This window comes from Oncorhynchus clarkii, chromosome 23, assembly GCF_045791955.1.
Source record: "Oncorhynchus clarkii lewisi isolate Uvic-CL-2024 chromosome 23, UVic_Ocla_1.0, whole genome shotgun sequence".
In the NCBI taxonomy this organism is placed as follows: domain Eukaryota; kingdom Metazoa; phylum Chordata; class Actinopteri; order Salmoniformes; family Salmonidae; genus Oncorhynchus; species Oncorhynchus clarkii.
In genome coordinates this window covers 21,728,312-21,800,400 of record NC_092169.1, presented here as the reverse complement: position 1 = coordinate 21,800,400, position 72,089 = coordinate 21,728,312, and the positions used below count along the sequence as shown (strand labels likewise).

At 42.7% G+C, this 72,089-nt stretch overlaps 2 protein-coding genes across 4 annotated transcripts in view; both read right to left on the bottom strand.

Moving 5' to 3' along the window:
- LOC139381856 (zinc finger CCHC domain-containing protein 24-like) overlaps positions 1–323 on the bottom strand; it is a 73,215-nt gene extending 72,892 nt beyond the window's left edge. For all 3 annotated transcript variants that reach the window (XM_071125672.1, XM_071125675.1, XM_071125674.1), the window contains exon 1: positions 1–323. This exon is cut by the window's left edge and continues 207 nt beyond it. In XM_071125672.1, coding sequence (XP_070981773.1) covers positions 1–30 — 30 coding nt within the window. In that variant the 5' untranslated portion in view covers positions 31–323.
- A 29,390-nt stretch (positions 324–29,713) lies between these two features.
- On the bottom strand, positions 29,714–69,381 carry LOC139381474 (tau-tubulin kinase 1-like). The gene is made up of 15 exons (XM_071125040.1): positions 69,235–69,381; positions 66,338–66,496; positions 65,797–65,944; positions 64,977–65,050; positions 64,575–64,718; positions 64,087–64,191; positions 61,983–62,048; positions 61,715–61,807; positions 61,274–61,399; positions 60,585–60,742; positions 56,332–56,536; positions 55,767–55,948; positions 41,605–42,154; positions 31,144–33,152; positions 29,714–30,882 (listed from the first exon to the last, which is right to left on the bottom strand). Exons 2-15 carry the CDS (start codon positions 66,443–66,445, stop codon positions 30,429–30,431), a joined length of 4,422 nt encoding a protein of 1,473 aa, XP_070981141.1. The 5' UTR covers positions 66,446–66,496; positions 69,235–69,381; the 3' UTR covers positions 29,714–30,428.
- Positions 69,382–72,089: the final 2,708 nt, after the last annotated feature.

The window sequence follows — 72,089 nt, the reverse complement described above, 5'->3', positions numbered from 1 at the left end:
ACTGGTGTCTATGGCAGACATCAAGCTCATCTTTCAAATGGGTACACTAGCTCTTCCACCGCCGCTGTGTTTCTGTATTACTCTCAACTTTCGGAAATCTTGCTCGCTCTTTCTTTCTGAACTTCAACGGATTCACAGCTTTCTTTACCCCCACCAGGCCGTGACAATCTTTCCTTATTCCTCTTCTCGTAAGGACCCTATATCATGCTGGGAGCCTAGTCCCAGTTTTACCGTTACGCAAAAGTCATTGCTCTAACATGTCAGTATAAAAAGTTTTCAGCCGCTACTAAGAGCCCGTTATCTCCCTTTATTTGCAGTGGGACAACCACCCGGAGTCTCATTGGATATGCAACGCACACTTGGGGTGCGTCATGACGCACGCAAACAAATGAGGGTTTTAATTCACTACGTACAAAACCGTTTTTTCTCTCCCTCTCTACCTTGTTTACTTGATGCCTTTTGAATCTCTGCAGGGTTCACTGTTGACTTTTGATATTGTGAAATAAAATATTTTGTATCAAAATAAAAACAATTTCGAGTTTTAATTTATGTGAAAACGTATTTAACTTTTCCGTTAGATGCTTTGTTACCTGGTTCATTACTGGATCTTTAACCAGGAATTTCATTGGTTTAGAATTATTAATATTAATTGACGCAAATCAGTTGCTGGGATTTTGTAGGTACCCTAGGTTTATTAGCTTAGATATTTTCTAGCTTCAAAAGGTATAAGTGTCCATCAGTCTGCCTTCAGGCCAGATCATACTGTAGCACTATTTCTGCTGCTTCTTTGGTGTTAAATGGCATTGTAAATTGTTTGGACAAAGGCAACATTGTGCTGCCATTTTCACAGACCTGTTGAAGGCTTTCCACTCTGTTGACCATTCATTATTAATTGTAGACTTTCTGAAATTGGCCTGGGTCGGGCAGCCTGCAATTGGTTTGAAAACGAACTGACATACTGGACACAATGTGTTTCTTCCTATGGTGTTAAGTCAGGTTTCCTTGATATCACTGTCTAAAGGTCTCCACCCCAAAGGTCGATTTTGGGCTCTGCTCTTTTTACTGTCTATATAAACAATATGGGTTTGTCTGTAAGAAATTATAACCTACACGTGCAGACATAGATAGGGTACAAAGGGGTAACTAGCCCCTCCCCACCTAAGAACAATGTCTAATTGCTGACACAAAAAAAGCAACGTTTGGGAAAAAAATTATATCTGGATGAAGGTCATACTTAGGCGAATAAGCTATATATATCAGTCAGGAAGTTAAAGCTTGGTCACAAATTGGTCTTCCAAATGGACAATGACCCCAAGCATACTTCCAAAGTTGTGGCAAAATGACGTAAGGGCAACAAAGTCAAGGTATTGGAGTGGCCATCACAAAGCCCTGACCTCAATCCTTTAGAAAATGTGTGGGCAGAGCTGAAAAAGTGTGCACGAGCAAGGAGGCCTATAAACCTGACTCAGTTACACCAGCTCTGTCAGGAGGAATGGGACAAAATTCACCCAACTTATTGTGGGAAGCTTGTGGAAGGCTACCCAAAACGTTTGACCCAAGTTAAACAATTTAAAAGGCTATGCTACCAAATACTAATTGAGTGTATGTGAACTTCTGACCCACTGGGAATGTGATGAAAGAACTAACAGCTGAAATAAATCATTCTCTCTACTATTATTCTGACATTTCACATTCTTAAAATAAAGTGGTGATCCTAACTGACCTAAGACAGAGAATTTTTACTCTGATTAAATGTCAGGAATTGTGAAAAACTGCTTAAATGTATTTGGCCAAGGTGTATGTAAACTTCCGACTTCAACTGTATAAGACATAAAATCCTGTATAAAATAGCTAAAAGGCTATAAAGTTGCATTAGCTGTAAAGCTATCAGTCACTAGTGGAAACATTTACAACTGAAATGAAGTTACGATCTCTTTTTTAATGTATTTTATCTCAGACGATCTGGTAGTAAGGTTGCTAGCTAGTACTCCTAGCTGCTTATGCTAACTAGCTAGCTGGCTAGCATTTACTGCTAGTGAAGTTGCTTGCTATCGAGTTAGCATAAACAAGTGCTAACTGGGTGAGTCATTGTCTAGCCCCCAACACACTCATCCAACATATTATAGTATTACTTTACTAAAAGAGTAGCTACATTAATCTCTCTAAACAATTTGATCATTTATCTTAAGGCTTTCCTACTGTATATTTAAAAATATATATAATAGATCTAACTTCATTAGAATATATCTACAACTTTTTCAAATGTTCAATAAATTAGATTAACTTACCACAAAATAATTTTGTTGAAATATCTCCAAAAGTTGTGACGACACAGAAGAAAAGTTTTGTTCACCAAGAACAGTGACAGCCAAGGAAAGTGCTGGGAAAATAATTGAGACATATTGTGGTCTTTATCTGAATTACAGGGGGAAGTCACCTCATACAAGTACTTGGGAGTATGGCTAGTCGGCACACTGTCCTTCTCTCAGCACATATCAACGTTGCAGGGTACGGTTAAATCTAGACTTGGTTTCTTCTATCGAAATTGCTTTCACCACAGTTGCCAAACTAACCCTGATTCAGATGACCATCCTACTCATGCTAGATTACGTACCCATGCTAGATTACGGAGACGTAATTTATAGATCGGCAGGTAAGGGTGCTCTCGAGTGGGTAGATGTACTTTACCATTCAGCCATTAGATTTGCCATCAATGCTCCTTTAGGACACATCACTGCACTCTATACTCCTCTGTAAACTGGTCATCTCGGTATACTCATCGCAAGACCCACTGGTTGATGCTTATATACTGTATAAAACCCTCTTAGGCCTCACTCCCCGCTATCTGAGATACCTACTGCAGCCCTCATCCTCCACATACAAGACCGTTGTCTCCAGTCACATTCTGTTAAAGGTCTCCAAAGCACACACATCCCTGGGTTGCTCCTCTTTTCAGTTCGCTGCAGCTAGCGACTGGAACAAGCTGAAAAAAAACACTCAAACTGGACCGTTTTATCTCCAACTCTTCATTCAAAGACTCATGTATTGTCGTTTCTAACCCTTCATGCTTTTGTCTGTGCTCAATAATGTTTGTAACATGTTTTGTGCTGCTACCATGTTGTGCTGCTGCCATGTATGTAGTTGACCAGCATCCCGGAGTCGCCTCTTCACAGTTTTTTTTTTACACCTTTATTTCTTTATTTAACTAGGCAAACACATTCTTATTTTCAATGATGGCCTAGGAACGGTGGGTTAACTGCCTTGTTCAGGGGCAGAACGACAGATTTTTACCTTGTCATCTCAGAAATTCAATCTTGCAACCTTACGGTTAACTAGTCCAATGCTCTAACCACCTGCCTTACGCGAATGCAGTAAGAAGCCAAGGTAAGTTGCTAGCTAGCATTAAACTTAATCAATAATAATCACTAGTTATAACTACACATGGTTGATGATATTACTAGATTATATAGCGTGTCCTGCATTGCATATAATCGATGCAGTGCGCATTCACGAAAAAGGACTGTCGTTGCTCCAACGTGTACCTAACCATAAACACCAATGCCTTTCTTAAAATCAATACACAGAAGTATATATTTTTAAACCTGCATATTTAGCTAAAAGTTATCCAGGATAGCAGGCAATATTAACCAGGTGAAATTGTGTCACTTGCGTTCATTGCACGCAGGTAAATGAAGGTATATGAAATACAAATGGTATAGAGAGAAATAGTCCTAAAATTCCTATAATAACTACAACCTAAAACTTCTTACCTGGGAATATTGAAGACTCATGTTAAAAGGAACCATCAGCTTTCATATGTTCTCATGTTCTTAGCAATGAACTTAAACGTTAGCTTTCTTACATGGCACATATTGCACTTTTACTTTCTTCTCCAACACTTTGTTTTTGCATTATTTAAACCAAATTGAACATGTTTCATTATTTATTTGAGGCTAAATTGATTTTATTGATGTATTATATTAAGTTAAAATAAGTGTTCATTCAGTATTGTTGTAATTGTCATTGCTACAAATACATTTTAAGAATCGGCCGATTAACCGGTATCGGCTTTTTTTGTCATCCAATAATTGGTATCGGTATCGGCGTTGAAAAATCATAATCGGTCGACCTCTAATTGGAACACGCTATCGTAGTCGGTGCAGCCAGCTGGTTTCTCCACTCATCGCGCCGACAGAAACAAACATCTTTCTGGTAAGAAGAGGGGCGGGGGCGTATACCTTATGGCTAACGAGACGTGGTGTGGTCACAAAAGCATACAGGAACTCAAGTCCTTCTGTTCACCTGATTTAGAATTCCTCACAATCAAATGTCGACCACATTATCTACCAAGGGAATTATCTTCGATTATAATCACAGCCGTATATATTCCCCCCCAAGCAGACACATCGATGGCTCTGAACAAACTTTATTTGACTCTTTGCAAACTGGAATCCATACATCCTGAGGCTGCATTCATTGTAGCTGGGGATTTTAACAAGGCTAATCTGAAAACAAGACTCCCTAAATTGTATCAGCATATCGATTGCGCAACCAGGGCTGGCAAAACCTTGGATCACTGCTATTCTAACTTCCGCGACGCATATAAGGCCCTGCCCCGCCCTCCTTTCGGAAAAGCTGACCACGACTCCATTTTGTTGATCCCTGCTTACAGATAGAAACTAAAACAAGAAGCTCCCACGCTGAGGTCTGTTCAACGCTGGTTCCACACTCCAAGACTGCTTCCATCACGTGGACTGGGATATGTTTCGTATTGCATCAGACAACATTGACGAATACGCTGATTCGGTGTGCGAGTTCATTAGAACGTGCGTTGAAGATGTCGTTCCCATAGCAACGATTAAAACATTCCCAAACCAGAAACCGTGGATTGATGGCAGCATTCGCGTGAAACTGAAAGCGCGAACCACTGCTTTTAATCAGGGCAAGGTGACGAAACATGACCGAATACAAACAGTGTCGCTATTCCCTCCGCAAGGCAATCAAACAAGCTAAGCGTCAGTATAGAGACAAAGTAGAATCTCAATTCAACGGCTCAGACACAAGAGGTATGTGGCAGGGTCTACAGTCAATCACGGATTACAAAAAGAAAACCAGCCCCGTCACGGACCAGGATGTCTTGCTCCCAGGCAGACTAAATAACTTTTTTTGCCCGCTTTGAGGACAATACAGTGCCACTGACACGGCCTGCAACCAAAACATGCGGCCTCTCCTTCACTGCAGCCGAGGTGAGTAAAACATTTAAACGTGTTAACCCTCGCAAGGCTGCAGGCCCAGACGGCATCCCCAGCCGCGCCCTCAGAGCATGCACAGACCAGCTGGCTGGTGTGTTTACGGACATATTCAATCAATCCCTATCCCAGTCTGCTGTTCCCACATGCTTCAAGAGGGCTACCATTGTTCCTGTTCCCAAGAAAGCTAAGGTAACTGAGCTACGACTACCGCCCCGTAGCACTCACTTCCGTCATCATGAAGTGCTTTGAGAGACTAGTCAAGGACCATATCACCTCCACCCTACCTGACACCCTAGACCCACTCCAATTTGCTTACCGCCCAAATAGGTCCACAGACGATGCAATCTCAACCACACTGCACACTGCCCTAACCCATCTGGACAAGAGGAATATCTATGTGAGTATGCTGTTCATCGACTACAGCTCGGCATTTAACACCATAGTACCCTCCAAGCTCGTCATCAAGCTCGAGACCCTGGGTCTCGACCCCGCCCTGTGCAACTGGGTACTGGACTTCCTGACGGGCCGCCCCCAGGTGGTGAGGGTAGGCAACAACATCTCCACCCCGCTGATCCTCAACACTGGGGCCCCACAAGGGTGCGTTCTGAGCCCTCTCCTGTACTCCCTGTTCACCCACGACTGCGTGGCCATGCACGCCTCAATCATCAAGTTTGCGGACGACACAACAGTGGTAGGCTTGATTACCAACAACGACGAGACGGCCTACAGGGAGGAGGTGAGGGCCCTCGGAGTGTGTTGTCAGGAAAATAACCTCACACTCAACGTCAACAAAACTAAGGAGATGATTGTGGACTTCAGGAAACAGCATCGATGGAACAGTAGTGGAGAGGGTAGCAAGTTTTAAGTTCCTCGGCATACACATCACAGAGAAACTGAATTGGTCCACCCACACAGACAGCCTCGTGAAAAAGGCGCAGCAGCGCCTCTTCAACCTCAGGAGGCTGAAGAAATTTGGCTTGTCACCAAAAGCACTCACAAACTTCTACAGATGCACAATCGAGAGCATCCTGGCGGGCTGTATCACCGCCTGGTACGGCAACTGCTCCGCCCACAACCGTAAGGCTCTCCAGAGGGTAGTGAGGTCTGCACAACGCATCACCGGGGGCAAACTACCTGCCCTCCAAGACACCTACACCACCCGATGTCACAGGAAGGCCATAAAGATCATCAAGGACAACAACCACCCGAGCCACTGCCTGTTCACCCTGCTATCATCCAGAAGGCGAGGTCAGTACAGGTGCATCAAAGCTGGGACCGAGAGACTGAAAAACAGCTTCTATCTCAAGGCCATCAGACTGTTAAACAGCCACCACTAACATTGAGTGGCTGCTGCCAACACACTGACTCAACTCCAGCCACTTTAATAATGGGAATTGATGGGAAATTATGTAAAATATATCACTAGCCACTTTAAACAATGCTACCCAATATAATGTTTACATACCCTACATTATTCATCTCATATGTATACGTATATACTGTACTCTATATCATCTACTGCATCTTTATGTAATACATGCCACTTTGTTTACATACTCATCTCATATGTATATACTGTACTCGATACCATCTACTGTATCTTGCCTATGCCGTTCTGTACCCTCACTCATTCATATATATTTATGTACATATTCTTTATCCCTTTACACTTGTGTGTATAAGACAGTAGTTTTGGAATTGTTAGTTAGATTACTTGTTGGTTATTACTGCATTGTCGGAACTAGAAGCACAAGCATTTCGCTACACTCGCATTAACATCTCCTAACCATGTGTATGTGACAAATCAAATTTGATTTGATTTGATTTAAAGGTTAAATAAAACAATTGAAAATACTACCCTACTGTTGTGTATTCTGTTGCCCCTTCTGGTGACAGGGCTCTTTCAGAACTACAATCTGCCTTTTTTTTGCTTTCCAGATCGCCTTTGTTGAACTAAAATAGGTACTTAATGCAGGTAAAACTAATTACATTTTATTTTCCAAAAAGCTTCAAAATGTATCTGATGAATTATGCATATGTAGGATTGGACGGTGCCCACATTAATCGTGCCCCCGTTTATAAATATCTGGGTATCTGGATTGACGAAAAGTTTAATATTTCAAAAAGCATATTGATGAGTTAGTTAAAAAGTAAATAATTAAAATTGGCTTCCTTTATAGGAAAAGTGTTTGCATTTCGTTAAAAAGCAGAAAACAAATCATTTCGATGATATTACCGGCTATAGATTATGGTGATATCATCTGAATGATGCGGCTGCCGCTATATTGAAACCATAGGTCAGAGTTGATCACTTTATTACGGGCGACAGGTTCCATACACATTACCGCTTTCTGTATCAGAAAGTAGTTTGGCTATGGTGGAAGTCTCGTAGATCGAGGCATTGCACTTGTTTTGTTTCTAAAGCCCTCTTGCACAAACTTCCACCGTACCTTCCTTCATAAGTACGAGCTACCAGACCCTGACTCAGAGATGGCTAACTCTGATCCCTTCGTTTGCCACTGAGTTAGGTAGATCTGCTTTTAGTTTTCTTGCACCTTACTTGTGGAATGATCTCCAGAACTCTTTTAAATTGGATTTTTTGTTGCGACTAGGGCAGTTAGACCGCTGGTTGATTACCTTCTTTTTTTTTACTGAGGAATGTATTTGTTTTCATGATCATGTTTTGTAAGTTACCTTTATTACATTCCTTTTAACTATTGTGTTTTTATTGCGTTGGAATATGTATGATTGTGTGCAATGAGTATGTGGTGTAAGGGAGTCCTTTTTAATAAGAACGGTCTACGGTGCATTGATATACCATACCTTACGACGTGGAACACGTGTTGCTAAACAGTCATTTCAGTGTGAAATATTCAGAACGCGTTCCCTATAGAATGTGATTAGACCTACTTATTAATTAATTAAATATTTAATGAGAGGTCTACACATGGGAAATGTTCACCCCAACAACCATGTAAATTACCTCTCACATTTACACGCCTGGATTAACTGTGAGGTCAAAAATATAATGACATTATCTAGAAACCGGCACCAAACTGTGACATATAAACATTGGGCTGTAATTAAAAGCTGATGCTTGGTGTTGTGTCACTTCAATCACACTCACCCAATTAGGTCTAATCGTAGGGAAATGGGATAAACCAACAGTTGTGTGTATACAGCAATAGATAGAGGTGAGAATCCTAGGCTTCTGACAACAACTTGCTCTCTCTATCCGCCCATGCTTGTGTTCCTGCCTTGGAACCATAAACTTAGAGCCCTCCAGTCAAGTGTTCTGAGCTAGAGAGTTCCACTCCAAGCAGTTCTAAATACAATAGTGTTCTGAACCGGCATTCTACATCATACCCACTGGGCACATACTGGTTGAATCTGTGTTGTTTCCACAAAATTTCAATGAAATTACATTGAACCAACGTGGAATTGATGTCTGTGCCCAGTGGGTATAGGCATACAGCTTTGTGTGGCTTGATTGTTGTTGCTTTTTACTGGCTGACAATTACCCTGGTTGACTGTTCATCTAGGGCATAAGAGGCTAGAGGGAATATCTGTGATACAAAATATAGTATAATTTTAAGAAATGATCTGCCTACTGATAAGCCTACTGTGCGACAACAGTGGCATTTACAGGTTATATGTATAATAAGAAATGATGATGAAGATAAGTGACAACAATCAATTGTGATGAATTAATAGCTAAAATAGTTCAAGGAAAACCAATCGATACACACTGCTCTAATGACAAAGAGCTTGCCTTGTGCTAATGCCCTGTACCCCCCCCCCCCCCCCCCCCCCCCCACTGACAACAGCTTCACATCCTCACACCCTTTTGTGGCATCACTGAGATAAACTCCATCTACAGGTAGGCCTAACCCCTACTTGCCCTTATTCTTGAAGGGCAGAAGAGCTGTAAGGGAAAATACTGGAGGATCTTAGTATAGACAATAATATCTATTTTTTTTTTAGGTCCATCCCACATATCTTCAGTGTTCTATTGAATAATATCGATAATTAGAAGTTAAAGTTGGATGGAATAATCTTAATCTTTTTTAAGGATATTCTCCAGAACTATGCTCTATGAGCAGAATTATTGTCTTACCTCAATTAGCCCCGAAATCCATAGTTTGAAAGCGACTTTTTTTTTGGAGGCTGTGCAGCGCCAATTTCCCTACATTTTCCCCCATGTGGGCCAGCCCCCTAGCAATTCGAGTTCAACCAATGATCTTAAGCACCTCGCCATTTGAGTGACAGCTAGCAAGACGCACACCATGCACACACAGCAGAGAGCAATGATGCGGTGCACATAACTGCACATAGGTAACGTAGTACGCACATTTTGGGGACCACTTTTGGCTCGTGAGTGCTACTTTGAGAACTACTGGCTAAAAAGTACTCAAAAATACTGGAGAACCTCTTTAATTAATCTGTATGTTGATTAAAGAACCAAGGATTCAGAGAGCACGTTTAGATGCAATCACACCATACAAATCATCATGCTCAAACTGTACATTGATTCATCCATTAAATAAATGTCTTACATATTTTTTTTTTTTTGCCTATGTGACGATGTGCCTGTGAGCTCCCACAATTTCTCCCCACACAAACAGACTGATTTATTGCTAAACCTTAGGCATACTGTGGCTATGCTATCACTCAAGCATTACCCACTGGGCACACCAAATCCTTTCAATGTGGATAATTTGATCATATTTGGTGGAGATGTTGATCAATGAGATTTGATTCTGATTTTATTGGGATCTCTTTTAGTCCTCATTTGGACTAATCTTTCAAGAGTCCTTAAACTTTACAGCCTATGTTCACTCACTCAAAAAGATAGACAAAAGTTAGTTGAATTACCAGTGTGTTATCACTATGCTTTAAACCATCTAAAAGCACAACCAAATTCCAATGAAGAGACAATGTCTGATTTCTGCTTTAGTTGTCACCCAATGACCATCTCTTCCCTTTCAACCATTTAAAAGTACAGCAAGGTTCAAATGGGAATACAATGTCAGATATGTTGTTTATTTAAATTAATGGGTTACTGCCCTTCATCTCATAGCAGAACCAAATGACCTGGATTGCAGTTGAGATTACATTAAAGTACATGATACAAGTGTTCAATGACTTTTGAGAGATGCTGCAATGACATATGCATGCTACAGTATCTTTAACATGCACACTTTATATGATTACATAAGACATTTATGGGTCATTTACTTTTTTGTCTTTTTAAAAACATTGCCAACCTATGTTGTAAAACAACATAAACACAGATGATTAAAACACAAGTGTTGCATTAGAACTACATGTAAAACAATTGGATTGTATTTTAAAATCACTGTTAGTTCACATTTAATAACACTAATCAGGCATTTTATGATAAACAGCCAATTTTATGATTAACAGACCTTCTCATTTTCTCCTAACAATTCTGGACTCACGGTTCAAGCTAAATAAAATGGTTATTCAAATTTTTTTTAACAACATTTATAAAATATGTCATACATATACGCATACATAAACCTTTTAAAAGTCCCCCCCTCCCAAAGTCCCCTCATCCCCTTCTCCCCTCTCACCTCCTCACCTCTCCTCCACTTCACTCCCTTCCAAAACCCCTCCCCCTCAACCCCTCTCTCGCCTTTTCTCCATTCCACTCCATCCCCCCTCCACATACTGCAAGTCCCTTTGCTCCAGTTGTAGTTCAATGGTTTCCAAAGGGGTCTTTTATGTACCTTTTATGTACCTCCAAGCTCTGGGATCAGCCATACTACCTGGTGGTCAGCAGGTACCATGTCACGTGGGCTTGGCCAGAAGAATTTGTTTATTCCATTACGGTGCATTTACTTGACCTGGAAGTTATCCTCCTCCACATCTGTTATGATTCCTGGGTATGGCTTATTGTCGTAGGCCACCACACACCACTGAGCAATATGTTGAGAGTGAATGGACTCTGGTCGCCACGGGGTTTCAATGGTGCATACAGATTTTGGAGCCTCAGCAGCTGCTAGAGTTGATTTTGGAGCCTCAGCAGCTTCTAGAGTTTCTTCTTTTCACTCAAAGCAGGGACAGGCCATGACCCCCTCATCTTTGGCAGAGACAGGTTATGTCTCTGTACTTAATGTGACCTGGCAAGACACTTATCACCTGATGCATCTTCATTGTGCTTTTCACTGGAGTTTTTGGATGATAAAAGCCTACGGCTATAAAGGCTGTCAGCCATGAATTTGAGATTCTCCTGGGTTTTACATTGGCACGTCTCACGATCAGCTTCCATTGGTGCCACAACCCAAAATGGCCTATAGGTGCAGAACATTAGGAGATAGAGTCTTGACTTTCTGAGACAAACTTCCTGTGTAGATTCTCCATTGTTTGTCAGGAACCTTTTTTGCATCTTCCGTTTGTTTCGTGTGACAGTTTGTTTCCTCCCTGTAGTCATGTGACTCACATCATCCCCTCTTGGATACAGCAGTTGGCAGTTACTTTTACTGCATTCCTAAAACAAATAATGTACTTTTAACTCCATTCATTTTCCTTGACACCCAAAAGTAACTGTTACATTTTGACAGGAAAATGGTCCAATTCACACACTTATCAAGAGAACATCCCTGGTCATCCCTACTGCCTCTGACCTGGTGGACTCACTAAACACAAACGCTACTGATCTAGATTATAGACTGCATTTCTTGCACAATAGCACCTGTAGCCCCCCTCGTCACCGTCCTCATCAGCCACCGTGGGGAAGGTCCATCAGGGGGGTCTGTTGTTGATTTTGGTGGCTCCCCGTTGGTCCAGACAACCCTGGCTCCCAGAGATTGAGTGGGGGGAGACAGTGGCAGGCAAGGTTCTGACAGATGGCTGTGTCTGGTGGTGGCAAGGACACACCCACATCAAACCACACCCTCTAGCCAACTGACGTTTGGCTTCTGTCATGGCCGCCAACATTTCTTGATCAGCAAGCCAAAAAACGAGGCCAAATCGGCAGGCGCAGTTCCCCTTTAAATGTAACAAATTCAACACATTTTTGTCTATGTTGAAATTTGGTTACTTTGATTACATAATCCCATGGTTGATATTTGACCCTCAAAACAACAGTTTCAATCTATTTTCCACATACTGTAGATTCCACGTCACAATACATTGACAAAATTAGGGTGAAACAATGTTGATTCAACCAGTTTGTTGTTTTCATTAACGAGTTAAGTATTTGGCCATTGCACTTTTATTGTGCAATAGTATTGCCAATAAATGGGCAATCCGCAGTTGAAACAAAGTGTTTTCCACGCCACTGTGTCTTTGAAAAGCTAAGGGATGGGGCTGGAGAAATGTTACCACTCTCAAATTCATAGTTTTAACAATGTTTTGAGGCTATACAGTGTTTGCTTACATTTACTTTGTTTACAAACATTAGAGTATAATAAGCTTACATTAACCCCTTCACTCAAGGACAACTGCTTGTCTAGGTAACATCCTGTAACTTTAGCTCTGCCATAGGCATACTCAAATGTGTGAGTTTATGGATTTTGCCATGCGTTTGAAGCATTTTGCATTAGTCCTCAAGTCAGTTTATTATTTTGTCAAATATCTTTCATAATTTTGGTCATCTGTATATCTTTGTACCTGAACCTCTGACTCATCTCAACTTTTGCTAATCCATTAAAAACTAAATAGGCTTCCGGCTCCTCTATAGTAACATTACATTTGGTTTTATTTCATATAACTTAGAAAAATTGCCTAATACAAAAATAATCAATCAATTGTAGCACCTTTGAACCTTGTGATACAACCAGTCCATAGAATGTAATAGCTGCTTTTGCCACTGAGTGGGGCATATACACTCAAACAGAAGCAGGATGAGTTATAGACAGGTATGTCTGAGTATATAATAGGAAGTGCAGTCGTTTTTTTTTGGTGCCTTGTTTCTTGACACACACACACTGTGCATACAGTACATACAATATAACGCATGGAGAAACATACTGTGGGGGGTTCTTGGCAGTTAGTAGCATTGGGCCAGTGGCCGAGAGGTTGCTGGTTTGGGTCCCCGTGTCGACTGGGGGAAGGATCTGTCGATGCGCCCTTGAGTGGGGCACTTGACCCTGAATGCTCCTGTGGGTCGCTCTGAATGGGAGTGCCTGCTAAATGACTAAAATGTAATGTAAATGTTGAGCAGCTTCACTACAGGTGGATTGCATGTTTTAAAATGAAATACAAATGAAATACATTAAAACATTAATAAAATACCAGACTGAGATCAAATACTAATACACCGGCTCTGACACTCGTTGGTTCTGGCAGGGCTTGCAAATGATCACGGCACGCAAATGAAAAACCAGCCATGAGCTGACTACTGACGCGAGCCTACCAGACAAACTAAATGCCTTCTATGTTTGCTTCAGAGGAATGTGTGAACACTCTGTACGTAGCCGATGTGAGTAAGACCTTTAAACAGGTTAACAATCACAAGGCTGCAGGGCCAGACAGATTATCAGGACGTGTACTCAGAGCATTGCCTGACCACCTGGCAAGTGTCTTCACCGACATTTTCAATCTCTCTGACCCAGTCTGTAATACCTACATGTTTCAAGCATACCACCATAGTCCCTGTGCCCAAGAACGCCAAGGTAACCTGTCTAAATGTATATCGCCCCAAAGCATTCACATCTGTAGCCATGAAATGCTTCGAAAGGCTGGTCACGGCTCACACCATCATCCCAGACACCCTGGACCCACTCCAATTCCCATACCGCCCCAACAACACAGATAACGCAATCTCTATTGCACTCCCACACTGACTGTTCCCACTTGGAAAAGAAGAACACTTCAGGACCTTCAGAAAGTATTCACTTTTCAAATAAAAAATAAATAAATAGAAATTCACACCCCTTTACTTTTTCCACATTTTGTTGTGTTACAGCTTGAATTTAAAATGGATTAAATTTGCATTTTTCTGTCACACAATACCCCATAATGTCAAAATGGAATGATATTTTTTGAAATGTTATGAATACTGTCTGAAAGCACTATATGTGAGAATGCTGTTCATTGACTACAGCTCAGCATTCAACACCATAATGCCCTCCAAGCTCATCACAAAGTTAAGGACCCTGGGACTGAACACCATCTTCTGCAACTGGATCTTTGACTTCCTGACGGGCCACCCCCTGTGGTGAGGGTAGATAACAACACATCAGCCACGCTTACCCTCAACACGGGACCCCTCAGGGGTGCGTGCTTAGCCCCTTCCCGTACTCCTTGTTTTTCCACGACTGCAACACCATCATTAAGATTGCCGACGACACTTTCGTGGTACTGTAGGCCTGATGACCGACAACAATGAGACAGCCTATAGGGAGGAGGTCAGAGACCTGCCAGAACAACAACTTCTCCCTCAACGTCAGCAAGACAAAGGAGCTAATCGTGGATTACAGGAAACGGAGAGCTGAACACACCTCCGTTCACATCGATGGGGCTGTAGTGGAGCAGGTGTCCACATCACAAAGGATCTATCATGGTCTAAACACACCAACACAGTGGTTAAGAGGGCACAACCATGCCTCTTCCCCTCGTGAAGCTGAAAAGATTTGGCATGGGCCCCAGATCCTCAAAAGGTTCTACAGCTGCACCATTGAGAGCATCTTGACTGGCTGCCTCTCCGCTTGGTATGGCAACTACTTGGCATCAGACCGCATGGCGCTACAGAGGGTAGTGCGTACAGCCCAGTACATCACTGGGGACCAGCTCCCTGCCATCCAGGACCTCTATACCAGGCGGTGTCAGAGGAAGGCCCTAAAAATGGTTGAAGTCTCCAGTCACCCAAGTCATAGACAGTCCTCGCCGCTACCGCAAGGCTAGAGGTATCAATGCACCAAGTCTGGAACCAACAGGACCCTGAACAGCTTCTACCCCCAAGCCTGCTAAATAGTTCGTTCGAGGAGCTATTTGGTGAACTATTTAACTATCTGCATTGACCCTTTTTGCATTCACTTTTTTTTGTCTCAGCACATACGCTGCTGCTACTGTTTACTATCTGTCACTCAATTACCTCGTACCCCAGCACAGTGACTCGGTACTGGTACCCTATGTATAGACAAGCTATTGTTACTCAATGTGTATTTATTATTATGTGTTTTATTATTTCTCTATTGTCTTTCTCTCTACATTGTTGGGAAGTAAGTAAGCATTTCACTGTTAGCCTACACCTGTTCTTTACGAAGCACCTTTCATTTGAATAAGGATTTGCATAGGGCTTTAGCAGCTCTTTGTTGTAGAATGATAGTTTGAAACATGCTCAGTTGATTATGTCCATGGGTTCATAGCTGATATGAACACTCGGTCCTGATATTACACGTAGACTATAAATGGATAACATGAACAATTACATTCACATGTTAGTTGAGAACTCTGGAATTTAGAGTAAACTTATAATAATATACAAAATCAATAGACACCTGAAAATGAAAAAGCCATATATGGTTCAGTTGAAGGGTTCAAATGTCACTGTAGAAGAAAATGTTTCAGTTCTGAGCGAGATAACATAAAAATACAGTTTCATCTCTCAAAGTGAACATTGTCTTTTTGAATAAAGTTTAGATATCATTTTTTTTCATGGTGACTTTTCTGTGGTGGGCATATTTTGATTCATAGCCTTAATGTGTTTTGCTGTTGTGTCTGCATGGGCTTTTGTGCCTCCTCGTGAGTCCGTGCAGAATGGACACAGCTATAACATTTGGCACCTCTGCAGCCATTTATCTTTGTGTAATGCTTACTATGATCCAGCAGAGGGGAGAAGCACATCAGTGACTGGGAGCCTTGGATTAAACAAGTCCATATATGTCAATAGTCCATGTCTACCACTGAAGGAGGCATGTGTACACCAACAGCAGCAGTAAGAGAGATAGAAACAGTGATGTCTAAGTAGATAATAGGCAGACAGCAATGCGAAGGACAGTCATTATCTTTGGTGTCTTGGTCCTTGACATATTTACAATCATACCCACACATGGATCCCCAACTCTTCCTGTCCCTCTCTCTCTCCCTCTACCTCCTCATATTTTTCACTCTGAAAAAGGGTGATATGTTTCTATGAAGTCTTATGGTTCAGTGCACTCCTCTGTGACGTCAGGGACGGGGTACATGCTGAAACGCTGAAGACAGGAGCATCAGATGGGCTAGCAAACATTGTCTTATCAATAATAATACCTCTATTAGCAATGTTTCCTATGGTGCAGATGTCATGAGATTTTTCTGCTGTGTGCGGATGGGCTTGAATCCCATCTTAATGTGTTTTTCTGCTGTTTTATCTTCAGGTGCTGAGTCTGTGTATGTGAAGACAGGGTGGTCCACCATCATCTCGTATCGTTATGATCAGATGTCTGGACAGGATGGTTCGACCTGTCTGTCACTCCAGGTAAGATTCCTTACAACTCAGTAAAGCAGAATAGGTAGTTCGCTGTAATGATGACACAATCAGCAATAGCCTGTTTTCACAAATTACATTTCCTGGTAATGGTATCACCATTACTGTTCATGTCGTTGACCTGAGGAATGTTGGTATACTGTACTTTCTGTTCTCTATCCATTTTGGAAGTGGTCGGTTGTTACCAAAAAACACACTTGATCACTCAGAACTAATAGAGGCCTGCTCCGGATCTCCTTTTTGTCTAAACCTCTGTGTTCAGGTACTCCAAAACCCCATGTGGACCAAAATGAGGTGACCAGAGTAGAGGAAGGGAGAATCCCTGTCCATTGTTACTATGCACCAAGCTGTCTGTTTGAACTACTGGCACACAGCCCAGACACCCATGCATACCATAACACCAGAGTTCTCTTCATAGTCCACAAGTCCAGAACAGACTATGGGAGGTGCACAGTACTACATAGAGCCATGACTACATGGAACTCTATTCCACATCAAGTACCTCATGCAAACAGTAAAATTCAATAAAAATATAAAAATACACCTTATGGAACAGCGGGGACTGTGAAGCAACACAAACATAGGCACAGACACATGCATACACACACACGATAACATACACACTATGCACACACATACACATGGATTTTGTGTTGTAGATATTCTGTTGTGAATGTATTGTAATGTTTTCAAAATTGTATAAAAGCCTACACACACCATGGAGTCCAGAGGTAACAACACACACCATGGAGTCCAGAGGTAACAACACACACCATGGAGTCCAGAGGTAACAACACACACCATGGAGTCCAGAGGTAACAACACACACCATGGAGTCCAGGGGTAACAACACACACCATGGAGTCCAGAGGTAACAACACACACCATGGAGTCCAGAGGTAACAACACACACCATGGAGACCAGGGGTAACAACACACACCATGGAGTCCAGAGGTAACAACACACACCATGGAGTCCAGAGGTAACAACACACACCATGGAGTCCAGGGGTAACAACACACACCATTGAGTCCAGAGGTAACAACACACACCATGGAGTCCAGGGGTAACAACACACACCATGGAGTCCAGAGGTAACAACACACACCATGGATTCCAGAGGTAACAACACACACCATGGAGTCCAGGGGTAAGTATTAACTACAATGATCAGCACTCAATATCAGAATTCAGGATAAGACCCAGATGCAGACAGTTCGAGTTACAGAAGTTTATTTACAAAACAGGGGGCAGGCAAACAACAGGTCAAGGGCAGGCAGAGGTCAGTAATCCAGGACAGTGTCAAAAGGTACAGAATGGCAGGTAGGCAGAATGGTCAAAACCGTAAGAACTATAAAACAGGGATTAAAACAAACTGGAGTACGGAAATACACGCTGGTAGGCTTGACTAGACAAGACAAACTGGCAACAGACAAACAGAAAAAACAGGTATAAATGCACAGGGGATAATGGGGAAAATCGGAGATACCTGGAGGGGGTGGAGACAAGCACAAGACAGGTGAAACAGATCAGGGTGTGACACTCAATTTATTTTTAATTCCAATGATTGACAGTATACAAATATTTTGATCAAGGATACTGATATAATATTACTAAGATATTAATGATTAAATATCCTGTATGTTTCCCTGAATCTCGTTGTATGTTGTTGTTCGCCCTTTACATTTTTTGTTGAATTGCTGTTTGCTGATATGTCCTCAAAACCAATGGTATTCTTCTATGGCCACTCTTCTACATGCCCAAAACTGTTAATGCAGTGCTCTTCCTCCTTTGCACCATCATTGCTGGGTTGAAGTTCAGGGCAAACCAACTCTAAGGTGAAATTGAGGCTAGAAAACAGACAGGTCTCTCTGGTGCCATCAAGGGTTAGATGTACTTTCCCCCAGCTGTTTTTGCAGTATGTGATCACACACACACACACACACACACACACACACACACACACACACACACACACACACACACACACACACACACACACACACACACACACACACACACACACATATGCACGCACAACTAAACTTGACTTTCTAGCTTCATCCAATACTGGTTTATTTGTAATGATTTTCCTCATACCATTTTTTTTTCAATAGCTTTGGTACTATTTTCACAAGTAAGTGGTGAATTTTCAAAACTCTTAGTACAAAACTGCAAACTGGTAACACTGGTAACGAAGCCAGTATTACATTCAAAACCTTTCATTTTGTTTGTAGACATCTTTAACCACATAATCAATTATCCAACATATTGGTTTAATCACCAAACACAACATAATGATATATTCTCAATTAGGTTATTTTAACAACCAGTTAACCCAATAGTAACACATTTAAGATACATGTTTGAATGTAAACTCAGCAGAAACGTCCTCTCACTGTCAACTGCGTTTATTTTCAGCAACCTTAACATGTGAAAATATTTGTATGAACATAACAAGATTCAACAACTGAGACATAAACTAAACAAGTTCCACAGACATGTGACTTACAAAAATGGAATAATGTGTACCTGAACAAAGGGGGTTCAAAATCAAAAGTAACTGTCAGTATCTGGTGTGGCCACCAGCTGCCTCTCCTCCTCATATACTGCACCAGATTTGCCAGTTCTTGCTGTGAGATATTACCCCACTCTTCCACCAAGGCACCTGCAAGTTCCCGGACATTTCTGGAGGGAATGGTTCTAGCCCTCACCCTCCGATCCAACAAGTCCCAGACGTGCTCAATTGGATTGAGATCCGGGCTCTTCGCTGGCCATGGCAGAACACTGACATTCCTGTCTTGCAGGAAATCACGCACAGAACGAGCAGTATGGCCGGTGGCATTGTCATGCTGGAGGGTCATGTCAGGATCAGCCTGCAGGAAGGGTACCACATGAGGGAGGAGGATGTCTTCCCTGTAACGCACAGCGTTGAGATTGCCTGCAATGACAACAAGCTCAGTCCGATGATGCTGTGACACACCGCCCCAGACCATGACGGACCCTCCACCTCCAAATCGAATACAGGCCTCGGTGTAACACCCATTCCTTCAACGATAAATTCAAATCCGACCATCACCCCTGGTGAGACAAAACTGCGGCTCGTCAGAAAATAACACTTTTTGCCAGTCCTGTCTGGTCCAGCGACGGTGGGTTTGTACCTATAGGCCACTTTGTTGCCGGTGATGTCTGGTGAGGACCTGCCTTACAACAGGCTTACAAGCCCTAAGTCCAGTCTCTCTCAGCGTATTGCGGACAGTCTAAGCACTGATGGAGGGAATGTGCATTCCTAGTGTAACTCGGGCAGTTGTTGCTGCCATCCTGTACCTGTCCCGCAGGTGTGATGTTCGGATGTACCGATCCTGTGCAGGTGTTGTTACATGTGGTATGCCACTGCAAGGACGATCAGCTGTCCGTCCTGTCTCCCTGTAGTGCTGTCTTAGGTGTCTCACATGGCAATTTACGGACATGGCAATTCATTGCCCTGGCAACATCTGCGGTCCTCATGCCTCCTTGCAGCATGCCTAAGCCACGTTCACGCAGATGAGCAGAGACCCTGAGCATCTTTTCTTGGTGTTTTTCAGAGTCAGTAGAAAGGCCTCTTTAGTGTCCTAAGTTTTCATAACTGTGACCATAATTGCATACCGTCTGTAAGCTGTTAGTGTCTTAACGACTGTTCCACAGGTACATTTTCATTCATTGTTTATGTTTATGGTTCATTGAACAAGCATGGGAAACAGTGCTTAAACCCTTTACAATGAAGATCTGCATTTTTACGAATTATCTTTGAAAGACAGGGTCCTGAAAAAGGGACGTTTCTTTTTTTGCTGAGTTTAGTATGCCTCAGTACTGCAAATTACAGTACATTACACTGTTTTCCCATTAGGCAATATATTTGCACTAACCATTTAAATTGACTGAACATCAAATTTCCATCATTTCTATTACATGTGTGATCAAATGTGTGATCATTGAAGCCATGTTTCACAATGTAATCAAATGAAAGAAACATTATGTTTAGCAGGCACTAGTTTGCATCAAGCCTGGCTTGAGCAGTTGGCCATAGGTTCTCATCGAAATGGCAGTAAATATCCTCATTGTTCATGCACCTGGGGAAAAACCCTTTAGTATGGCGAATCCAAGCCTGACATAAAGATTATGTCATTGCATGCCTCATCCATGGCCTGAAGGAGGTAATTATACATCTTCCACCTGTATTGTAATCGTGTATTGCATGTTACAGTATTGTATTGTACTTATGTATTGTAGTGGTCCTGTACGTTGCTCAGTTCATAAGAGTATGGCACTAGCAACACTAGAGCGGGTTCACACTAGCAGCACCAGAGATGTGGGTTTGATTCCCATTGAGGTCCCACTGGGTACTGCTGGTTTGATTCCCATTGTGAAAGGCAATTACTTTATTTGAACATGTATTGCAATGTGAAATATATCTTTCTAGATGAAACACTGATTAAGTTTGGTGAAAAGTGACTATATGATTTTGTGTGTTGTACTTAATCAATTAAAAATATGCTTAGAGTTTTGAAACAACTGCCTTCTTGATGATCTGTTTTGTGTTTTGTACTACAGTAGTAAAAATGTACCACATACTTGTGAAATTGCACCAAAGCGATTTAAAAAAAACTAGGAACTAGGAACTCATGATGTCCACCGTGTTGTTGCCTATTTGTTGACTTCTTGTGTTTTATCATAGTTTATATTTGAGCTTCTCGTTTACTGTTACAATTTCTGTAGTTGTTGAATCACAACATTCTGTTTTTACCTTCTCCAGCTTGAATATACACTGAACAAAAATATAAACGCAACATATAAAGCAGAGGAGGCTGCTGACGGGAGGACGGCTCATAATAAGATCTGAAAGGGAGTCAATGGAGTGGTATCCACCACATGGACACCACGTCTTTGATGTGTTTGGTACCATTCCATTGACTCCATTCCAACCTTTTAAGTCTTTACTGAAGACTCATCTCTTCAGTGGGTCATATGATTGAGTGTAGTCTGGCCCAGGAGTGTGAAGGTGAACGGAAAGGCTCTGGAGCAACAAACCGCCCTTGCTGTCTCTGCCTGGCCGGTTCCCCTCTCTCCACTGGGATTCTCTGCCTCTAACCCTATTACAGGGGTTGAGTCACTGATGTGATCTTCCTGTCTGGGTTGGCGCCCCGCCATTGGATTGTGCCGTGGCGGAGATCTTTGTGGGCTATACTCAGCCTTGTCTCACGATGGTAAGTTGGTGGTTGAAGATATCCCTCTAGTGGTGTGGGGGCTGTGCTTTGGCAAAGTGGGTAGGGTTATATCCACCCTTTTTGGCCCTGTCCGGGGGTATCATCGGATGGGGCCACAGTGTCTCCTGACCCCTCCTGTCTCAGCCTCCAGTATTTATGCTGCAGTAGTTAATGTGTCGGGGGGCTAGGGTCAGTTTGTTATATCTGGAGTACTTCTCCTGTCTTATCCGGTGTCCTGTGTGAATTTAAGTATGTCTAATTCTCTCTTTCTCTCAGTGGACCTGAGCCCTAGGACCATGCCTCAGGACTACCTGGCATGATGACTCCTTGCTGTCCCCATTTTACCTGGCCGTGCTGCTGCTCCAGTTTCAACTGTTCTGCCTGGAATCCTGACCTGTTCATCGGACGTGCTACCTGTCCCAGACCTGCTGTTTTCAACTCTCTAGAGACAGCAGGAGCGGTAGAGATACTCTTAATGATCGGCTATGAAAAGCCAACTGACATTTACTCCTGAGGTGCTGACTTGCTGCACCCTCGACAACTACTGTGATTATTATTATTTGACCATGCGGGTCATTTATGAACATTTGAACATCTTGGCCATGTTCTGTTATAATCTCCACCCGGCACAGCCAGAAGAGGACTGGCCACCCCTCATAGCCTGGTCCCTCTCTAGGTTTCTTCCTAGGTTTTGGCCTTTCTAGGGAGTTTTTCCTAGCCACCGTGCTTCTACAACTGAATTGCTTGCTGTTTGTGGTTTTAGGCTGGGTTTCTGTACAGCACTTTGAGATATCAGCTGATGTATGAAGGGCTATATAAATACATTTTATTTTATTTGTTATGAACCGTCCTCCCCTCAGCATTCTCCACTAATGTAAAGTGCTGGTCCTATGTTTACATGAGCTGAAATAAAAGATCCCAGAAATGTTCTATACGCACAAATAGCTTATTTCTCTCAAAGTTGGTGCACAAATTTGTTTAGATTCATGTTAGTGAGCATTTTATCCATTGTCAAAATAATCCATCCACCTGGCATATCAAGAAGCTGATTAAACAGTATGATCACTACACAGGTGCATCTTGTGCTGAGGACAATAAAAGGGCATTCTAAAATGTGCAGTTTTGTCACACAACATGTCTCAAGTTGTCTGGGGGGGTATGCAAGTGGCATGCTGACTGCAGGAATGTCCACCAGAGCTGTTGCCAGAGAATGTAATGTTCTTTTCTCTACCATAAGCCGCATCCAACAGCGTTTTAGAGAATTTGGCAGTACATCCAACTGGCCTCACAACCGCAGACTACATGTATGGTGTCGTGTGGGTGAGCAGTTTGTTGGGGAAAAAACCCTTTTGTGGTGAAAATCTCATTCTGATTGGCTGGGCCTGGCTCCCCAGAGGGTGGGCCTGGCAGGGCATGGATTAAATAAGTAAAAATCCTCATCAATCTACACACAATACCCCATAATGACAAAGTGAAAACAGGTTTTTTGTTGTTTTTTGCGAAATTATTAAAAAACTAAACAGAAATACCTTATGTACATAAGAATTCAGACCCTTTGCTGTGAGACTCGAAATTGAGCTCAGGTGCATCCTGTTTCCATTGATCATCCTTGAGATGTTTCTACAACTTGATTAGAGTCCACCTGTGGTAAATTCAATTGATTGGACATGATTTTGAAAGGCACACACCTGCCTATATAAAGTCCCACAGTTGACAGTGCATGTCAGAACAAAAACTAAGCCATGAGGTCGATGGTTTTGCCCGTAGAGCTCTGAGACAGGATTGTGTTGAGGCACAGATCTGGGGAAGGGTACCAAAACATTTTTGTAGCATTGAAGGTCCCCAAGAACACAGTGGCCTCCATCATTCTTCAATGGAAGAAGTTTGGAACCACCAAGACTCAAACTGAGCAATTGGAGGAGAAGGTTCTTTGTCAGGGAGGTGAACAAGAACCCGATTGTCACTCTGACAGAGCACTAGGGTTCCTCTGTGGAGATGGGAGAACCTTCCAGAAGGACTATCTGGAAGGACTGTCTATAGGATTGAGGTCAGGGCTTTGTGATGGCCACTCCAATTCCTTGACTTTGTTGTCCTTAAGCCATTTTGCCACAACTTTGGAAGTATGCATGGGGTCATTGTCCATTTGGAAGCTTTAACTTCCTGACTGATGTCTTGAGATGTTGCTTCAATATATCCACATAATTTCCCCCCTCATGATGCCATCTATTTTGTGAAGTGCACCAGGCCCTCCTGCAGCAAAGCACCCGCACAACATAATGCTGCAACCCCTGTGCAAAAATGGTTGGGATGGTGTTCCTTGGCTTGCAAGCCTCCCCCTTTTTCCTCCAAACATAACGATGATCATTATGGCCAAACAGTTCTATTTTTGTTTCATCAAACCAGAGGACCTTTCTCCAAAAAGTACGATCTTTGTCCTCATGTGCAGTTGCAAACAGTAGTCTGGCTCTTTTATGGCGGTTTTGGAGCAGTGGCTTCTTCCTTGCTGAGTGGCCTTTCAGCTTATATCGATATAGGACTCGTTTTACTGTGGATATTGATACTTTTGTACCTGTTTCCTCCAGCATCTTCACAAGGTCCTTTGCTGTGGTTCTGGGATTGATTTGCACTTTTCGCACCAAAGTACATTCATCTCTAGGAGACAGAACATGTCTCCTTCCTGAGCGGTAAGATGGCTGCGTGGTCCCATGGTATTGTTTTTACAGATGAACGTGGTACCTTCAGGCGTTTGGAAATTGCTCCCAAGGATGAACCAGACATGTGGAGGTCTCCAATTTTTTTTTGAGGTCTTGGCTGATTTCTTTTGATTTCCCATGATGTCAAGCAAAGAGATACTGAGTTTGAAGGTAGGCCTTGAAATACATCCATAGGTACACCTCCAATTGACTCAAATGATGTCAATTAGCCTATCAGAAGCTTCTAAAGCCATGACATCATTTTCTGGAATTGTCCAAGCTGTTTAAAGGCACAGTCAACTTAGTGTATGTAAACTTCTGACCCACTGGAATTGTGATACAGTGAATTATATGTGAAATAATCTGTGTGTAAACAATTGTTGGAAAAATTACTTGTGTCATGCACAAAGTAGATGTCCTAACCGACTTCCCAAAACTATAGTTTGTTAACAAGAAATTTGTGGAGTAGTTGAAAAACTAGTTTTAATGACTCCAACCTAAGTGTATGTAAACTTCCGACTTCAACTGTATATACTGTACTCTATACCATCTACTGCATCTTGCCAATGCCACACGGCCATCGCTCATCCATATATTTATATGTACATATTCTTATTAATGCCTTTACACTTGTGTGTATAAGCTAGTTGTTGTGAAATTGTTAGATTACTTGTTAGATATTACTGCACGGTCAAAACTAGAAGCACAAGCATTTCACTACACTCGCATTAACATCTGCTTACCATGTGTATGTGACCAATAACATTTGATTTGATTTGAGTGACTGTGCCAAAATGGCCTAATGGATTTTCAAGCCTGACATCTTACAATCAATCATCAGGGATTTTCATTTTTGGAGTTTGTTGAAAAAAAGAAGACACAGACAGGTGAGGAAACGTCAAACTTATTTTCCTATTGTAAACAATGAGCTAGAACAACGGCGCATGTGGAGGATGCACACAAAGTAATGTGGATGGAGAAGGAAATGCCTCGCTTTACAATGACCATCAGGGTGTACCCTTTCCATGCATACTAAATGTTGCCACTTTTGGTGACTTGACCTACATTTCATATACTATGAATATGACCACAGCACATGATTTAAGGCCTTCATGAGGAGGGGGGTGGTGGGGGAAGATTCTTATGACATTGCCAGCAGTAAGATCTGGGTTCAATTTTCAAAAAGACAAGGACTGCAGCTTTCAAATGATATATCCCCCAAACGCACTGGTCCAAAGCAACCATTCAGAGTTTAACAGGTTTATGAACTTCATTTACCAAGTACCAGGACATTTTAGACAAAAAACTAGTTGTCTCAATAACCCATAGCACACATCAAAATCCACAAAGAAATGGTTAATTGATCACAAAATCATAATTTTGCAATGGCCATCTCTGTCTCCGGATTTGAACCCCATTGAAAACCTATGGTTTGAATTGATGAGTGGAGTCCATGAGCGCAGATGAAGGATATCAAGGATCTGGAAAGATTCTGTGTGTAGGAATGGTCTAAGATCCCTCCCAATGTGTTATCTAATCTCATAAAATATTTTTGAAAAAGGCTCAGTGTCATTATCCTCGCAAAGGGAGGGTGCAGAGTATTGAAAACAGGGGTGCCAATCATTTTTTGACATATCTTTTTTTATCCTTTAATTTAAATTACTTGTTAAAGAAAATGTCTGTCTCTGAGCAACTGTGTTAGTATAAAATAAGATAATTTCTCAATTTCTTTGAGCTTACAATATAGCTCAGTATTTTAAATATTTATTTTTAGCTCATTTTTATCAAGGGTGCCAATAATATTAGACGTGACTGTACTTGACTCTGACGTGAACAGAACAAAGGCAAAGGTGCATATTTTTCACTAGGTGGCACTCTTTCCTTTACATGTTAATAAAATCCTAGAACATCTGAACACAGAATATTAGCCATTTGTTTGATTTCTTTTAAACCATAGCATACATTAGACACATTTCAGTGCATAATTTCACTGCAACGATTGTTAGAATGTTGTGCATGTTACATATATAAAAGGTGTAATACCAGTTTGGAAAACCAATAGGAAATGTATATGCCACCATAATGCAAAGAATCTACATGTAGGGTATCCATGTTGGTGAGCTAAACAAGGCAATCGATTCAAACCAAGACAATGGTCAATACCAACATGAACAAAGCAGGTCTTTATTGTCCGTCATCATTGATGAAATAGATAACTTGTCAGCAAGCTAGTTCATATAATAAGCAGTTTATTTGATAATGATTTAATTCATGAAACACATTCATGCAAAGTCTGTCCTAGATTGGGAAGATCAATAGTCTAGATAAGTAAACGTGGATGGAGGACAGAAAACGCCTTGAATGTACCCATAACAGAATAATATCATTTCTCCCTCTTCCTACCATCATTTTATGTATTCATCGATTCATTACTTTTGTTTTTAGATAGATCTTTAATCAAAGTTAAAGTACATGTACAATAGTTCACTGTTTACATTGGATACTTTATCTTGATGTTCTTTAAAATGTAGGTACATGTAGTCCGTAATACCCTTAGCATTTCGTTGCACTTCAGTTTACATACCATATTTAATTATGAATGTTGTAGTTTGTCATTGCTGCAAGTATTTGTTCTGATAACTTTCCATAAGTTATCTTTCTCACCAAACATTATTTTGAATAAACTAAACAAATGCTGTATATTTAACACCACAGAAATGTTAAACACATTTTGACTTGTTAGTTTGAATGAAGCAGTATTGTTAAAGCTTCAGGTCTCGTTCAACAATTTGACACTTCTGAAAATGAAAGTAAGTGAAACAAATGCAATTGCACATTTTTTTTCTAAATACTTGATTTATCAAATCAAAATAAAGATAACTTCTTGTCTCTAGAAGTAACTATATTATGTACAATACACTATGTGTAAATTATTATGGAACACCAGTATATTTTAATGGCAAGGCATGGCAAATTTCTTAGAAATGCTAATTGGTGCACACTATAGATGGACCAATTAAAAGCAAACTTTTATTGGTGTGAGCCAATGAAATGGCTTCTTATTAAACTGTGAATGATTGACACATCACATAGCAGCTCTACCTGATTGCATGTCCTACTAAATTGCTCGAGACATTTTGTTGTGGTATTGTTGTTGGGATATTGTACGAAGCAAAATAAATTAATTTTAAAACGTTGCATTGTACTATTGTAGATGTATCGCTATATTGTAAGTTGCATTATCCTTGTCATTTGTTGAGAGAAATTATGATTTCCGTAAGTTAAATGGTAACACGTTTTATGTGAAGTGCAGACTAACAGTAAGAGAAGACAAATAAACAGTGACATTTAAAGTGCAAAATAAATCATATTCTACAGTGACGTTTTGCAGCATGTAGTAAGGGGACATATATGTTCAGAATAATAGTTCTTTGTAACTGAAAAAAACAAGGAATTAGCTAAATCTCTGAAATGTGAATGATTGACTGATGATTTTACACCTGAAGTAAAGATTCTGTGAAACTGTATAGCTAGCACCCCCTATTCATGCGTATTAGCTGTAATACAAAAATAACAGAAATCATGTTTATTTCGACACATTCCACAGTATCTATCTTCAAATTTGTTTCTGATTTAAAATGTGCCCCAAATGGCACTCAACTCCCTATTTAGTGCAGTACTTTTATTTTTTTATTTTTTTTGAATTTTACTCCTTTTTCTCCCCAATTTCATGGTATCCAATTGTTGTAGTAGCTACTATCTTGTCTCATTGCTACAACTCCCGTACGGGCTCGGGAGAGACGAAGGCTGAATGTCATGCGTCCACCGATACACAACCCAACCAGCCGTACTGCTTCTTAACACAGCGCGCATCCAACCCGGAAGCCAGCCGCACCAATGTGTCGGAGGCTACACCGTGCCCCTGGCAACCTTGGCTAGCGCGCACTGCGCCCGGCCCGCCACAGGAGTCGCTGGTGCGCGATGAGACAAGGAGATCCCTACCGACCAATCCCTCCCTAACCCGGACGACGCTAGGCCAATTGTGCGTCGCCCCACGGACCTCCCGGTCGCGGCCGGTTACGACAGAGCCTGGGCGCGAACCCAGGGACTCTGATGGCACAGCTGGCGCTGCAGTACGGCGCCCTTCACCACTTAGTGCAGTACTTTTAAACAGATCCCTATGAGCCCTGGTCAAAAGTAGTGCACTATATAGGGAATAAGGTGCCATTTGGGACGTAATGTTGATCTCTGTGTACATCCAGTGAATTCCCCTAAAGAAAAGCCACTTGTGATCATATCTGGGTGAAACCATCTCCCGAGGTAGACAAGAACACATGCGGACCATTACAAAGCCACAAGTAGATACATCGACTTTATCTTTCAAAACGCATTCATTTCGATTCCCCCCCAAATCCTGTTCTATCTCAATGAACAAAGAAAGAGTAATAATGACACTTATTTCTGTAATACTTTACTTAATGTAGTATTACCGTTATTTCAAATGGCGATATAGGCCTACTGTAGGTAACATTTAGTAACACTTGAAGCAGTTCCTCGTGAAGTGTTATATTGTCTAATAAGCACATTCATAGCACTTTATAGATGCATTCGTAGGGCTTAATAAGACTGTATAATAAATACTCTATAATGGTTATCATTGATACGGCACACTTTTTCACTCCAAATGCAGACTTACCAGCTGTGATAGTCCCTGATTGGGTGTGAGAGATAAATAATAACGCCAAGTGTAAACTGCACATTGCCTTTTTATAATCAAACACCATTTCAGATCTGATTCTTAAGTACAGGAAGGTAAAACTTTACTTGATCCCCCTTATGTGTTATAACGCTTTAAAACATGAATGCAGCTCATAGATACAGTCATTGAGCATTGTGAAACTTTACAATACAGGTAATAAGGCATGAGAGAGACATTAATGATATATAACAGTCTCTGGCACCTTATTGCTTTATTGTACAGTTTATTTGACTTCATCTTTAAGGTGATATGAATGCTTGTAAAGCAATACAACAGTTGATAACCCTTCATAAGAAGGAGCGTCAAATAAAGTGTTACCTAAATTACTTCTGAGGTCTGACCTATATAAAGTGAATCCTATAATTTAGCTATGTATTATGTTCATATCACACATGATCATTCTAATTTAAAGCACTTCTTTACGCAAACTAGTCAGTAAGATCAGATGAGGCTGCTGCTCTCCTGTTACAGTTCTTGTTTTGTCCCTGGAAGCGTTTGTGATGGGAGGAGCAGATAAGAACAGGTCTTATCTTATTAAGGCTTTTGAGGGCTGTTGTACTGAGTCAGACTCCATTAGAGTCCTCCAGGATCAGGATTTAATTACAGAGGGGCTAGGGGACCCCCCCCATAACAAACTGGGACCCCACATTTGTCAACGACATGGACGTTGGGCACCATTGTCGAGCAGAGCCATCAAGAGTCAATGTGTAATTCGAACCCTGCTAAAGAACATGTTCCTAGACTGGAGCAGGGAGGCCTTAGCTGCAGAAAGAGGTTAGTATCACCCACTTCCCTAGTGCGGCGTTGGGGGTCACACCGCTGCCTAGTGCTCCCTATTACTTGTTTTGTTCTTGGGCTTAATTGTAATTTGAAGCCGACCCCTCTTTGTATTCTTAAGCTGAGAGTTAAAACAAAGCGTTTTTGCACAATTTGCGACAAACACGTTTGTGGTTGTGGAGTTACTCTGACATACAGTTGATAAAGGGGTGTGTGAAGTGAGGTTTGGATAGACTGATATATAGATTGCCCTGGGCTAGCCTATATTATCTGGTGGCTGTCTTGCTCTCAGAAGCATCTGACTTCCCCTTAGTGGGTGTGGATGTAGATGACGATGGGTAAAATTTGCCTCGCCTTCTGGGCATGCCAGTGGCGGAGGAGTCCTCGGTCTGAGGCGGTCTGGGTTTTAGCGGAAGTGCAGTCTGTGCCCGCACAGATATGAGCTGCCTACGGACCTCTGTGACTGCAGCCCCCCGTCGTGGGCGCTGAGGGGAGGGGCTGTCGGTCCGGGAGGTGGAGTAGCTGCGGGGGGAGGTGCTGAGGCTACGGGGGGAGGGGAATGCAGAGTGAGGGGCTCGGAAGATGACCCCACGCAGGGGGGTTCGGGAGGTGGAGAATAGGGTGGAGTCGGCCCCGGGTCCAGGTCGGGATTGCAGAGTCTGGGACCTCTGGTGCAGTGGAACATTCATGCTTGGGGTCCTGGATTTGTGAGCTTGATGCCTGAAAGACAGAAACACAACACAGAAATAGTCAGAGATCTAGAATGATGCTTTGAATCCTCAATTATGTTCTAGAAGGATGCTTTGAGTTTATAATATGGAGTCTTTCAAATAACATGAATATTATTATCCATGCAGAATATTATTCAAAGGACAGGGTGAACAACACAGTCGACAGAAGGCAGTCTTGGCTTGAGCCCCTATAGATTGAGAATTGATAAGAGCATGTGTTTCCTGTCAGATATGTTATAACTGAACCTACCTAGTATATACAGTTGAAAGTTGTGGCTTGTGGACACTAGCATTGGTGCCAGTTTGGGAGATGGCATCAGATGCTGTAACAGAGGGACCCTGCAGCGTAACAGGCGTGACAGGACGGGGTATCCTGCTTCTTTGACGCCCGCCACGCCTCTCCCTTTCCCAGCCAACACCCCTCTCCTTCCTGGGCAGAGAGTCGTCCTCATCATGGGTGTCTTCCTCCGACTGAGTCTCTGCTGCTGCTTTACAGCCATCATCAACAGACGAAGCTGAGGAAACAGAAGCCAGTCTTAGCATGCGACCTTGTGTCCTTTCCATGACCAGCCGGGCTAGGTGAGGTCGCTTGGCCTTCTGACGAGTCTTGAGTGACTGGGACGCCGCCGACTGGTCCTGGTCCGAGCCAGTGTCCTCCTCAGACCGGGAGAGAACCGGGATTCGGCTCAGTTTACGAGGCCTGGTTTGTTTGCTAGTCTCTGCCACGTCTTTGCTCTCTACCTGGTGCACTGCCAATGTTTCTGGATCACCAGAGTCCTTAGGTTCTTCTTGTGGAGAAGCCTCAATGTTTCGTTTGAGCTGGATCTGGTTCTCCATCTCTGCCATTGTCACGTCTTGGGCAGGCGCCTTCTCAGGGGAAACGGCAATAGGGGTATCCTCTTGTTCAGAGTATAACTTGGTTTCTGTGGAAACGACCAGGACATCCTGGGCTTCAGGTTCTTCGGAGGGACAGAGAATGGGAGAGGAGAGGTTTGACTGTATCTCTGGAGGAGCCTCCGCCCCAAGTTCCATCTCTTCTTCCTTCTCTTTTTCTGGAGAGATTAACTCCTCAACCTCTTTCTTTGCAACATCCTCTTCCTCCTCCTCCTTAGCCATGTCTCCATCTGGGGAACCTGGGGTTTCTCTCTCTGGAACTTCCTCCTTGGACCTACCATCTCTCTTCTCCTCATCCGGATCTTTCTCATCCTCCTTGTCGCTCTCTGGAATGTTCTCATCAAACCTGTTCTCTTCGTCCCCTTCCTCGACTTTCTCATAGACATCGCCTTCTGATCCACTCTCCCTCCTGTGTACGTTGTATGTCTTTGGGACCTCACCTTCAGACTCCCTCTCCGTCCCCTTCTCAACGTCATTTTCTGAAAGGTCCCCATTGGATCTGCTCTCCCTACCTTTCTCTTTCTCTCCATCGGAGACATCCTCCTCTTTCTCTCCCTCCAAGCAGTCCTCCTGTTCAGCTGTGGGCTCCTCAACCAGCCCAGGGAGCAGCAGCCTGGGTTGCAGGGTACCCGAGGAGCTCATCACATTATGGTGGGTGGTCTCAGCAATGTGGAGAAATGTACGCTCCACTTTGGTGAAAGGAGGGGAGGTGCTAGTGGGAGCAACCACATTGGATGCCATATTGACCAGGATGGCAGTGACGGCTGTCAAAGACAATTTGGGCTCGGACTTCAGCTGGGAGGACAGAGTACCTGGCTCAGATACGTCCAGCAGGCTTCCCAGAGCTCCCAGGGCTCTCTCGCACTGGGGTGTGACGGCTGCCAGGGTTCCCTGGTGGCTCGCGGTATCGTCAGGGGGCAGATCGCCCACCACGGCAAGGGACTTCCTCATGTCTCCAGGGGAGAAGAGCACCAGGGTCTTGGAGCCTTCCTCCAGCTCCAGGTCCGGATCACCCCCCAACCCCACTCCCGCAGAGACCAGGTGAGGGTATTCCAGAGGAGGCTCGTCTGCAAGGAGAGTAGAGGGCGCTCCATCATCACCCTCCTGGCTGTGCTCGCTACTTTTGGGGCTCCCGACACCGCTGGACCCAACCCCGGCCCCATTCATATCCCCATCACGATCCTGCTCAACAAGGGTTCCGGAACCAACCTCAAAAGAGGTTTGGAGAGGTGGAAGGGTGGCGATGAGCATGGCAGAGAGGAAGTCCACCCGATGTATGCGATGCTGGGCCAGCATGGTAAGGTCAGGTCTCTCTCTCTGGTCCTCCACACTGCCACCCTGGTATGTGTTGATCTGCTCCTGGGCCTATAACATATGACAAAGAGAGAGGCTGGCTGTAGTACATGAGTATCAAAGAAAAGGAAACACTTTCCCTGAAGCCTAGGACATAATACATACAGTATATAATAATGAAATATCAGATGTATTATCTAACAATGTGTTACGGAAATGAAAACAGAACAAACATATTTGAAGAACACCGTCACAACGACTTTAGTACACATATGAACGCAGACACCTGTAAACAGTTGCAGAGCAGAACCAGTGTATGACCTTAAAAATATGTATCTATTAGAACAATTCAGATATGTTTAAAATGACTATCCTAGCATCAAAACAGCTCACGCAAAGACAACATTTCCGCAAAGTACTTCCCCAAATCCTTGAATCATATGTTGGTTGTACACAAGCGAGTGAGGATTGTCTAGTATAGTTTACATCCATGGATAGAAAAGGCACGGAAAGTCCATACTGTCTGTATGTACATGTTATGTTCTCTGTTTTCTTTTAAAATGCTCAAACCAGGTTTGATTTCAAGTGTGGCCAAGGTGTAGCCATGATTAAAAACAGTGTGTTGCCAAATGTATGTACAGGTGTGAAGCAGATATACAAGATCACATGACATGCTGACATTAAAGTGTTGCAATGTTGTTGATCCAGCAATGTACTAATATACATGTTTTTAAACATTTATTGAAAAAATTGCTTGATATACATGCTTTTAAATACATTATGTAATACATGACTCTACAGGGTTATTGCGATACAAAAACAAATGCTTATAATATATTCACAAAAGGCGATAGGGACTGTCCCGTCCTCCTTTACTGAGAAAGACACTCACAGATCACGATGTTGTTCAAATAATGGTTGACATCTTTTACATTCACTCCAAAGTGTTAGAAAATAATGATTGGTACTGTATTATCTTACACATTCCCATGCCAACCCACCCCACCGCACACATACATTATCTGCAATGAACTGGAGGAGATCATAAGCACAGGTATGCAAGTACTGCAAATCATTATACATCCTAGGAAGAATTTGGTCAGGAAGGACTTTCATAGAAGAGGCCCCAATGAATATTGTCTCCAAGTGTTTGATATTTGGTACCATTCTATTGACTCAATTCCAGTCATTACAATGAGCCTGTCCTCCTGTAGCTCCTCCCAACAGCCTCCTCTGACGTACACACAAGACCAGGGCAACATAACACAGGCTAAAGCAGCATCATTACAGTATATGATTGCATGTAATTTTACATGAAAATGCTTTGGCAGGAAAAGTCCCAAAACGCATTTCAACGTTACCAGCCAAACAAAATGTTTGACATGCATGTTTTTAACACATGGTTACCAAGCCTACTAAGGTAATCCCTGATCCGTGAGTATCCTTATTTGGTTTGGAAATAAACCAAAGTGCAGAAGATAAACTCTAGACCAACGTACACAAGGACATATCACATACAAATCAGACTTGACCAAATATAGTTCAAGCAAAGTGGCAACCATTATTGTTTATTGTGAGAACTGAACTGAGATCAGGGCCCCTATTCACAAAGTGTCTCAGATAAGGAGTGCTGATCTAGGATATATTTGTCATTTTAAATCCTAACTAATAAGATTACATGGACGGGGGTACCTGACCTTAGATCAGCACTTGTATTCTGAGATGCTGGATACATACAGCCTCAGAACTGAGCTTAACCAGAGGTTGAGAAATACATTCAGTGAGTTTCATTATTAGATCTCTGAAAAAGTGAAATTGATGGAAGACCAAAAAGGCAAGTGTATTATAAGATATTTTTTGCTCATTATAACAATCTTTACATGGTCTCAATTCAATTAAACCTGCATTGTCTTGTTTACGCAGCATAGCTCTTCCTTTCCCATGGTCAAATGAAATGACAGAGCGGTGTTGGGTACTGTTAAATTCATAGAATTAGGAATTAGAATACAAATGGATCATGATGAGAGGGAGGGAATATGTTGTGTACCTCCAACCAAGTTTACTTGCAAAGTTTCATCGACATGGGTGTCACATCGGCTTAGATTTGATGGAAGGAAGACTGGAATTTAACATTGAGCATCAATCAATGTTTATTGGATCTCTATGGTTAAATCCTACTACTACTGGCCTAAAGCAAGCAGATGAGACTCTCTGCTCTGGAACCATATACCGTGCATTCGAGGAAATATTCAGACCCCTTCACTTTTTCCATACTTTGTTACGTTACAGCCTTATTCTAAAATTGATTAATAAATAAAAACCCTCCTCAATCTACACACAATACCCCCATAATGACAAAGCAAAAACAGGTTTTGAGATTTGTTTGCAAATGTAAAAAAATAAATAAAATAAAAAACGTTATTTACATAAGTATTCAGACCCTTTGCTATGAGACTCGAAATTGAGCTCAGGTGCATCATGTTTCCATTGATAATCCTTGAGATGTTTCTACAACTTGATTGGAGTCCACCTGTGGTAAATCTAATTGATTTGACATGATTTGGAAAGGCACACACCTATCTATATAAGGTCCCACAGTTGACACTGCATGTCAAAGCAAAAACCAAGCCATGAGGTTCAAGGAATTGTCCATAGAGATCCGAGACAGGATTGTGTTGAGGCACAGATCTTTGGAAGGGTACCAAAAAATGTCTGCAGCATTGAAGGTCCGCAAAAACACAGTGACCTCCATCATTCTTAAATGAAAGAAGTTTGGAACCACCAAGAGACTCTTCCTAGAGCTGGCCGCCCAGCCAAACTGAGAAATCAGGGGAGAAGGGCCTTGGTCAGGGAGGTGACCAAGAACCCAATGGTCACTCTGACAGAGCTCCAGGGTTTTTGTGTAGATGGAAGAACCTTCCAGAAGGACAACCATCTCTGCAGCACTTCACCAACAAGGACTTTATTTCTAGAGTGGCCAGACAGAAGCCACTCCTCAGTAAAAGGCACATAACATCCCGCTTGGAGTTTGCCAAAAGGCTCCTAAAGGACTCTCAGACCATGAGAAACAAGATTCTCTGGTCTGATGAAACCAAGATTGAACTCTTTGGCCTGAATTCCATGTGTCACTTCTGAAGGAAACCTGGCACCATCTTTACGGTGAAGCATGATGGTGACAGCATCATACTGTGGACATATTTTTCAGCGGCCGGGACTGGGAGACTAGTCAGGATCGAGGGAAAGATGAACAGAGCAAACTAAAGAGAGAACCTTGATGAAAACCTGCTCCAGAGCGCTCAGGACCTCAAATTGGGGCAAAGGTTCACCTTCCAACAGGACAACTACCCTAATCACACAGCCAAGACAATGCAGGAGTGGCTTCGGAACAAGTCTCTGAATGTCCTTGAGTGGCCCAACCAGAGCCCGGACTTGAACCCGATCAAACATCTTTGGATAGACCTGAAAATAGCTGAGCCGCAACGCTCTCCATCTAACCTGACAGAGCTTGAGAGGATCTGCAGAGAAGAATGGGAGAAACTCTTCCAATACAGGTGTGCCAAGCTTGTAGCGTCATACCCAAGAGGCTGTAATTGCTGCCAAAGGTGTTTCAACAAAGTACTGTGTAAAGGTTCTGAATACTTATGTAAATGTGATATTCTCCGTTTTTTTTTTTGTTGACATTTGCAAAAAATTCTAAAAACGAGTTTTTGCTTTGTCATTATGGGGTATTGTGTGTTGACTAATGAGGGGGAAAAACTATTTAATACATTTTAGAATAAGGCTGTAATGTAACAGAATGTGGAAAACGTCTAGGTGACTGAATACTTTCCGAATGCACTGAAGGCCTTCATCCCCCTGCAGAATGGATCCCAGTTTGATCCTCGCATGAGCTATTTCTGCTCCCTCTACTCTGTCTCCCTTCTTCTGCTCCTATCCTGTCATGAAACAATTATTACTAAAGGAGTTCGGAAATTCCGTTCTACTTTGTAAAAAAGTAAAATCTACTACTATTACCAGGTAGACTCCTCTCACAAGTATATATGTTTGTAAACAAACATTGCATAAACATAGCTAGGACAGGTTCAATTGAATTTCGTCCTTAATCCCCTCCTTTTAAACAATTACATAAGTGAGCAACAAATATTGACAATATGGACATTTCACACAATCTATAGTTGTGACTGGTGCAGCAAAATGAAGGCATGTTCTTGAAGCAACAAGATCTGTGTCTTCTATCCAGAGTCCAAACAGCAGTATCAAAGGCAAGAGAAATGAAACGATTGACAACAATAAACATTATAAACTATAAAATTATGAAAAATGAATAATTATTGCTGGTAACACTGGTAAAACTGTCAAAACTGACATGAAAAAAACCAGATGCAATTGTTTGTGTGCATATAAATAATACAATATTATAGACATGTTATAGGCATTCTACATACATGTTATAAACATTTATATGTGGTAAGACAAAGCAGCATTCCACTAAAATGATGGAATCTATTACCTATCAAGCTATTGCTTATCAATCTGTTGCCTATGAATCTATTGCCTATACTGACCCATAATTGACCCTAAGACAGTAAACAATCATATAGAATCCATCTCTGTTCATCTCAACATCCTGGCACATTGACTATGATAAAGCAGCATCCGGAATAGCCATTCAACATTTTGCTATGCTTCGTTATTTTAAATAACACAACCTTAAACTTGATCAAACAAGAGCAATACATGGTGATGAAGAGGGTAATAGTGTTTGTGGTGATGATGATAATAATGAGTAGAAGGGGAATAATACTTACACACACACCACACACACACACACACACACACACACACACACACACACACACACACACACAAAAGCCAGTCCTAAAGCACTTTAAGCATGTGCAGATGAAAGCCTGGGCAGAGCAGAAATGAGCAGAAATCTCTTTGTCTAAAAGTCTACCTCTAACAAAGCTACAGTACTCAGCGCTTGAATAAAAACAGCATCTTTGAAAAAACAAATGTCAGTGTACAGTAAAGTGGAGTGTACAGTAAAGTGGGGTGTACAGTAAAGTGGAGTGTACAGTAAAGTGGAGTGTACAGTAAAGTGGAGTGTACAGTAAAGTGGAGTGTACAGTAAAGTGGGGTGTACAGTAAAGTGAAGTGTACTGTAAAGTGGGGTGTACAGTAAAGTGGAGTGTACAGTAAAGTGGGGTGTACAGTAAAGTGGGGTGTACAGTAAAGTGGAGTGTACTGTAAAGTGGTGTGTACAGTAAAGTGGAGTGTACTGTCAAGTGGAGTGTACTGTAAAGTGCGGTGTACAGTAAAGTGGAGTGTACTGTAAAGTGAAGTGTACAGTAAAGTGGAATGTACTGTAAAGTGGGGTGTACTGTAAAGTGGAGTGTACAGTAAAGTGGAGTGTACTGTAAAGTGGGGTGTACAGTAAAGTGGAATGTACAGTAAAGTGGAGTGTACAGTAAAGTGGAGTTTACAGTAAAGTGGAGTGTACAGTAAAGTGGAATGTACTGTAAAGTGGGGTGTACAGTAGAGTGGAGTGTACAGTAAAGTGGAATGTACAGTGTCTGTGGTGTACAAGTTTTTGAAACATGTGGATCGTTCTCTCTCTCTCCTCTCTCTTTTCTCACAATGCCTATCTCTCCCTCTGTCTCTCTTTTAAAGCTGGGTGATATAGACAAAAATCCATATCGCGATAAATTGCCTAAATTGATGCAAAAACAATAAAAAGTGTATAACATAAAATTGCACCACAGTTGTTTTATTCTTCTTTAAACGACTACTACCACTAACTTGGTTGTAGCCATCAATTGTGCCATTAACAATCACATGGAGTGATTTCAGTGCCAAAAGAAATTGTATTTGAATTCCATATTTTTTTTATTTGTATTAGGATATTGCATTTGAATTGAATATTTTTGAATTTGTAATGCACAATTTTAATAATTTAATTCATAAATTGAACTTGTATTTCATGATTTTAAACTGAATTGAATGAATATTTAAAATTAATTTCCAATTAAATTGAATATTCAAATTGAATATTTAGATATTCCGATATTGCATTCATTGTCTGTGTATGAAGTTTACAAACTATTATTTCAAGTTGATCAAAGTTTCATATATTCAACTTCTCAGATGCGCTCAGATTCAGTTTTCAAATTCAGTTCTCTAAATTCAGATTCAAAACCATAGACAACATCCTGGTACATTGCCTTTACAGGACTGGTAGAGGAGAACAGACAGAATCAAACTCTCTCTGTGGTAGAAACTTCTGGCGGTTTCTGAAGCCAATGTTGCATGTTACATGCATTTTCTAACTATGAATTTGGCTCTGTTGGCACTAAAATCGCTCCATACAATCACCCATATTAGCAAACATATTTCATTTCAAACTTCACATTTCTCTAGTATAGGCTACTTATCGTAATGAACAATATCAGCAAAATGCCTGCGATTAGTGATCGTTATGGTCGGTGTTGATAATCTTCGGTTTATCTTCCCAGCTCTATTCTCTCCCTCCACATCCACAATATCCACTGAGCTGTATGCCTCGTGGAGTGGCCATTTTAGGAGCCTGAGGTTCGTATCCAGTGACCGTGCCTGCATTTCCTCCAGAAGGACGAAACCCGACCATACTACTCCTGGTCTACAGGCCCACAGGCTTATCTGGAGCACAGGGTACAGGCCGGCCCCAGTTTATTGCACAATAAATAAAAAAGTAATATTTGTTGTAATATTCCCTTTTGTTAAACCCTCCAGTCCACTTAGATATAGCCAGGATTGTGTTTATTTCTGTGACGAGGTGGAGGAGGGAGCAGAATGTATTGTTGTTGTGGTCTGGGAAAAAGCGCTGTATGTGATTACACAAAACGCTAGCTACAACCCTTACTGGGTTTTTTATCCGATCACGTCTTATTCATTAGTTTGGCCAGCATCTGTTGTATCTGGAGTCGGGACAGGTTGAGGACAGAGTGTCTGGGTCGCGACCCCCCGGGGCTGCCGGGTACCAGGGGTATGTGGCGCCGCGAGGGGAGACGGGCGGGGCTGCTCTCGGCGGAGCGGCTTCTCTGGATCAACGCCCCAGCTTCCGAATTACCATGGGGATACTGCTCCGTCTCCAGGGTAGAGGACGAGAACACGTACGACGCCAATCTCCTCAATTGGTTGGGCCTCGGGAAAGAGTGGTGGGGGTGGGGCCTGTCCTCCTCCAACTGAAAAAGACCAATAAGAGTGGAGGAGAAAGGCATCAGGCGTGGGTGTGGCCAAGAAGACTCCGTCTCTTCTCTATCTCTGCTGGCAGGGGAATGTCTGGGTCTCTGTGTGTCTGTGTGCATGTTGTAGTGAGCACACCACACACACACGCACATACAGCAGAAATAAAAGGGGAGGGATCTATTTTTTCAATCTCTTTTTTTAGGGAGGGATAAACGAGACCGAAGCGCAATGGTTTGGGTTGGGTTTTATTTTGAATGAATAAAAACAGATGTTCGAGCATTTCAGTGTTTGCCGACTGTCACTGGATATGGATATGCAGGCACAGGGCCAAAGTTGTTCTGGCAAGATATTGAATGGGGTTTCCGAGGGGCTGAGATTGACTTGGCGCTGAGAGAGAGGAGAGAGAGGAGAAACATATCCCTACTTGTTTTGTGAAACAGTTTTTGTGTAACTGTCTGGAGCAGTTTACCGTCTGAACCCATAACATATCTTCTATCAGAACATGTATTCACACAACAGCATTATCCTGCATCATCAGCACAAAATGGTTGCAATGGTTGCTATCTTGAACAGGTCTCTCTTGCAAAATAACTCTTTGTATAAAAAAATAAAAAAAGCAAACTACAAAGGAACGTTCGCTCCACCCATTTCAGTAGCTGCCAAAATTAATGTTATTAAAACTATGGCCAGAATTTAACCATTGCAGATAACTGTTCCTCCACACTGCTGTGCTTCATGAAGTGTGTTTCACTTGCACAGCTGTGTATCCCGGATGGAGGGAATTCATTCTTCATAGGAGATAGGAATCTGCAGTCCTCTTGCACACACTGGATGACTTATTAAATACAATACTACCGGTATAAATAAAACATTATCCATTGACTTTATGACAGCTTGGTAATTATAGGCTTTAGTCAGTGGATAGATGAAGCAAAAATACAGTAAGCTATGTAATGCACTGTTATTGGTCAAATTAACACTGGGTGTACATAAATTGACCTTCAAAAAGTAACTACCAATGGCTGAGAAGATTAAGAATAAGTATACCATTCATTCAAATTGTGTCCAGTTACATTGTCGACACAGGAAATAACAGGAAATGGCCCACGGCCCAAGATAACATAGACATATACCCGCAGAAAGACAAACACAGATGCAGACGAAGACAGACAGGTGGCCAAGTACATTTCAATTTAATTAGAATTTCAATTCAGTTCAAATGGACCCCAACCCATACAAACACACTCACACACCAAGACACACACCAATTCTCCACCCCGCAGTCCCTTGATCTTACCTGTCCTTGAGCTCCAAAGTGCTCCGACTGTGGCCGTGGTCTTTGTCCACGGCTATGAGGCAGAGTGTGATAACCCGAGTGTCCAGGACTAGCCCCATTAGACCCCTCCCCTTCCGGAAGTGCCACTATGCCTCCTGCTCGCATCTTAGGCCTCACCACCACCTCTCCACCTACAGCTCCCCGTAACCTCCTCCGTTCCTCCAGTTCATCCAGGGGCTTCAGCTCCTCGGGCTCCTCATCGGTGGTGGGCCCCGAGGTGGTGGGCTCGGCACCCGGGCCCAGGAGACCCAGGAAGTCCTGGAGCTCAGTCTCCTTGTCAATGATCACCCACTCCTTGCTGTCAAAGTCTTCCTCCTCGGCGAGTGGTACAGACCGGATGAAGGCATTACTGTGGGCCTCGGGGTCAGCCGCGGAGGCAACGGAGACCTCCTGGCCTGGTCTCCCACCGCCACCCTGCCGGTCCCCACCTCCTCCCTCCAGGGAGTGCATCTGGGCTGGCTGGGAGGAGTGCACGTAGCGGGACGGGGATCCCAGGATGTCCATACGAGACCTGGTGGGGAGACAAAAAAATCACTGTCCAAAATCTTGGTAACTTGACTGTGTGTTGCGTTTTCAGTGTGTGTGTGTGTGTGTGTGTGTGTGTGTGTGTGTGTGTGTGTGTGTGTGTGTGTGTGTGAGTAGGTGGGGAAGATCTTCCTGGGTTATACTCAACCTTGTCTCAGGGTAGTAAGTTAGTGGTCTGTTCACATCCCTTAACACTAGAACCGCCTTTTAATTTAAATTTAATTTAGTAAATAAATAAAATAATCACCCCAAAAAAAACTATGTCCTGCTCCTTCCCTGAGTTTTCTTAAATGTTTGTATCTTACACTGCTAATTTGTCAGACAATTTTAAATCACAAACAGATGGAGCCTTTTTACCTGTTTTACCACACCTATTCCTAACATGCTGACCACACCTATTCCTAACATGCTGACCACACCTATTCCTAACATGCTGACCACACCTATTCCTAACATGCTGACCACACCTATTCCTAACATGCTGACCACACCTATTCCTAACCTGCTGACCACACCTATTCCTAACCTGCTGACCACACCTATTCCTAACCTGCTGACCACACCTATTCCTAACCTGCTGACCACACCTATTCCTAACATGCTGACCACACCTATTCCTAACATGCTGACCACACCTATTCCTAACTTGCTGACCACACCTATTCCTAACATGCTGACCACACCTATTCCTAACATGCTGACCACACCTATTCCTAACTCAATCCGCCAAGACAATGTGCTGTAGGACGCTGGTACCCAGCCAGATGCTAATGCTTCTCTTTCCTCACTGTATGAATGACCAAACTGATGAATGGGTGATTTAATTGTGCACCTTACTTCACAACTGAATCTGAATTAGGCCTAACTGAATGATGAGGGTGAAGAGGGCGTTTTAATTTAAAACAACAATAGTGTAACGATGAGTTTGTGTTATGCTTATTTATCCATGTTGGCGCTCATGTTAATAATTTGACCGCACGCCTTGCGTGTTGATACCATTCTCTTTTACATTTTAAGTTGTAAAAGGAAGCTGTTACATAACTGTTTTATTTACTATAACTCTATTACTAATCAAATACATTGTAAGGGAAACGAAAACATGCTGTGTGCTGCTTTGGGACTTTAGAATAATGAAAAACATATCCTTGACTGCATCCAACTTGATGAGCGGGAAAGAAACGATGCCAGTCAGCCTGCACATCAACACTACACCTAAACTATACCAAAACTATACCGAAGCTAATTTCACACATAATAAGACTTAACCTATAGACAAGATAGGATGTACATAGGCGCCGACAGAGATGGCCGCCTCGCTTCGCGTTCCTAGGAAACTATGCAGTTTTTTGTTTTTTTACGTGTTATTTCTTACATTAGTACCCCAGGTCATCTTAGGTTTCATTACATACAGTCGAGAAGAACTACTGAATATAAGATCAGCATCAACTCACCATCAGTACGACCAAGAATATGTTTTTCGCGACGCGGATCCTGTGTTCTGCCTTACAAACAGGACAACGGAGTGGATCCTATGCAGCGACCCAAAAAAACGACTCCGAAAGAGAGGGAAACGAGGCGGTCTTCTGGTCAGACTCCGGAGACGGGCACAGCGCGCACCACTCCCTAGCATTCTTCTTGCCAATGTCCAGTCTCTTGACAACAAGGTTGATGAAATCCGAGCAAGGGTAGCATTCCAGAGGGACATCAGAGACTGTAACGTTCTTTGCTTCACGGAAACGTGGCTTACTGGAGAGACGCAATCCGAAGCGGTGCAGCCAACAGGTTTCTCCACGCATCGCGCAGACAGGAAAAAACATCTTTCTGGTAAAAAGAGGGGCGGGGGCGTATGCCTTATGACTAACGTGACATGGTGCGATGAAAGAAACATACAGGAACTCAAATCCTTCTGTTCACCTGATTTAGAATTCCTCACAATCAAATGTAGACCGCATTATCTACCAAGAGAATTCTCTTCGATTATAATCACAGCCGTATATATCCCCCCCCAAGCAGACACATCGATGGCTCTGAACGAACTTTATTTAACTCTCTGCAAACTGGAAACAATTTATCCGGAGGCTGCATTCATTGTAGCTGGGGATTTTAACAAGGCTAATCTGAAAACAAGACTCCCCAAATTTTATCAGCATATCGATTGCGCAACCAGGGGAGGAAAGACCTTGGACCATTGTTACTCTAACTTCCGCGACGCATATAAGGCCCTGCCCCGCCCCCCTTTCGGAAAAGCTGACCACGACTCCATTTTGTTGATCCCTGCCTACAGACAGAAACTAAAACAAGAGGCTCCCACGCTGAGGTCTGTCCAACGCTGGTCCGACCAAGCTGACTCCACACTCCAAGACTGCTTCCATCACGTGGACTGGGAGATGTTTCGTATTGCGTCAGATAACAACATTGACGAATACGCTGATTCGGTGTGCGAGTTCATTAGAACGTGCGTTGAAGATGTCGTTCCCATAGCAACGATTAAAACATTCCCTGACCAGAAACCGTGGATTGATGGCAGCATTCGTGTGAAACTGAAAGCGCGAACCACTGCTTTTAATCAGGGCAAGGTGTCTGGTAACATGACCGAATACAAACAGTGCAGCTATTCCCTCCGCAAGGCTATCAAACAAGCTAAGCGCCAGTACAGAGACAAAGTAGAATCTCAATTCAACGGCTCAGACACAAGAGGCATGTGGCAGGGTCTACAGTCAATCACGGACTACAGGAAGAAACCCAGCCCAGTCACGGACCAGGATGTCTTGCTCCCAGGCAGACTAAATAACTTTTTTGCCCGCTTTGAGGACAATACAGTGCCACTGACACGGCCTGCAACGAAAACATGCGGTCTCTCCTTCACTGCAGCCGAGGTGAGTAAGACATTTAAACGTGTTAACCCTCGCAAGGCTGCAGGCCCAGATGGCATCCCCAGCCGCGCCCTCAGAGCATGCGCAGACCAGCTGGCCGGTGTGTTTACGGACATATTCAATCAATCCCTATACCAGTCTGCTGTTCCCACATGCTTCAAGAGGGCCACCATTGTTCCTGTTCCCAAGAAAGCTAAGGTAACTGAGCTAAATGACTACCGCCCCGTAGCACTCACATCCGTCATCATGAAGTGCTTTGAGAGACTAGTCAAGGACCATATCACCTCCACCCTACCTGACACCCTAGACCCACTCCAATTTGCTTACCGCCCAAATAGGTCCACAGACGATGCAATCTCAACCACACTGCACACTGCCCTAACCCATCTGGACAAGAGGAATACCTATGTGAGAATGCTGTTCATCGACTACAGCTCGGCATTCAACACCATAGTACCCTCCAAGCTCGTCATCAAGCTCGAGACCCTGGGTCTCGACCCCGCCCTGTGCAACTGGGTACTGGACTTCCTGACGGGCCGCCCCCAGGTGGTGAGGGTAGGCAACAACATCTCCTCCCCGCTGATCCTCAACACTGGGGCCCCACAAGGTTGCGTTCTGAGCCCTCTCCTGTACTCCCTGTTCACCCACGACTGCGTGGCCATGCACGCCTCCAACTCAATCATCAAGTTTGCGGACGACACAACAGTGGTAGGCTTGATTACCAACAACGATGAGACGGCCTACAGGGAGGAGGTGAGGGCCCTCGGAGTGTGGTGTCAGGAAAACAACCTCACACTCAACGTCAACAAAACTAAGGAGATGATTGTGGACTTCAGGAAACAGCAGAGGGAACACCCCCCTATCCACATCGATGGAACAGTAGTGGAGAGGGTAGCAAGTTTTAAGTTCCTCGGCATACACATCACAGACAAACTGAATTGGTCCACTCACACAGACAGCATCGTGAAGAAGGCGCAGCAGCGCCTCTTCAACCTCAGGAGGCTGAAGAAATTCGGCTTGTCACCAAAAGCACTCACAAACTTCTACAGATGCACAATCGAGAGCATCCTGGCTGGCTGTATCACCGCCTGGTATGGCAACTGCACCGCCCTCAACCGTAAGGCTCTCCAGAGGGTAGTGAGGTCTGCACAACGCATCACCGGGGGCAAACTACCTGCCCTCCAGGACACCTACACCACCCGATGTCACAGGAAGGCCATAAAGATCATCAAGGACATCAACCACCCGAGCCACTGCCTGTTCACCCCGCTATCATCCAGAAGGCGAGGTCAGTACAGGTGCATCAAAGCTGGGACCGAGAGACTGAAAAACAGCTTCTATCTCAAGGCCATCAGACTGTTAAACAGCCACCACTAACACTGAGTGGCTGCTGCCAACACACTGACACTGACTCAACTCCAGCCACTTTAATAATGGGAATTGATGGGAAATGATGTAAATATATCACTAGCCACTTTAAACAATGCTACCTTATATAAATGTTACTTACCCTACATTATTCATCTCATACGCATACGTATATACTGTACTCTATATCATCGACGGTATCCTTATGTAATACATGTATCACTAGCCACTTTATACTATACTATGCCACTTTGTTTACATACTCATCTCATTTGTACATACTGTACCCGATACCATCTACTGTATCTTGCCTATGCTGCTCTGTACCATCACTCATTCATATATCCTTATGTACATATTCTTTATCCCCTTACACTGTGTACAAGACAGTAGTTTTGGAATTGTTAGTTAGATTACTTGTTATTACTGCATTGTCGGAACTAGAAGCACAAGCATTTCGCTACACTCGCATTAACATCTGCTAACCATGTGTATGTGACAAATAAAATTTGATTTGATTTGATTTGATTTGAGATTATATTGACAATAATGTAATGAGTGACAATATTAGGCCTATCAGTTGTTAAATTGTACATTAAGAGATGGGCGCATCTTGTAATTAACAGATGCATGTAAAGGAGCATCACTTAATCAAATCCTCCTTCAGAGTCACATGCAGGTAAAACATTGCGATTTCTATTTAGTATTACATGCTGATCAGACCGCACACGGACATCGCGCGCAGGTTGATTTTGTTCACCCACACCAGACGCGATCAGGACACACAGGTTGAAATATAAAAAATAAACTCAACCAACTATATTAATTTGGGGAGAGGTCGAAAAGCATTAAACATTTCTGGCAATTTAGCTGGCTAGCTTGCTGTTGCTAGGTAATTTATTTTGGGATATAAACATTGGGTTGTTATTTTACCTGAAATGCACAAGGTCCTCTTCTCCAACAATTAATCCACAGAATAAAGGGGAAGTTGGATTCTAGTAATCTATCCTCCTTCAGGCTTCTTCTTCTTTGGTCTTTATATTGCGGTGGGCAACCAACTTTAAGGTGGATTACAACTGTACTACCAACTCTGGACTGGAGTGTGGACCTCAGTAATCTTTCAATCACCCACGTGGCTATATGCTTCTAAAAACCAAGGAGAAGATGGGAGAGCCGGGACTTTCAGCGCGTCAAGCTTCACAAATAAAACCAAGTTCTATTTTAGCGCCTGGCTACGCAGATGCTCATTGACGCACGCGAGCAGTGTGAGTGCAAAGATTGAATAACATATATGTGTACATTTTATTTTGCCATGCTCACGCACGCTACGTGAACGAGCGGTGTGGTCAGCATGTTAGAAAGAGAATATTCTGCAGTTTCTATTACACATACCTTTGTCAAATAACTCAGAATTCAAGAGGTCCAGCTCTATTTCCAAATTTCACTTTTTCCAAGAATATCCATGCTGTCCATGCATTCAGCACCACTCGCACGGAAGCATTGATCTGGCTTCTAAGCAAAAACTAGTAACATAATAAACTTAAAATATGCTATTTATTTATGCAATTCATATTTTAGTTGTTTATGCACTGGTGCTTTTGTTCAGGAATACAGTAAATAATTTCACCTGTGCTGTAACTGGACTTAATGAATTACTATAACTCTATTACTATAACTCTATTACTATAACTCTATTACTATAACTCTATTACTATAACTCTATTACTATAACTCTATTACTATAACTCTATTACTATAACTCTATTACTATAACTCTATTACTAACTCTATTACTAACTCTATTACTATAACTCTATTACTATAACTCTATTACTATAACTCTATTACTATATCTCTATTACTATAACTCTATTACTATAACTCTATTACTATAACTCTATTACTATAACTCTATTACTATAACTCTATTACTAACTCTATTACTAACTCTATTACTATAACTCTATTACTATAACTCTATTACTATAACTCTATTACTAACTCTATTACTATAACTCTATTACTATTACTCTATTACTATAACTCTATTACTATAACTCTATTACTATAACTCTATTACTATTACTCTATTACTATTACTCTATTACTATAACTCTATTACTATACCTCTATTACTATAACTCTATTACTATAACTCTATTACTATAACTCTATTACTAACTCTATTACTATAACTCTATTACTATAACTCTATTACTATAACTCTATTACTATAACTCTATACTATAACTCTATTACTATAACTCTATTACTATAACTCTATTACTATTACTCTATTACTATTACTCTATTACTATAACTCTATTACTATAACTCTATTACTATAACTATATTACTAACTCTATTACTAACTCTATTACTAACTCTATTACTAACTCTATTACTATAACTCTATTACTATAACTCTATTACTATAACTCTATTACTAACTCTATTACTATACTCTATTACTATAACTCTATTACTAACTCTATTACTATAACTCTATTACTATTACTCTATTACTATAACTCTATTACTAACTCTATGACTAATCGAATCTGCAAATAAAGCTGTTCAAATTGATTACACTGTAATGTTTTTATTGTAAGGGTGTCACACCCTGACCATAGTTTGCTTTGTATGTTTCTATGTTTTGTTTGGTCAGGGTGTGATCTGAGTGGGCATTGTATGTTACATGTCTAGTTTGTCTATTTCTATGTTTGGTCTGATATGGTTCTCAATCAGAGGCAGGTGTTAGTCATTGTCTCTGATTGGGAACCATATTTAGGTAGCCTGTTTGGTGTTGGGTTTTTGTGGGTGATTGTTCCTGTCTATGTTGATTGCTTGTTTCAGCGCAGTTTGCATTAGCTTCACGGTTGTTATTTCGTTTATTGTTTTTGTTACTCTGTTGTATGGTGGTTTTCGTGTATGTATTCTCCGGACTATTTTGGTCCTGTGTTTGGGCTGGTCAATGTGTTGCCCTGTGTGTTGGCGTGACCGTTTTTGTGCGCCGGAGAATAAATTGACAATCTACTGAACCCTGCTCTCTGTGCCTGATTCCACCCACCACTCCTAGTATCTCGTGATAAAGGGAAACTAAAATAGGCTACAGGCCTATGTTTTTTCTAGGACTTTGTAGACTTGCACAAAACATATCCATGACTCTATCTAAACAAATAACTATTGTTATTTTTTTATATATATATTTTTTTTATAAACAGTGCATTTGAAAAGTATTCAGACCCCTTGACTTAAAAAAAAATATAATCTTCAATCTACACACAATACCCCATAATCACAAAGCGAAAACAGGTTTTTCATTTTGGGGGGCAAATGTCTAAAAAAAATAAACAGAAATACCTTATTTAAATATGTCTTCAGACCCTTTGCTAAGAGAATCGAAATTAAGCTCCGATTCATCCTGTTTCCATTGATCATCCTTGAGATGTTTCTATAACTTGATTGGAGTCCAACTGCGATAAATTCAATTGATTGGACATGATTTGGAAAGGCACACACCTGTGTATATTAGGTCCCACAATTGACAGTGCATGTAAGAGCAAAAACCAACCCATGAGGTCGAAGGAATTGTCCGTACAGCGCCGAGACAGGATTGTGTCGAGGCACAGATCTGGGGAAGGGTACAAAAACATTTTTGCAGCATTGAAGGTCCGCAAGAACACAGTGGCCTCCATCATTCTTCAATGGAAGAAGTTTGGAACCACCAAGACTCTTCCTTGAGCTGGCCGCCTGGTCAAACTGAACAATCGGGGGAGAAGTGCCTTGGTCAGGGAGGTGACCAAGAACCCGATGGTCACTCTGACAAAGCTCCAGAGTTCCTCTGTGGAGATGGGAGAACATTCCAGAAGGACAACCATCTCTGCAGCACTCCACCAATCAGGCCTTTATAGTAGAGTGGCCAGAAGGAAGCCACTCCTCAGTAAAAGGCACATGACAGCCCGCGTGGAGTTTGGCAAAAGGCACCTACAGACTTTCAGACTATGAGAAACAAGATTCTCTGGTCTGATGAAACCAAGATTGAACTCTTTGGCCTGAATTCCATGTGTCACTTCTGGAGGAAACCTGACACCATCCCTATGGTGAAGCATGGTGGTGGCAGCATCATGCTGTGGGGATGTTTTACAGCGGCAGGGACTGGGAATCTAGTTAGGATCGAGGGAAAGATGAACGGAGCAAAGTACAGAGAGATCCTTGATGAAAACCTGATCCAGAGCACTCAGGACCTCAGACTGGGGTGAAGGTTCACCTTCCAACAACGCCCCTAAGCACACAGCCAAGACAATGCAGGAGTGGCATCGGGACACGTGTCTGAATGTCCTTGAGTGGCCCAGCCAGAGCCCGGACTTGAACCCGATCGAACATCTCTGGAGAGACCTGAAAATAGCTGTGCAGTGAAGCTCCCCATCCAACCTGACAGAGTTTGAGAGGATCTGCAGAAGAGAATGGGAGAAACTCCCCAAATACAGATGTGCCAAGCTTGTAGCGTCATTCCCATGAAGACTCGAGGCTGTAATCGCTACCAAAGTTGCTTCAACAAAGTATTGAGTAAAGGGTCTGTATACTTATGTAAATGTGATATTTCAGCTTTTTATTTTTTATACATTTGCAAAAAAATCTAAAAACCTGTTTTTGCTTTGCCATTATGGGGTATTGTGTGTAGACTGATTTGGGGGAACAAAATGTGGAAAAAGTCAAGGGGTCTGAATACTTTCCAAATGCACTATATTTACACAAATATAATGTTTGCTGCATCTTGCAGATTTATATGCATCTGATGCATATGCTAAAGAGGAAGACCGGCAACGTTCTCTAGTGGGTACTTATAGGCTGAAAGGTCAGGCGGTTCTAGGTTTAAGTGGTGTGGGGGCTGAGCTTTGGAAGGGTGGTTGGGGTTAACTCCTTCCTGGTTGGCCCCGTCCAGGGGTGATGTTGTACGGGGCCACAGTGTCTCCTGACCCATGTCTCAGTCCCCAGTAGTTATGCTGCAATAGCTTGTATGTGCCTGGGGGCTAGGGTCAGCTTGTCTTATCTGGTGTACTGTGATCTAATGCATTCTCCCACTACTCCCCCTCTATCTCTCTTCTTTTCTTTCTGTGTAGGGACCTGCGGTCCGTATTGACCCCATTCCGGGTCCGGATCCAGACCGCCTGTTGAGCATGGCTGCTCTATAGCCATCATGGTTACTAATCTGACCATGCTAGTCATCAATGAACGTTTTAACATTTTGAAAAAACGATCTGGCCTCAATGGTCACATGTACTCTTAAATCTCAACCGGTACAGCCAGAAGAGGACAGGCCACCCTTCTGTGCCTGGTTCCTCTCTAGCTTTCTTTCTAGGTTCCTGCGTTTCAGGGGTGTGTCTTAGCCACTGTGTTTCTGCCTCTGCTTTGCTTGCTCTTTGGGGTTTAAGCTGCCGCTTTCAAGGAGCTGCTGCGTTCAAGGAGTGGGACTCTAACCTGGAAGCTTATAAGAAATCCCACTATTCTCTCCGACGAACCATCAAACAGGCCAAGTGTCAATACAGAACTAAGATCGAATCATACTACACCGGCTCCAACGCTCGTCGGATGTAGGAGGGCATGCAAACTATTACAGACTACAAAGGGAGGCACAGCCGAGAGCTGCCCAGTGACATGAGCCTACCAGACGAGCTAAATAACTTCTATGCTCGCCTTGAGGCAAGTAACACTGAAACATGCATGACAGCATCAGCTGTTCCAGATGACTGTGTGAACACGCTCTCTGCAGTCGATGTGAGTAAGACCTTTAAACAGGTCAACATTCACAAGGCCGCAGGGCCAGACGGATTACCAGGACGTGTACTCCGAGCATGCGCTGACCAACTGGCAAGTGTCACTGACATTTTCAACCATTCCCTGTCCGAGTCTGTAATACCAACATGTTTCAAGCAGACCACCATAGTCTCTATGCCTAAGAACACTAAGGCAACCTGCCTAAATGACTACCGACCTGTAGCACTCACGTCTGTAGCAATGAAATGTTTTGAAAGGCTGGTCATGGCTCACATCAACACCATTATCCCAGAAACCCTAGACCCACTTCAATTTGCATACCACACCAACATATCCACAGATGATGCTATCTCTATTGCACTCCACACTGCCCTTTCCCACCTGGACAAAAGGAAGACCTATGTGAGAATGCTATTCATTGACTACAGCTCAGCGTTCAACACCATAATGCCCTCAAAGCTCATCACTAAGCTAAGGACCCAGGGACTAAACACCTCCCTCTGCAACTGGATCCTGGACTTCCTGATGGGCCGCCCCCAGGTGGTAAGGGTAGGTAACAACACATCCACCACACTGATCCTCAACACGGGGGCTCTCAGGGGTGCGTGCTCAGTCCAATCCTGTACTCCCTGTACGATACACAGCTGTACATTTCCATGAAACATGGTGAAGACCCAAAATTGCCCTCCCTGGAAGCGTTTCAGACATAAGGAAGTGGATGGCGGCAAATGTTTTACTTTTAAACTCGGACAAACAGAGATGCTAGTTCTTGGTCCCAAGAAACAAAGAGATCTTCTGTTGAATCTGACAATTAATCTTGATGGTTTTACAGTCATCTCAAATACAACTGTAAAGGACCTTGGCGTTTCTCTGAACCCTGATCTCTCTTTTGACGAACATATCAAAATTGTTTCAAGGACAGCTTTTTTCCATCTATGTAACATTGCAAAAATCAGAACCCTTCTGTCCAAAAATTATGCAGAAAAATGAATATATGCTTTTGTCACTTCTAGATTAGACTACAGCAATGCCCTGCTCTCCGGCTACCCGGATAAAGCACTAAATAAACTTCCGTTTGTGCTAAACACGGCTGCTAAAATCTTGACTAGAGGCCAAAAATTTGATCATATTAGGGTTTTACTGCTAACCTACAAAGCATTACATGGGCTTGCTCCCATCTATCTTTCCTATTTGGTCCTGCCGTACATACCTACACGTACGCTACGGTCACAAGACGCAGGCCTCCTTATTGTTCCTAGAATTTCTAAGCAACAGCTGGAGGCAGGGCTTTCTCCTATAGAGCTACGTTTTTATGTAATGGTCTGCCTATCCATGTGAGAGACGAAGACTCGGTCTCGACCTTTAAGTCTTTATTGAAGACTCATCTCTTCAGTAGGTCCTATGACTGAGTGTAGTCTGGCCCAGGGGTGTGAAGGTGAACGGAAAGGCACTGGAGCGACGAACCACCTTTGCTGTCTCTGCCTGGCTGGTTCCTCTCTCTTCACTGGGATTCTCTGCCTCTTACCCTATTATGGGGGCTGAGTCACTGGCTTACTGGTGCTCTTCATTGCCATCCCTAGGAGGGGTGCGTCACTTGAGTGGGTTGAGTCTCTGACGTGATCTTCCTGTCTGGGTTGGCGCCATTCGGGTTCGTGCCATGGCGGAGATCTTCGTGAGCTACTCGGCCTTGTCTCAGGGTAGTAAATTGGTGGTTGAAGATCCCTGTAGTGGTGTGGGGGCTATGCTTTGGCAAAGTGGGTGGGGTTATATCCTGCCTGGTTGACCCTGTCCGGGGGTATAGTAGGACGGGGCCACAGTGTCTCCAGACCCCTCCTGTCTCAGCCTCCAGAAATTATACATCCGGGGGCTAGTGTCAGTCTGTTATGTCTGGAGTATTTCTTCTGTCTTATCCAGTATCCTGTGTGAATTTAAGTATGGTCCCTCTGATTCTCTCTCTCGCTTTCTCTCTTTCTCTTCTCTCGGAGGACCTGAGCCCTAGGACCATGCCTCAGGACTACCTGGCCTGATGACTCCTTGCTGTCCCCAGTCCACCTGGTCGTGCTGCTGCTCCAGTTTCAACTGTTCTGCCTGCGGCTATGGAACCCTGACCTATTCCCCAGACGTGCTACCTTGTTCCGGACCTGATGTTTTCAACTCTCTCTACTGCACCTGCTGTCTCTAACTCTGAATGATCGGCTATGAAAAGCCAACTGATATTTACTCCTGAGGTGCTGACCTGTTGCACCCTCTACAACCACTGTGATTATTATTATTTGACCTTGCTGATCATCTATGAACATTTGAACATCTTGACCATGTACTGTTATAATCTCCACCCGACACAGCCAAAAGAGGACTGGCCACCCCCCAGAGCCTGGTTCCTCTCTAGGTTTATTTCTACGTTCCTGCCTTTCTAGGGAGTTTTTTTTAGCCACTGTGCTTCTACATCTGCATTGCTTGCTGTTTTAGGCTGAGTTTCTATATAGCACTTTGAGATATCAGCTGATGTAAAAAGGGCTTTAAAAACACATTGATTGATTGACTCATGACTGCACGGCCAGGCATGACTCCAACACCATCATTAAGATTGCTGATGACACAAAAGGGGTAGGCCTGATCACCGACACATGGGCGGCAGGTAGCCTAGTGGTTAGAGCGTTGGACTAGTAACCGAAAGGTTGGAAGATCGAATCCCCGAGCTGACAAGGTACAAATCTGTCATTCTGCCCCCTGAACAAGGCAGATAACCCTCTGTTCCTAGGCTGTCATTGAAAATAAGAATTTATTCTTAACTGACTTGCCTAGTTAAATAAAGGTAAAATACAATTTTAAAAAATAGGGAGGACCGTGTGGTGCCAGGATAACAACCTCTCAATCAACATGATCAAGACAATAAGGAGATGATTGTGGACTACAGGAAAAGGAGAACTGAGCACACCTCCATTCTCATGGACAGGGCTGTAGTGGAGCAGGTTGAGAGCTTCAAGTTCCTTGATGTCCACATTACCAACAAACTAACATGGTCCAAACACACCAAGACAGTCATGAAGAGGGCACGACAAAACCTATTCCACCTCAGGAGACTGAAAAGATTTGGCATGGATCCTCAAAAGGTTTAACAGCTGCACCATCGTAAGCATCCCTGCCTGGTATGGCAACTGCTCGGCGTCCGGCCGCAAGGCACTACTGGGGATAGTGTGTACGGCCCAGTACATCACCGGGGCCAAGATTATTGCAACCCAGGACCTCTATACCAGGCGGTGTCAAAGGAAGGACCTAAAAATTGTCAAAGACTCCAGCCACCCTAGTCATAGACTCTTCTCTCTGCTACCGCACGGCAAGCGGTACTGGAGCGCCAAGTATTTTCTTAAAATTGCATTGTTGGTAAGTAAGCATTTCAATGTAAGGTCTACCTGTTATATTCGGCGTGTGTGACAAATGAGATTTGATTTGATTTTGAGGCTGGTGCTGATGCAAAAAGGTCTTTATAAAATCAATTTAATGCATGTATGGTGTACAGAAAGTATACATCTGCACAAAAGTGTATTATAACTTGTCTGCACTCTATAGAGCCCTCACCCTCGTTTATCATAGACATCTGGTCTCCCATCTGCGCCGGACAGACGGTCTGACTCTGGGCTGTTGATCCTCCGGTACCGCAGAGCGCAGACCTGAGCACCAGTCATTTCTGGGGGAGCTCCACCCACAGTGGCCTCAGGACACACCCCTCTAGCAGGCTCCTCCTCCGCAGCCAACTGTCCCTGGGGGAATGAGGGTTTCTAGGGTTACCACTGTTAGAAAGCACTGTCAAGAGTTAGACCTATTCTGTTGACTAATTTCAAATAAGAATTCTAGCTTGAATTGTACTGTAAATGCGTTACTATTTGCTTTACCATGTTTGAGCACTGTAAATTCATGGTAAACACAGTACCTGAAATATATCTCTTGCTCTATCTACAACCAGGTACTGTATGTCTATATCCTCTGAATGTAATAGATGGTAATTGAAAACCAACAAGTAAACTAGCCCTTTTAATTTATTTCTAACTTTGAGTATATTTAAAGAATGTAAGGCCATGTTTTACAGTGCTGCCATCACCAAAGTGAGACACACAGAGGATGTATTAGATGGTCCCTCCTGTACCTTGCTGATGCTGATCTTGAGTTGGTTGCGGTTGAAGTCGGTGTCGTTCCATGCCTCGCCTTCCGCCTGGGGTCGTGTCCCCTCGCAAGGCCTGCTAGGTACTGCAGGTGGAGCATTCTCCTGGTCACTCAGGTGCTCATCTTGTAGAACGTCATCTGTGTTCTCCCTCGGCAGCTCCCCAGGAATCAGAGTCACGTTCACCACCCTGGGAAAGCACAGAACATACACTGACATTTTGACTATTTGTTTATTGATTGCCTTTATTTAACCAGGTAAGTTATTGAGAACACATTCTCTTTTACAAAACAACCAGGCGATTAAATAGATTTGTGTTGTCGAAAATATCCTGTACCACTTCAAATGCAAACAGTGTGCTACAAATTCTCATAGTTGCATTCTAATCCTGAATGAATTATCACAACAAGGCATTGGACTATTTGTTCCTGATTTTTGAATGTAAATTAGGCTACAGGTAATGGGAATTGTACAATCCCTTGGCTAGCTGGAGGTTTTAATATTTAATATTAATGTGTCCAAAATGTTCTTAAGTGTGATCCCATTTGAATTCCTTTCTGCTGTTCAATCTGGTTGATAAGTAGTGGATACACTGTTCAAATCAAATCAAATGTTATTAGTCACATGTGCCGAATACAACAGTGAACCTTACAGTGAAATGCTTACTTACGAGCCCCAAACCAACAATACAATTATAAAGAATGTAAAATACAAATAAGAAGAAATAAAAAGTAACAAGTAACTAAAGAGCAGCAGTAAAATAACAATAGCGAGACTATATACAGGGGGGGGTACTGCTACAGAGTCAATGTGCGGGGGCACAGGTTAGTTGAGGTAATTGAGGTAAAATGTACATGTACGTAGAGTTATTAAAGTGACTATGCATAGATGATAACAACAGAGAGTATCAGCGGTGCAAAAAGGGGGGGGGGCAATACAAGTAGTCTGGGTAGCCATTTAATTAGGTGTTCAGGAGTCTTATGGCTTGGGGGTAGAAGCTGTTTAGAAGCCTCTTGGACTTAGACTTGGCGCTCTGGTACTGCTTAACATGCGGTAGCAGAGAGAACAGTCTATGACTTGGGTGGCTGGAGTCTTTGACAATTTTTAGGGCCTTCCTCTGACACCACCTGGTATTGAGGTCTTGTATGGCAGGAAGCTTGGCCCCAGTGATGTACTGGTCCGTATGCACTACCCTCTGTAGTGCCTTGCGGTCGGAGGCTGAGCAGTTGCCATTCCAGGCAGTGATGCAACCAGTTAGGATGCTCCTGATGGTGCAGCTGTAGAACCTTTTGAGGATCTGAGGACATATGCCAAATCTTTTTAATTTCCTGAGGGGGAATAGGTTTAGTTGTGCCCTCTTCATGACTGTCTTGGTGTGTTTGGACCATGTTAGTTTGTTGGTGATGTGGACACCAAGGAACTTGAAGATCTCAACCTGCTCCACTCGGTCCTCTTATTCCTGTAGTCCACAATCATCTCCTTTGTCTTGATCACGTTGAGGGAGAGCTTGTTGTCCTGGCACCACACGGCCAGGTCTCTGACCTCCTCCCTATAGGCTGTCTCATCGTTGTCGGTGATCAGGCCTAACACTGTTGTGTCATCTGCAAACTTAATGATGGTGTTGGAATCGTGCCTGGCCGTGCAGTCATGAGTGAACAGGGAGTACAGGAGGGGACTGAGCACGCACCCCTGAGTGGCCGCTGTGTTGAGGATCAGTGTGACGGATGTATTGTTGCCTACTCTTACTACCTGGAGGCGGCCCGTCAGGAAGTCCAGGATCCAGTTGCAGAGGGAGGTGTTTAGTCCCTGGGTCCTTAGCTTAGTGATGAGCTTTGAGGGTACTATGGTTTTGAACGCTGAGCTATTGTCAATGAATAGCATTCTCACAAAGGTGTTGCTTTTGTCCAGGTGTGAAAGGGCAGTGTGGAGTGCAATAGAGATTGCATCATCTGTGGATCTGTTTGGGCGGTATGCAAATTGGAGTGGGTCTAGGGTTTCTGGGATAATGGTGTTGATGTGAGCAATGACCAACCTTTCAAAGCACTTCATAGCTACAGACGTGAGTGCTACGGGTCGGTAGTCATTTAGGCAGGTTGCCTTAGTGTTCTTGGGCACAGGGACTATGGTGGGCTGCTTAAAACCTGTTGGTATTACAGACTCGGACAGGGAGAGGTTGAAAATGTTAGTGAAGACACTTGCCAGTTGGTCAGCGCATGCACGCAGTACACATCCTGGTAATCTATCTGGCCTTGCGGCTTTGTGAATGATGACCTGTTTAAAGGTCTTACTCACATCGGCTGCGGAGAGCATGATCACAGACTTGCTGAACAGCTGGTGCTCTCAAGCATGTTTCAGTGTTATTTGCCTCGAAGCGAGCATATCAGTAGTTTAGCTCGTCTGGTAGGTTTGTGTAACTGGGCAGCTCTCGGCTGAGCTTCCCTTGTAGTCTGTAATTGTTTGCAAGCCCTGCCACATCCGACAAGCGTCAGGTGTAGTACGATTTGATCTTAGTCCTGCATTGACACTTTTCCTGTTTGATGGTTCGTCGGAGGGCATAGCGGGATTTCTTATAAGCTTCCGGGTTAGAGTCCCGATCCTTGATAGCGGCAGCTCTAGCCATTAGTTCAGTGTGGATGTTGCCTGTAATCCATGGCTTCTGGTCGGGGTGTGTACGTATGGTCACAGTGGGGACGACGTCATCAATGCACTTACTGATGAAGCCAATGACTGATGTGGTGTACTCCTCAATGCCATCGGAGGAATCGCAGAACATATTCCAGTCTGTGCTAGCAAAACAGTCCTGTAGCTTAGCATCTGCTTCATCTGACCACTATTCAGGAACCAGGAGGAAAGAATTATGGTCAGATTTGCCAAATGGAGGGCGAGGGAGAGCTTTGTATGCGTCTCTGTGTGTGGAGTAAAGGTGGCCTAGAGTTTTTTTCCCTCTGGTTGTACATTTAACATGCTGATAGAAATTTGGTTAAGACAGATTTAAGTTTCCCTGAATTAAAGTCCGCGGCCACTAGGAGTGCCGCCTCTGGGTGAATGTTTTCCTGTTTGCTTATGGCGGAATACAGCTCATTGAGTGTGGTCTTAGTTCCAGCTTCAGTCTGTGGTGGTATGTAGACAGCTAAGAAAAATACAGATGAAAACTCTCTAGGTAGATAGTGTGGTCTACAGCTTATCATGAGATACTCTACCACAGACAAGCAAAGACTCGAGACTTCGTTAGATATTGTGCACCAGCTGTTATTTACAAAAATACATAGTCCGCCGCCCCTTCTCTTATCAGATGCCACTGTTCTATCCTGCTGATACAGCGAATAACCAGCCAGCTGTATGTTGATAATGTCCTCGTTCACTCACGACTCTGGGAAGCATAAGATTTTACAGTTTTGAATGTCCCATTGGTAGTTTAATCTTCCGCGTAGGTCATCGATTTCATTTTCCAAAGACTGCACGTTTGCTAGCAGAATGGAAGGCAGTGGGGGTTTATTCGATCGCCTACAAATTCTCGAAAGGCAGCCCGCCCTCCGGCCCCTTTTTCTCTGCCTTCTCTACGCAAATGATGGGCATCTGGGCCTGTTCCTGGGAAAGCAGTATGTCATTAACGTCGGGCTCATCGGGCTCGTTAAAGGAAAAAAAGGATTCTGTCAGTTCGTGGTGAGTAATCGCAGTTCTGATGTCCAGAATATATTTTCGGTCATAAGAGACGGTAGTATCAACATTATGTAAAAAATAAGTAAAGAAATAAGTTACAAACAACGCAAAGAAACTAACAAAAAAAACACAATCGATTAGAGACACGTAAAATGTCAGCTTTCTTCATCTTTATTTTGATACTGTCATGGCCGTCATAAGAATTGGACCAAAGTGCAGCGTGGTGGGCGTACATTTTCCTTTTATTTTAGTAAATGTCGCCAACAAACGAAAAACAACCGTGAAGCTCACAGGGTTAAGTGCCACTAACAAAGATAACTACCCACACTGAAAGGAGGGAAAAAGGGCTACCTAAGTATGATTCCCAATCAGAGACAACGATAGACAGCTGTCCCTGATTGAGAGAACCATATCCGGCCAAAACATAGAAATAAAGAAACATAGAAAACAAAACATAGAATGCCCACCCCACATCACACCCTGACCTAACCAAATAGAGAAATAAAACGTCTCTCTAAGGTCAGGGCGTGACAGATGCGTTTGTAATAAACCTAAATAGCTCATTTTGATTTCCTTACCCGACCACAGCGGGGATCTGTCGTGTGTTCTGTTGAGGGGGCGTTGACGTGCAGGTGGACAGAGGCACTCCATCCGTACCTCCCTTTTCCCAATCAAAAGACTCGTTCTCTGTGATGATGCGTTCCTTCATACTGTTCTCAAAGACAGACATCAGCAACTGCAAAGAGGATCACAGAGAAATGTAAAAAGTAAGGTATAAAGGTGGAATTCAATCAAACCTACAATGCTATAAAATAATAGGCTTTACTTTAAGTACTAAAAGTTTTTTACTTTTGTTTAGTTTCGATATACTGTAGTTTTATTACTGACACTTAAGAGAGCGGGTATAGTATGGGAGTTAGTCTCACATTGCCACACTTCCAGGTCTTGTTCACTCTGCTATTGAAGTGAACGCAAGGAAATCAAGGTTCCGTGGGGATTAACAAGGTGAATCCACGTGCAGGGAGTGAACAGTACGTATTCATGTCTAAGAATTAACCAATGATATCACGCCACACCCGGCCATGATTACAGACACCTGTGTGTGTCCTTTGACACTATATAAACTAGTGATCTGCAGTGTTTGTCATTATACCCTGATGAAGACAGCTTGTCTGTTGAAACGTTGGTTATTAGGTTATTCAATTATTGCATCTGAGCTCCTAGAGTGTGTGGCTCTCCTTTTCTTTTTCAAGTGAACAGTACGTACCTGGTAATCTGGTTTGGTAAAGTAGTCAAGGCCTAAAACATGATCCAGGAACACATGAAACTCAGAAGGCATGTGTTTGAGCAGCATTCTGTGGTCGTAGCGCTCCTTAATCTGACCCACTTGCTCCTGGTGGCACACAAGAGATACAGTAGAAACCATTATAAATCAGTTGAGCCCAGCAAGACACCAGTAGACACCAGTAACCATTCTCTACTGCAGGGTTTCTTAATCCTGTTCCTGGGGACCCAAAGAAGGGATTTTTTGTTTTTGCCCTAACACTACACACATGATTCCACTAATCAAAGGTTTGATGATGAATAGTTGAGTCTAACCAGGTGTGTAGTGCTCGGCCAAACATAACAATGTGCACCCATTTGGGTTCACTGCACCAGGATACAGAAATATTGGAAATAACTGAAACTGCAGTAGACAGTAGCTCACCTTATCCTTTATTTTTCGCCATGGTAGCTGACCGACTGCAAATTCTACCAACATGTAAAATAGCGACCATAGATCGTCATGGCGACCCATTTCCTGAGAAGTTAAAGAATGAATGAATCAATTAATTATTTTCATGACTTATTAGAATTCCTGAAGTACATCTGCAACAGTTATTTTGGATTTCCCGACAAACTGATGATACACAAAACCCTCAGGTCTAAATTAATTTGTAGTGCATTGCATTTTTCGAATCCAAAAAGACACTTACTTTGTTTTTATGAGCATTTACTGAAGCATAACGAACAGTGCCCCGAAATCCCGCTACAGTTCTGGGCTGGAAAAATAAAATTCGGTAAATTCTCTTTTCAGCACGAAACCTAAAAGAATTTCACACTGACAACTAGAAAGGAAAAGATTGATGGAAATAAAGTATTTCAATTAAAAACTCAAAAGAGACGAGGAAGGATATGGAAAATATCTCAGGCAGGGAGAGATAATAAAAACTGAAATGGGATCAAGCACCTTACTGATGAGACGGATCACAAGCATGCGCACCGAACAGAAAAGCCCAAAAAGGAACAGCAAAACTGCAAAACATAAAATCACACAGGTGAAAAAAGGACAGCATCACATTGCAGCAAAACAACTGTAAACGCTTTATTAACATCAACACTTTGTGAACATAATATATGAAACAATGTTGCAGTAATTTACAGTAACAAACTATGAACTAATGCATTTACAAAGCATAAGGCATCATTTAAATGTATCATTTTCCTGTGATATCTTCCTAATATTTGTAGTTTCTTATAGTCATTGGAATCTGTGATATAATAACTGGAATCTGCATCACCATTTTGGCTCAAGAGTTGAGGATGACAGGTTTGACCTTGATAATAACACCCATTCCATTCGGCAGGTAGTCCTATGAATATTACCTTAGAAACTGCATGTTAGAATTTACAACAGTGTGTGTGTGTGTGTGTATGTATACTGTGTGTGTGTGTGTGTGTGTGTGTGTGTGTGTGTGTGTGTGTGTGTGTGTGTGTGTGTGTGTGTGTGTGTGTGTGTGTGTGTGGTCTAGTTGCTGTTCTAAATCTGCAGTACAGACCCGCCCTTCTAATCGATGAGTGGAGGCTGAGTCAGCAAAAAGAAAAGCAGAAAGAATCTCCACTGTGGCCCATCAGCCTATATCAGCCTAGCCAACTTCATCAACCTATATCAGCCTGGCCAACTACATCAACCTATATCAGCCTAGCCAACTACATCAACCTATATCAGCCTGGCCAACTACATCAACCTATATCAGCCTAGCCAACTTCATCAACCTATATCAGCCTGGCCAACTACATCAACCTATATCAGCCTGGCCAACTACATCAACCTATATCAGCCTAGCCAACTACATCAACCTATATCAGCCTGGCCAACTACATCAACCTATATCAGCCTAGCCAACTACATCAACCTATATCAGCCTGGCCAACTACATCAACCTATATCAGCCTGGCCAACTACATCAACCTATATCAGCCTAGCCAACTTCATCAACCTATATCAGCCTAGCCAACTACATCAACCTATATCAGCCTAGCCAACTTCATCAACCTATATCAGCCTAGCCAACTTCATCAACCTATATCAGCCTAGCCAACTACATCAACCTATATTAGCCTAGCCAACTACATCAACCTATATCAGGCTAGCTAACTCTCTATCAGCCTATATCAGCCTAGCCAACTACATCAACCTATATCAGGCTAGCCAACTCTCCATCAGCCTATATCAGCCTAGCCAACTACATCAGCCTATATCAGCCTAGCCAACTCTCCATCAGCCTATATCAACCTAGCCAACTACATCAACCTATATCAGGCTAGCCAACTCTACATCAGCCTATATCAGCCTAGCCAACTACATCAACCTATATCAGGCTAGCCAACTCTACATCAGCCTATATCAGGCTAGCCAACTCTACATCAGCCTATATCAGGCTAGCCAACTCCAACAAACTATATCAGCCAACTCTACATCAACCTATACCAGCCTAGCCAACTCTCCATCAGCCTGTATCAGGCTAGCCAACTCTACATCAGCCTGTATCAGGCTAGCCAACTCTAGATCCATCTGTATCAGGCTATCCAACTATTAATCACATCACAAAAAGGCACATGCCCTGTGCTCCTACCCACTGTGACCTGAGGACCAAGCATTTCCTGTGCAAAAAAAACATTGCCACTACCCCCAGGTTGTGTGAACTACCCCTCCTAACTCAACACCAAAACAGCAAACCTTATATCCCATGTCCTATATTCTTGCTATATTCATAACATAATAAATTAAATGAAGAAAATCCTTCCACGGCTACTTACCGGTCGGACCTCTCCGGTAGTGTTGGTGTACTGGCGAGCCAGGCCAAAGTCTAACATAAAGCACTTTCTATAGGTGGAGGGGAGTCGACCCATGGCAAAGTTTGACTGGGAAAAAAACAACAGAAAAACAGAGTTGAGTCGAGGACATCACAGGCATATCAACAAGTGAAGCCCAAAGCAATGTATAGACATGACCCTAGCTCACACCCTCTCTCTCACACAATCTCTCTCTCTCTCACACACACACACACACACACACACACCTCTCTATCTCACATCTTTGCTCTTTCTCTCACCCACCCCTCTCTATCTCTGACATGTAAAGTGCCCCCTACAGGCTTGATGTCTTAGTGCAGGAATCCCCCATAGTCAATGACCTCTATGAACTCTAGAATAGATTAAATAGTCTTACAATGCATTATAACCACACATCACAATGCCTTATACCTGCAAGCTTTAGGTAAAGTGCTACAGAGAGGGCCACCTACAGGCTTGATGTCTCTGTGCAGGAAGCCCACAGAGTGGATTGCCTCTATGGACTCCAGGATCTGTTTGCCCAGGCGTAGCGTGGTGCTCATGGTGAAAGTGCCACGGGGTTGACTCCTCCTCAGGTCCGCTAGGTTTCTCCCCTGCTGGGGTGGAGAGAAGGGGGAGGGAAAGAGGGGGAAGGTGGGGGGAGAGAGTGAGATGGAGGGGTCAGAGGGAGGGAGGGTAGAGAGAGATGAGAAATTAGAAAACAGGGGGAGGGAGAGGGGGGACAGAGAGAGGGAGAGCGGGGAGATAGAGGGAGAGAAATATTTGTCATTCATTTTTTTCTACTTAGTTGTAGCCTTGGCTACGATTCTCTCTACCTAAAGCAATTGTATCAGACTGTTCTGATAAATGGTTACCTGAAGTTGCATGACCACATAGTTAAACTTCTCGTTCCTTCCACATCCAATGAATTTACAGACATGATTTTTTCCTGTGACAGAAGTGAGAGGTTAGTGTAAATGTGATTATACAGTCATTATAAAATGAGCTATCTACGAATCTACTTGTACCATCACAGTTAAACAACTGATTCAGTTGGATGTTTAAGATTAAGATTACTTTCTTTTTGCATCTGTTTTTGGGACAACAGACCAGAACAAGCAAAGCTGACAGACACAGAAATACCCCAAAATAAATACTGCCTAAGAGATCGACGATGTGAAACACTCACTGCCAAAATATAATTTTGCACAAAGCAGTATAAACCCCAGTGCAGCAGACATGTCAACTGATTGACTACCTAACTCATCAAACCCCAGAAAAGAACAAACAATCACCACACCTACAACCTTGCCTATCACACTAATCAAATGGCTAGACAGACAGATGTCACATCAGACCATAGCCAGACAACTTAATTAACCTTGCCATGCTTATTCATGTACAAGGTGATGTTGTCATTGATTGATCATGTCCTTAGTGAACCCAATCTGTCCCCGGTAGCTGCCTGCCCTGCCCTTACCTTGCAGTTTCTTTTTCATAACAGTAAAGTGGAATTTCATCACAAAGGGTGATATATAGTGCAGGAGAAGAGAAAGTGGCAAAGGTCACAGGGATTGAACCCACAACCTTTGAGGTTCTAATACATGCTTGTATTAGTGGCGTTACCACTTAACCACACAGACACACAGCTGTACGTGTGATTGTGTGTTACTGCTTAAACACATAGGCCCTTACCTTGCAGTTTTTTGAGGACAGCCACCTCCATCTTGAGGACCTGTTTAGGCTGCTGGGCTGACTCTACCTTGAGAGCCACATTCTCCCTGGTCAGCAGGTCCAACGCCTCGTAGATCTCCCCGAAACCTCCCCCGCCAATTTTCTTCAGCTGGGAATGGTGGCAGAGGAGAAACAAGGGTGGAATAAACACAGTAGAAAAGTCAGGATTGTGGATGCCTGCTTCTTACTGTTTGCTGCCTGTTCTTTAAAGTGAACATTTAGAAAATGCTAGTTCTCCACTAACCTGGTCCCAGATCGGTTGGTGTTGTCTTGCCAATTTCTATGGTCATTATCACATCTAACAATGACCATATCATTTGGCAAGACAGCACCAACAGATCTGTGACCAGGCTAGTTCTCATCAGGTGAAGGAACATTCTAAATCAGGGACTCTCAACTCTTGCATTATGTGTTTCATTCAATTGCTTAATTATTCCACCAGTCACTCAGCTGAGAGTCAATTACATGGTCAAAATGTCTCTGAAGATAAAACCAAACTCACCACTTTCCATCGGTCCTTTACCAAGCAGTTTGGGGGCAGGATGTCCACCTGCTCCCCCGCTCCGTTCATGTTTTCGTCGGGCTGGGCGGCCGTCCCTACGCACTGCATTGGCCGGCCAGACAGAGACACAGCAGCTCCCAACTTGATTCAGCCATTTACCTGTGAAGAAGAACACAGTAATGTAAGCTACAACATACACAAATAGAGTATACAACACATACATTATGAATAAAAAAGTATTCTCTAAACTGACTAACTCATTTTAAAACAACAAGGTACAAGCTTGACAATACAATGAGGCCACAAAACCAATATGTCAGGAATTTAACCTCAGCCTTCAGATTTAGCCTCAGTCTCATGGTAAACTGTCGACATGTCACTAACGTCTCTGAACCACAAATATGTCTATGTGGTCATAAGTAAACAATTAGGCCCAATGGACAGCACCGCTATCCGTGCTTAACAAAAATTCAGCACCACAGACAGCACCACTATCCTCGCTTAACAACAATTCAGCACCACGGAAAGCACTGCGACCCGTGTTTAAAACAAATGTGTTGGTCAGATTCAGCACTAGGGACAACAACAGTTAGCGCTAAAATATTAGATAGATTGCATGCAATTTTGCTACAAATGGAATCCATAGGCATAGGTGTGACTGAAGCTGTCTTTTCAGCACATTGGACAGCACCACTCATTACAGCAACGTGCTGGCCAAGGACAGCGCCGCAGCACCCCTCATTTAACACACTTGCTGGCATTCTCTAGGCCAGTGTTTCCCCACTCCTCAAATACACTTTTTTGTTGTAGCCCCAGACAGGCACACCTGATTCAACTAATCATCAAGCACTCAATGAGTTGAATTAAGTGGGTTTGTCCAGGGCAACTACAGAAATGTGTGCTGTTTGGGGTACTAGAGGACTGTAGTTAGGAAACACTGCTTTAGGCTTGCGCTGCCTGCCAGACAGCATACCTACAGGTAACTGCTAAAATCAAGGAAACACCAACATAAAGTGTCTTAATAGGGTGTTGGGCCACCACGAACCAGAACAGCTTCAATGCACCTTGGCATAGATTCTACAAGTGTCTGAAACTCTATTGGAGAGATGCAACAATTTTTCCACAAGAAATGACATAATTGATTGTTTTGTTGATGGTGGTGGACAGTGCTATATCAGGCACTGCTCCAGAATCTCCCACAAGTGTTCAATTGGGTTGAGATCTGGTGAGATAAACACACACACACACACACACACCCTTTAAACCCCTTATGCTCCTTTGAGTCCCCTCTGTCAAAGTCACTGAGATCTCTTCTAGTCATGGTAGCCAAAATAATGGACAACTGGGCATTTTTATACATGATCCTCAGCATGATAGAATGTTAATTGCTTAAATATCTCAGTAACCACACCTGTGTCGAAGCACCTGATTTCAATATAACTTATATCCCTCATTTACGCAAGTTTCCTTTATTTTGTCAGTTACCTGTATTAGAACGGCTGGGCTAAAAGCATTCCCAAATCAAATGCAGAAGCAGGAGAGAACATCCTGAGCCTTACACTAGTGTGGAAGCTTCCCACTGCCCTAGACAGTTCATGTGCTGAAGGTACACTCAATGCAACAATGCAAAGTAATAAAGCAATGTTCAAGTTAATTAACTCTGTCATGCAATTACCTCGAGGTTCAATAATGTCAATTTACACTTGGGTGATTCAAGTTAAGTACACCTGCATTGGGGACTTTGGATTGAACAACTCCAATACCACACACCCAGTGTTGGCAAAACACTTTTAGTAGGCCAATATTTAAACCATGTCTTTATATTCTTCCAAATCTATAACGAACCCCATCACAAAAAATAGACTGGTCAATTGCAACACCCAAAATCCATTATCATAGTAGGCTACTAAGAAAACCCTGTGATAATTTTCAAGTATGTAACTAGGCTACATTTTACAGCTACATTTATATTTAGAATTAGGAAAAGGGTGTAACATTTTAGTAGGCCACTGCACTGTCTAATGTTGGGCCTATGAATTACTTGTAATTTGCGCTCTCACCTTACTGCTACAATCACAGGGTGGGAAACGTTCTGTTTCCAATAGGCTTTCCTTAGATATCATTCCATAAAACACAACCTCTCCTCCATCGCAACTAACAGAAGTCCCCAGGCCCATAAGCTCTACTATCATTCTCCTCCTACTGTTACATTTTCTCCGCACTGCAGTTCCGGCGCTCTCTCAACGGGTAGGGAGGGTTACCATCCAAGCGGCAGGCGGTGCGCACAGCCCATACAGAGTTCTAATTCTAGGATTGACGTTTTCTAAGTATCAACATTCACCATCGCCCTGCGCCCCTGGCCCAATGGACAGGTTGTGTACCTTTACTCCGCCCCTAAAACATATTTCAGGAATCACCCATTGGATCAATATCAGTCAATCAGCCGGTAAGCCGCGAGTTGCACTTTGGGAAATGTCGTTTATAGTCGGGAAAGCCGATGCAAAGGGACCCGACTAGATGCTTGTAAAAGACTACACCTCCTGTGTGAGCGACTCAAATCACTGACGTAAGTCTGCATTATGATGGTTCATTCTAAATTATTCATGATTCTTGTTATATAGATGTAAAAAATACTAATTGTTATGTTCAAGCTCCTTACGTCACCTGGCATCATTGCCAATAACTGTGTTGTGGAGTGACACCGTGATCTATTCCAGATTGCTTTATTCTCTAGAAACAGCGCATCGAGGTGGCGTTGCTCTCCCAAGTTATCATACCAAAGCGAGCGACCTTGTATTCAGCATCATTATTGACAAAGTGCCAATGCCTTGGATGTTCTTTATGTCCGCAAGATCATCTACATCAATTCAACAAAGAGCAAAACATTGTATCCAGACCTGATTTTCTGACATCGTTGTAGGGTCTCGGTTCGCGAGGCATTTGAGAGGTGCATCAGTCCTTGTGCGAGGTCGTGTTAATGACATATGTGTCGGTTATCGTTGCACCATTCTCCATCCTCCCCGTTATACGCCTCTACTCCTCTGAATCAGCATCACCGAGATTCTCCCATTACGCAACGCGCGCAGTCTTGCATGACCATGGATGGTTGTTGCGTGGTAACGTGAGGAGCGCACGGCGCTCGATAAGCGCCTGTTGAGAAATTATGTATTGTGTGAAATGTGCCAGACATAGCAGATACAGTAGCAGCACCAAACTAACAGTGTGTCTGTAGGATCTTAGGCAAATGCAAAATGCACTAGTGCACAATGCACAATGGTTTCACTGAGTCACTAACCATGACCTCCTCCTTTGTGTAGATTCATTTTACACGCAAGAGGGCACTGTTTCTCCACAGATAAATTCCAGTTCTCATTCGTGCGTTTAACCTTGACGTTTGGCCCTCATGACCGAAGCGCCTCTGCCTATATGCAGATTACAGACTTTTGTTTTTGGAGGGGGTACTCAATTTACTGTTGAGTGTTAGAAAGGTAGAATAAACAAGGTGCAATTTCGACATTTGGTAGTGCATCAGCAGTTTTCCACTTGTTATGTCAGTCTGATAGTCACTCAAATCTAAACCGTGTAGTTGGCCCAATCATCAACAACCAGACACATACAGTAGGGCATGTGCCCAGGGTCCTTGAACTCCAGCGGGGCAGTCATTGATTTTGCTAGTCACACTCATTCAGATATCATGAACCTGGCATAAGTCATGGCAAAATGTGTAGAATTGCAGGAAATTAGCTTTACAACTGCCAAAGTTTCTTACCACCAGATGGGAAAAATATGTAGAATTGGCAGATATTACCTTTGAAACTACAGCATTTTACATTTTTGCTCAGCCCCATGGCAGAATGGGTTGAAATGCAACCAATTTACTTTAGCACTAGTTAGGTTTCCATCCAATTGGCAACATATTTTCACGTGAATATTCGAAACTCCGCATAAAAACAATATGCACATTTTCCCACCAGAGATGGACTTGTTGCAGATAAAAAGCTGTGTGTGATGACGTAGTGCACATAAAAATACTCTTTGTGATTAAATTGCCATGTACCAAATAAAAAATACAAATGAAATGAGTGTCCATCATATTTTAATCTGTAACCATATTGATGGGTTTACAGACACTAAAAATGATGGGTGGGTATAGCGAATGGATCCACTCTGGTATTGGCATGTGTGCTCTAGCCAACCGCTTGCATATACAGTGCTGGTATAGCCGATATGCAGTGGTGTACTTAAGTAAAAAATACTTTTAAGTACTACTTAAGTTGTTTTTTGAGGTATCTGTACTTTACTATTTATATTTTTGACAACTTTTACTTTTAGTCCATTACATTCCTAAAGAAAATAATGTACTTTTTATTCCTTACATTTGTGTATCACAAAGTACTCGTTACATTTAAAATGCTAAAGCAGGACAGAATTATGGCACCTATCAATATAACGCTTTGTCATCCCTACTGCCTGTTATCTGGCGGACTCACCAAACACAACTACTGTGTTTTTAAATTATGTCTGAGTGTTGGAGTGTTCCCCTTTCTGTCCGTAATTAAAAATAGTACGTAAATAGTGTCTAGTTTGCTTAATATAAGGAATTTGATCTATAGCATTTACTTTTACTTTGTCCTTTTACTTAAGTATGACAATTTAGTATTTTTTTCTACCACTGTTCTTAAGTACATTTAAAACCAGATACTTTTAGACTTTTACTCAAGTAGTATTTTACTGGGTAACTTTCACTTTTACTTGAGTCATTTTCTGTTAAGGCATCTTTACTTTTACTCAAGTATGACAATTGCATACTTTTTCCACCACTGCCGATATGATGATATTATTATGGATAAAAGTATGAGGTTATTTTTATTTGTCAAACAGCAGCCAAGCATCGATCATCATGTCACCAGAATAAGACCCTTGATATTTAAATGGAGCATCAAGCTCATCACCGTTCACTTTCACCATCCTATGAAGTTCATCATAACTTATTTCATCTGTATCCTAATAAACCGTATGCTTTCCCCAAGTCATAGTGGGAAAACCACACAACATATCATCAAGTGATTCCAAGTTTACTTTGATATGATGGTTATTATGTTAATATTATGTCAATAGTTTCCACCTCCATTTCTCACATCATTAATTTTCCTGACACAAAAAAAAAAATCACACTCACATATTGTCACGATCGTTGGAATAAATGGACCAAGGCGCAGCGTGCGTAGAGTTCCACATGTTTATAAATGAAACTCACCAAAACAATACAGAACAAACGAAGCGTGAAGTAAATGCAGTGCTCAACAGCAACTATACACAAAACAAGATCCCACAACAAACAGGTGGGAAAAGGCTGCCTAAATATGATCCCCAATCAGAGACAATGATAGACAGCTGCCTCTGATTGGGAACCATACCAAGCCAACCTAGAAATAAAGAAACTAGAATGCCCACCCTAATCACACCCCGACCTAACCAAAATAGAGAATAAAGGATCTCTAAGGTCAGGGCTTGACAGTACCCCCCCCCCCCAAGGTGCAGACTCCGGCCGCAAAACCTGACTCTATAGGGGAGGGTCCGGGTGGGCATCTAGCCTCGGTGACGGCTCCGGTGCGGGACGTCGACCCCACTCTGCCTCCCGCTTCGGTGGTGATATTGTGTGTAGATTGATGAGAAATAAATTGTATTTAATCAATTTTAGAATAAGGCTGTAACATAACAAAATGTTGAAAAGGGGAAGGGGTCTGAATAC

What these genes read in the sequence shown, in the direction of transcription:
- LOC139381474 (XM_071125040.1), bottom strand. Translation starts at nt 66,445, where the DNA reads ATGCAGTGCGTAGGGACGGCCGCCCAGCCCGACGAAAACATGAACGGA. An exon ending in TTACCAAACCAGATTACCAG is followed by an intron (nt 60,743 to 61,273) that starts GTACGTACTGTT and finishes TCCTCTTTGCAG; the next exon opens with TTGCTGATGTCTGTCTTTGA. An exon ending in CAGATCCCCGCTGTGGTCGG is followed by an intron (nt 56,537 to 60,584) that starts GTAAGGAAATCA and finishes GTGCTTTCCCAG; the next exon opens with GGTGGTGAACGTGACTCTGA.